Genomic DNA, 70873 nt, shown 5'->3' with positions numbered 1-70873 from the left:
ATATTCATCTTATCGCCTACAGAAGAACAGCAGAATAATAAACTCTTTTGTGTAAAAATTCTCCTCCCAGTAAGAAGAGCTTGTGGGGCATTTAGTTACAGTGGAAACACACAGCTTAGCATTTCAATGTCGGGGTCTCGGACAAAATGCGCAGGCTATCTACACTTTCTCGACTATGTATCCGCCCATAGCAGTTATGGGTCTGTATATGTGTAAGTGTAAAAGTGCTCCTATCTTCCTACAATTACAGACTTATACATCAGTTTGTTATCAATGGAAACAGCTGTTCAGGAGCTGATTGTGAAATGGTAATACGCTTGCAGAGAACAGTGACAAGACAAATCTTTCTCGAAGGAACATCTTTTTTAGAAACCACAGCGTGATCCCTCACAGGAGCTATCTCCGGCTAGATCAGAAAATGAGTTGCTGCTATATGTATAAAGGACTCCCTCGTTCTACTCGCAGTCCTTCAGGACATAGTGTGAAGCAACACACAGGTCCTTCTTTATTCTATGTAACCACAGTGAACTAACGCAGGGAAATGTAATAAGCTTGTTCTTGGTGTTGTTTGCTTTCTCTGGTAAGTTACTGTAATCTGTTTACGTATAAGAATCAAGAGAACATGATGTACTGCTGGAGCAGAGATTTCCTTGATGATGTCGCACCCTGGCATCACAAAAATACACGCTCACACACTCACACATGCGCACACATTTACAGAGGGTGGTAATGAGGGACTAATAGCTTCTCGGAGAAGGAGATCCAACCTAATTTGCGCCATACGAATCCCCCCCGTGGTGACTACACCTAAAAGACGAACATATTATTGCTCAGTGTGTGTCTGCGATGCTGTGGGGAAAATAATACTATACATGTTGCTCTGAGGAACGGAAAGAGACTGCAGTATGTGTATAACGTAAGAGAGAGAGATAAAAACAAAACAAGGAGAAGAGGAGCGAGATGCTATTCAGCGGTGCTAATCTCTTTGATACCCACACTATGGTGTTCTGTACCACGATGAGAAACACCCAAATTATTCTTTTCGTCTTTTATTCATGACCTGCGGGGCATCCTCCCTTGCCCTCTTACTGCTGTGCTCATAGTCTCACTCCTTTCTCGCTATCGCTCACGCACACTCTCGCGTTCTCCTCATTCTTTCATTTGCCATCTTATCAACCCCGTGTGATATCTCGCCAAGCTTATGCATTTATGAGCAATTACTTATTTACATAAAATATATAGTGCAGCATTAGGAGTTTGGGTAAAGCGTGAGCCGAGCATTAGCGAGTATGTTTTTCATGATTAAAATCAGCTCTAATTATGCATTAAAGGTAGTAACATCCATTTGAGAAATTAATGGCAGGTTCATTTAAGACTAGTAAAAGGGGCGATGTTATTATATTATATAAGATGAATTAATGCCCAGATTGATATATTAAAGGTATTATACAGTGTTAAAATTACTGATGAGGGACAGAAAACTTTTTGTGCACAAGAAAATTAGTCAGATTGTGATGTTTTAAATAAAAATCAAGTGGATTTAAAAATAATAATAATGATTAAAAAATCAGTAACTAAGCATTTTAAGCAGTTCTCTGTTCTGTAATCCCTGTTTGTTTGTATTGGACAGACACCTTGCTGTTTCCTGTTTTTGTTTGTTGCTGCTGTTGTTCGTTTAATATTTTATTTTGTTGTGGCTTATTAAATGGACAAATAGACGACTGTTCCTTTTAATTCAACTGAATTCAGCTCATTTGTACTTCCCAGTCACACACGCAGAGGTTCAATGAGCTTCTAAGGCATAAAAACATTTAAAAAAAAAAAAAAAGAACTTTACTGTAGAAGATGCTTGCTTGATTTGTTCCCCTGTCAGATGCATTGATAATGGAAGTTTAATGTTTCATTTCAAATCTCAGGTCTGTGTGGAGTTTACAGTTTGCATGTTCTCACTGTGCCTGCATGAGTTTCCTCTGTTTACTCCAGCTTGCTGACATGAATGTCAGGTAACTGTTCATAGCTGGGAATGTGAGAATGAATCATTGTGTATTAGTACACTGGGTGTACCACACTCTTAACAGGCATCGGCTCCAGTGTTTGCATGATGCTAGCAGGGCTGTTAACTTATTTGTTTAGGCTTTGATATTTTTGTAGATTACACCAGTTTAGGCTTTCTTTTTCCCCCTTTTTAATGTGACCTTTTATAAGTTAAACCTTGTTGGTGATGTTGGGAACATAAAAATACCACAAAAGCTAAAGTATCTTTTGCAGTAACATAATTTTAGGTACCAATCTTTTTTCCTTTAATATCCCATTAAATGTTATTAAAAAGTTATTCAAGCCCTTACTTTGGTTAAACGTCTTAACAGTTAAAAATGATATATTATTCCATATAACATTACTACAGTAGCTTCTTAATACTGATGCATCAGTGCTTGAGTAATATTTTGCTGCTGCTGCTTGAGATGAAGCATTAACTTCTTTACATACACTGTACAGTAGTTAGCTTTTGCACTCCAGTGGTTCAAATCTTGGTTTTGTGCCTCTTCCAAGGGATCAAGGCAGAATGTAGAGCCTCAGAAGGTGATTAATAGGAGAGAAAAGAAGAAGTAGAGGAGAAGAAACTTCTCCTGCATGCATTTGCATTCATGTTTCAACTTGATGACTTTGGACGCTGTGTAGACAAACTCTGCAGTAAGACTTTATTATGGCCACTTACACAGTACAAAAGAGAATCCATGTTTTATGATATTTATTATTGTCTTAAACCTTATAGTTCCCATCCTATATGTAGTGGAATAAAAAGGCAGCTAGGCACTATAAATGAAAATACCGTATAGAAAAACTGTACAGATACTAAACTAAATGTTTTTCTAGCAGTGCCCTGTTCTCACTGTATTTTAGATTGTCTAGATGCTTGTTTTTCTTAGCACCCATGTTAGCTGAAAGCTAAAGGTTTATTGTTGACCTTGGATAGCAGTTTTTAGTAGTTGTAAAAAGATTTATCAGACGGTGCTCAGTATGGAAATAAATAGTATAATAAACATTAAGTAACTAGTATTTAAACAAAGTAAATATTTAGGAGGGAACGTGATCACTCATTGATTACTCACTTTTTGGGGGTTTTTTTTAATGTGGAAGTGAAATGGGCTGGCACAGTCTGTCCCGTTTATCGTGCTACAAATCGTGGTTGAACAGACAAAATAAATTCAAAGTTCTGTAACAATGGAATGAATCAGAGTAGTGAAAATGTCAGCTCTCCATTGTTAAATAACAATCAATGGCGGCAGACATTTGGAGCATTTGGTCTTTTCAAGGCCTAAGTTTAATTCAATAACATTCACACTGAGTTCGTGAGCAATTGCTATTGATGACCACTGAGAGCCTGACAAGTTGTACAGACTGTTCTGCAGATTTGTTGCTTCTGATGTGCATCGAGCAACACGATTTTTATTTATGGTTGGGTTCACTTTGGGGTCTGTTTTTTTCAATAACATTAGCTACAACATTTGATCAGGTTCCATTAGTACACATTTTGCTCACTTCTCCACAGTTTTGCGATAGAGAAACTACACAAAGTGTTACACTTTACAAGGTAATGCTGAACTTCTATTGAAAGCAAATTAATTCAAAGCATTATTAAGACTGCACTCAGAAACGTCCAAATACTGATACAGAACAATGGACATGAAAGTCTAAATTGTGATAAATAAAACACCATCTGTGCACCTTTTATTCAGCACTTCACACAGCAGTCTGCATCCTATAAGCCTCGTCGCACTTAGCTAAGAACACAAGTGTTTGTTTCTTCTAAATGCCCTGGCCTTCTTCTCCTCGGTCACATAACACCACACATGTTGCAAGGACCTATTTGACAGGTGCATTACGTAGCAGTCCCTTTTCACCTTGTTTTCTTCCTCCGTGTCCTTTTGGTGACGTACGTGTCGAGGCCAAAATATGCACGTGTCCCTAATCTCCCAGCTGTGTGGCTGGCTCTCAGCCCTTTAATGCCATCACTTCTGCAGCTAACAACAATCACTCTTGTCACTTATCCTAATTAGAGAGGGGACACGATGTCCTGTCATTCTTCCCACACAGTTGGTTCTGCTGTCTGCACCATCCCCGAGCACTCAGAGGTGTCACACATGAGAACTGATGTTTTGCTGCATCTGTTGGAGAAAAAAAAAAACCCTGGCATGAATGAGAAGACAAATCCAGCAGAACAAAGACTCATTTGATAACAATTGCAACAGACAGCTGAAAGTTTTGACAGCACATTTGTTTTATTCATTTACTTTCATCATCTGGAAATGCATTAACAGACCAAATTCAAAATAAGTATGACATAACACTCATTTCAACTCGCATAATACTTGACAATGTAGTGTAACAACTACAGCCTATGCTTATTCCGAGGGCTGTACTGATCATTGTGATACAAATCTAATTTGAAGATATAGATATATAAAGCTAAATATAGAGACATCTCTCGGCTGAAACTATTCATCTAACAGTGCAGAGAAAAAAACTGAAATAACATTTTAAACAGGCAGGGGACATTTGCAGAAATATAACAGTTGCGTGTTTAATGCTATTAGCAGCTATCACGCCTCAAGCTGAGTTTAGGAGTAGGCTTAAACTGGTTCTGTGAGCTCACTTCTTTCTAATTCTACACCCACATTTTTCCCAACTTTTGGTTTTCACCCCAACCAAGGTTTACTTAAGTGAGATCACTTGGAACCGTATGAATTTTAAATAGCTTGCTCTGGAACCGCAAATGACTTTATGACATTTTCAACATATTACAGGCACCAAACACCTTATTAGTTACAGCTTGCTACTACTGGGTTGGCTTCCATTGTTCCTTGCAAGCCATCTGGTGACTGTGGATGCCATTTGAGTACAATGATTTCATTGGCACATTTAAGAAATCATTTTGAGCTGGACTGGGTTAACATGTTGGAACAGCATAAAATGGGTAAACTGTAGTCAACAACAATACTCAGATGAGCTGTGATATTTAAATAATGCTCATTTGGTACTAAGAGGTCCAAAGTTGATCCATTCTGTTGTGTTGTTTATGCCAAATTCTGACCCTACAATACAAATATCATGCCAGAGACAAAGATGTTCATCAGATCGGGCAATGATTTTCCCTTTTTTAGTCTTCTGTTGTGCAATTTTGGTGAGCTTGTGTGAACTTTAGCTTAAATTCCCTGTTCTTAGATGAGAGGAGTCACACCTGGTGTTCTGCTGCTGTAGCCCATCTGCTTCGAGGTTCTCCATGTTGTGCAGTCAGAGATGCCCTTCTGCATACCTTGGTTGTAAAAAGTGGTTCAGTTACTGTTGCCTTTCAGTCAGCACAAAGCAGTCTGGCCATTCTGCTCTGACCTCTGGCTTCAGCAAGGCATTTTTTACCCAAAGAACTAACGCAGGATATTTTCCCTTTTTAGAATCATTTTCTCAACTCTAGTTATGGATGTGTGAGAAAATTACTCAAGATCAGCAGCTTATGAAACACCAAGACGACACAAAAAAAGCATCACATGTTCAAATCACTTAAATCACATTTTAATTCCAAATCTGATGGTTGATTTGAACTTGGGCAGATTTTCCCAACCCTGTCTACATGCATAAATGCATCAGGTTGCTGCCATGTAATTGGTGATTATATTCTTTTACATTAACAAGCAGATGAACGAGTACAACTAAATAAGTGGCCAATGAGTGTATTTGTAGTAGAACTACTCTAGACTTGTAAATGAATACTGATGTACAATCAGTGACATGGCCCTTAAATCTCTTTTAAAAGAGAAAAAAGTTTAAGTTTGAACTCATTATAACTTGACATGCAGGGCCTGGTGGCAGACAAACATGACTTTCTAAAATCCTACAGCCCTGTTTTGAAATGCCAGCAAATAAAAAAGTTGGATGTCATGTAATGCTGTAACTTCTAGTCCGTTGTCTTCCAGTACACTTTGCAGAGCATGCGGTCGGACATTTGGTGAGGTTGACAGTAACTGGGACCTTTTGGATAATGTCATCTGCACTGAGATACCTACTGTCTTACCTTTAACCCCCTGACACATCTACAGGAGGGCATTTGCTTGCTAATCCTATCCGTGGTCGCAGAGAGACATGTATAATGTGACCAAACACTTACAAACCCTGTCACATACCATCATTCTCTTGCATAGTATTCCACTAAAACTCTGCTTTGAAAATGAGATTTTTGACATTTTCAGATGTCTCTAACTGATATGTATCATTAATGCTTTTCAGATTTTACTGCTGCCTCAAACACACATAAAGTACAAAAAGGAAAATCAAAGCAAACAAACAAATAAAACAGATTAAAACGTACCAGTTGCTTAAAATGCAGCTCATCTCCATGCAGGTCAGGCTCAGCCAGATGCTCATGAATACAGTTGTAAGTCGCAGACCAGCACGGGTTGCGTGTTGTGAAGTTTTCGAAAGCTCAAGGTCACTTGCGGCTCTTCTGGTCACAAACTTGCTGTCAAGGCACTGACTGTTTTTTTGCCCCCCCTCTTCAAACTGTGGCATAACGACATGACAGTTACTGTATTTAATTTCATATTCGTTTAATTCATCCCCTTTTTTTCCCCTCACTTTGACAGCACTGTTGTACTTTTATAAATATACGATTCTCCTCGGATCTCCTGGCCACTGTTTGCACAAGGTTACTGCACAATTAAGCAACAAAGTTATTCAGTGAATGCCATCTCATCGTTCAACTGTTAGAACATCAAACTGAACTGCATATTCCTCAGTGGGCAAAACAAGGAAAGGGAAATCTAGAATGAGCACAAGTCTTAGGTAAAGAAGAGTGTGTTTATCACTGAAATCACGTGGCATGATGGCTTTTGTATAGTAATTAGCTGTTAACTTTTGAAAGACATAATTAGTCTGTGTCAATTCTTGTTTTGTCCTACCTCTCCTCTGCTGTGTTCAGAAGGGGGGGGAAAAAGAGAGGCAGCCAAAGAAAATACAACCAAAACCACATCCTCTTGTGATCATTAAAATGAAAAAAAAGGAGGAACAGCTGCTCAGAACAAAATAAACACATTAACACCAATGTTCCACAGTGTGCAATCACACAGGCCCGAAGAGACAGCTGCCCGCTTTTAATTACACTAGCCTGACGTTTGTCTTCTCTTCTGTTGTTTTTTTATTCTGACAACTTTTCAAACTTTTATTGTCTTTATTTTTGATCTTGTTGCATCCCAGTTCTTCCCTATGCTACAACGAAATTGTTCAAACACAGATTCTTTCCTCCAACAAGAGCTTGATCAGGTCTTGTTAGGAGGTCGTATGGCTGCTCCCTTGGCCAGAGAGAGAGATTTACGTAAGAGATTTTGAAATCTACAGGATGTCAGAGGTTATGTGGTTCAGGTGGTAGAGCAGGCCATCTACCAATTGAAAGGTTGGATTGACTCCCGGCTCCTCATCCTTGAGTAAGATACTATTCCCTAAGTGGCCAAGATGCAACCATCGGAGTGTGAATGTTGGATAAAAAGGCCTTAGGTATAGATAAAAGCACTGCATGAATGAAAGCGCTTTGAGCTTTGAGTGGTGAGACAGAGTAGAAAGGCATAAAGGTTAAAAAACTTCTAAGTTCAGAAAAATTAACTTTATGTGGACTTTTTATAAGTTTCCTTATTTCCTGCCATGTCTGTATATCTAAATACAGTATATTGAAGAATCAATGTTTTTGCAAGTAATGTCTATGAACCAAAACCAGCCAGGCTTCAGACTGACTTTATTCTATACAGTTTTTCTATTCTTGGCTCCATGTGCTGTCAAACAGGATTCATATCCTTAATATGTAGATCTCAGGGGTAACCAGACTTAAAGAGGAGCTAAATTGACTTGATTTACACCTCAGTCTTACATGGCTAGAGACCACTCCCCACAGCTACCTCTGGTTGCTAGGGGAAAATGTGTATTTTTTTTAACCACTTGCCAAGTGGTTACTGCCTGTCACTACAATCATAAAGAGGATGCTGCAGCAAATTGCAGATTGCTAGCAAATTGGCCATAGTTTGCATGGAGGACACCTACTTGTCTGCACGCACTATAATGTAAAAGTTTTGCCTGCACACTGAAACTAATACATTCTGAACGGTGCTGCTTTTATTTTGAAGGCAAATTATTTCTGTATGTGTTTTGCATCACACTTTTAACAGTTTCACTACGACTTAGCGAACAGTTGCAGACTTTTAGACAAGTTGGTATCTCGTATACAAGTTACAGGCGATCGCTGCTATAAACTCGCCACTAAAATCATTGCAAGATTTTCAGTGCAGCACCTTATAGCTCTTTAAAATAAATTTCACCTAGCAACTGCCAGCAATCTCCAGAAAACCACTCCCCAACCAGGCGGGGAAATACAAATGTTTCCTAGTGACCAGCCTCTTGGTGTGTTTGTCTAATTATTGACCAATTATGCTCATTTTAGATCCATTTTAAGGGAGATATTGGCTGTAGCTATTTTGCTTTTACCCAGAGATCTGCCGCTCACACATGGTTTTTTTTTTTTTTTAAATTCTCAGTAAATCCCAAGTTATCTGTAGCTTCTGAGATACTAGGCCCATCTGGAAATATATAAATTTACTATAAATAAATAAGATAATGCTTTAAGTCCATAAGTTCAAATATAAAATTTCTGAAATCTGAGATACAAAAAAAGGCCTTAGCCGTGTTTTTCTGCCATTGCTCTTTTTCTCCTTCAAGTTTAAAGTGGAAATGTCCCTTTAATGTGTACCTGGAGATTAAGGGTGATATCAAACAGCACAACATTTTGCTTCTAAAGTTTAAAACAAAGTCTAGCTAAATTTGGATAAAATATACCTATCTATATTTTATTAAAAACATTTCAACAGTGTTTATTCAAACAACGTCCTCAGAGTCATTTCGAATGCATGAGCGCTCATGCATTCGAAATGACTCGTGCAAAAAAAAAAGAAAAAAGAAAGCTCCACTTTTAAGTTCTTCACCGTCGTGAATTTTCCCTTTTAAAATGCATCTCATCTCAGACAAGTTGGCTGATTAACACAGGATTTTTTTTTAAAGTCATACAGGTTCCCCAATGGCCTAGAAAAGATTGGATTGTGTGTGTATGGGTTTTTTTTTTTTACAGCATTGTTTCCCTTGAAAACGCAGCCAAACAGTGAACAGAAAGAATGACAAATGAGGACGAGCCCTGTGTTTTACAGGAATGATTCTTAATTACATACATAGCTGCCATTTAGAGCCTATTGTCCTGCCTGAAAGTTGGCAGACATTAGCACAATGTGTTCACTGCATCCTTCCTTTCTCTGTCTTTATTTGTTTTTCTACCCCCATTTGAGGGTTACACAGCACAGCCATTCTAAACCCTCCATAATTTCCACAGTAATCAGTCTGTTCTTTTTTTTGCAGTAAAGCTTTAATCAAACATCTCATACCCTATACCAGGCAGAAATGTGTTATTCTGACAGAAAAACAAAAAAGCATGCAATTACTCCCAGAGGAGCCGTCCCTCCTCTCCACTACAGCTGCAGGAACGAGGGCACTATTCCAAGCGCATCCTCCTCCTTTTTCCTTTCACTTCTTCTCTGTGCTGAAACTCCTCCTCCTCCAAACAATAATGACAGAGGATGTAAAGACGTGTTTTGTAATGTACACAAAGTAAAAGAACAGTAAGATGGCGCTCTCGTCCTCAAGAGAAATGTCACTGTGTGATTAATAATGAGGGTTTATCCTGTAATTGCATTCGTCATTTGTAAAATTTATTTCGCAAACCTATTTGTCATCTTTATTGTTCTCCCATCCAACAAAACACCCGTCATCTCGAAATAGTAAAGTACTACCTACTGAAAGGATAACAGCCCTAAAAAGAAAAGCTGTTTTTGATGACTGAAGAGCAAAGGACAAATGTATGCCGAGTGAGGCACGAGTGTTTGCCCTCAGTGGAAGAAAGGATTTTGGAGCTTTTGTTAAGTGCTTAAGCAAATCTTTACTATTAATTGCATGATAAACAGATTATCATTATCACCCAGATAAGAAAGTCAGCATGTGGGAAATTTAAAAAATTTTTTTTTTTGTTTTCACAGGAAAAGAGGAAGATCACAGAGAAGATGTCCGGATGCAGCAAAGGAGGACGAAGAGAGTGTTGGTTTGACAGAGGAGGATGCTCAAGGGGCAGATGACCCATTGCCCACACAGAAAAAACCATAAATCACCTAAATGATGGGTGTTGTGCATTGTTTTTAAGGCGCCTGCCAGGTAGGTTGCTCAAAGCATCTTGAAGAACTTCCCACTGTCCTGTGGCAAGGCTGTCTCAGCTGCTCATCGACACTATCTGTTGCTATAACCCCTTCTTGTAGCTGATAAGATGCTTTATGTTTTTGCATTGCTGCAAATTTAGAGTTGTTTTTATTTGTGCTGAAGAATAAATTTGAGGCCAGTCACATGTCTCCCTCATGATACTGTGTGATGTATCTAAAGTGCCAAAAAATGTTGCAGTGTTTAATCAGAAAATACTGCACTGATTTCTTCTTGCAGCTGTTTCTCAGATTTATAGTGTACATATAACTTATTAATGCAATTTGCACTACTTGCTTGCACAGTCTTACTTTTTACTCCTCCTTAACTTGATCTCATTTTTATTTCATATTTATATCTATCTTTTTTTGGCCAGTTATTATAGTATTACAGTGAATTATAGTAATTTTATTATTAAATCTCACTTGTTCATTAAAAAAGCAATAGCAACTTGCTTAATGCATTGACTGTCACTGCATCGGGTGGCTCCCAGACACATTTTTATGCGCTCTCTGATAGTTAGGGATCCTGAGGCCGAGGCCCCTTCACTGTCCATGTGTACACAAGTAGAGACCAGTTTTGTTTTGTTTTGTTTCCCTGGTTGTCGTATGTTACCCACCTTTATTTAAGAGTCCCAGATATTATTTAACAATGAGCCACTTAGTAATCTTGTGATGAGACAAAAACATTTAGCATAATTTGAAATACTGTAACATTTCAATGGGCGTTCCACCAAGTAAAAATAAATGTGCAAACAACTGTAACTTCGAAAAATGTATAATTATTGAATCTGTATGTGTAATCAATACACATGTATGCCTACAGTATAAAGTGTGTCAGCTAGTATTTTTGTTAGTATTGTATCAGTTTGTTACATTTAAAAATCCTACTGACTGTGAACGCAACCCTAGCTTGCTCTCTTAGCGGTATATTTGGATTGGACGGAGTATTAGCTAAAGAAAATGGGTGACGACTTGGGTGACGAGTGGTGGCAACACGAGTACAAATCAGGTATTTGGGTTAACCATGTACATTTGACTTCTCTTGTTGTATTGGAGGTCCTGGTGTAGTCTAAGGAAACACAACGGTAGCTTGGAGCTGTTGCAGAAATTGTCGGCTATAGTAAGCTAACGCTAGCTAGCAACAATCGCAGCAGTCTGAGTTACTGTTAACCCCTGGGTACATTCGTGCAATATTAACCTAAAGTACACATAGCGGCAAGTGAAAAGACAAAGCAGTGCTAACTGTGACTTACGTCTGGTTAGTTATTATCCGCATTGGTCGCAGTAGTTATTATGAGCAGGGGGTGTATTAACACGTGTTTTTTTTTCACCTGTTTTTTATGTGCGGGTCACTGCAGAAAACGAGGTTATAGGACAGGTAAAGTTGCTCTAATGTCCCCTATCGTGCCCTTCGCTTTCTTTCAACTTAAAAATGAACTGTCTTACACGCATAGGTTTAAGCATCCAGTGGGCTGTACCCACGTTTCTTGCCACATATCAACACAGGAAGTTCCCTGCGGCTACTTCTGGAACAGCTTCATGCACTCTGCATACCAAAAGAGGGCAGTCGTGCTGTTTTAGGACGAATGACCTGATTGTGTAGCGATCATATTGGAATGTGAGCATGATGCTGTATTTTCGAGAGTCATTAGCAATTTTTAAGCTAAATATGTTCATTCACGTTTTCTGCATTTGTTGTCTCCGCACATGCACGCAGAAACGAAACATAATATGCCAGGTGTTAGTGCACATGTCAGTAAAATATATTGAATTGAGCCATACCAGCCTCAGTTCAATTTCTGATCCTTATTACGTTAGTTATATAATGCAATATACCGCTCTTTAATATTATACAGGTGTTAACGTTGCTTTACAATAATAAACATCTGTGTGTTTACAGATCAGCGCAGACTTTAATTGATTAGTTGATCTATTACTTATATAATACATATATTTTACTTATATATTAATTTATTAGAGTTTGCCTATTTGTTTACTACAGTTTCCTCTTGGGGCTGATTGACCACTTCTGTAAAATCTGCATTCTTTCATAAAAGTTGGGATTTGTTCATGATGAAAGTCATGACCAGGCAGTGAGAAGGGTTCTACAAGTTGCCTGTTCTCCATGTGTCCTGGGCAATGAGCTGTGATCACTTTGAAATGCTTCAGCAGAATGTATTATCTGCACAGGTGATACTCTCCAACCTTTCATGCTATTACTTATGTAAACCCATGTGTGTTTTTATTTCCAGAGATCTGTGCAGCGCTTTCTTTTTGTAGGTTTGCCCCTGGCATAACCGTCCTTCCGTGCGTTCATATCACAGAGCTGCTTGACAGAAATGGCTGCAAGGCTGACAGAAAATTGACAGGGCTGTAAAGCAGAATTGAAGTCTGTTAGACGGAGGATGGGATTGACTTTGAAGTCTTAAGAATAAGGCAGCAATTTGCAAGAAGCAGTGCAACATTTTCCTGCTTTTTTCTATATTTTTTTTTCTTCCTTTTTTGCGATGATGTGTCTCGTGGCCAAATTCTCAAACCAATAATAAAGGGTCTCACAAGAGCCCCTGTCAAGTTGCACATTAATATTTCTCTGCAACTGTTGTTAGATACACACTATTTGTAGGCTTGCTGCCAGCGTCTCTCCCCCCAGGACATGTAATGGTATCCCCCAGTGTTGTCAGCTAGTTTCCTATTTGGATGGCACAGCTCATCATGACTTGGTGACTAGATTTCATTTGCTGAAGTGTCTTAGGCTATTTATTTCTGCCACACTGTGTAACTGTTCATTTTGTCATGTTGCACTTAAAAATATCTAATAAGGGTTGTGTTCACTTAAAACAGCAAAGGCTGCTGTTATGGTTTCAGGGTTGATGCGAGCTTATTTAAAGGAATCGGCTGACCTAATTAAAAAGAATAAATTGATTGCTGTTGTTTAACTTGTGTGTTTTTCCAGCCTTATTGAGCTTTTGCAGAAGTTATCACTGTGCTTAATGTGTGAGGATTATCTGTGCTATTTCGGAAACTAAGGCAGTAAACTGTATTTTCTCCAAGATAAACAATAATTCCTTATTCCTGTGCATATTTTTCTTTCATAACAGATTTAATTTTCCATTACTTTTTTCAACAGTACACTTGTTTTTCTTCTTTTTAGCATTCTTCATCTGAATCTTAAATAGGTGTCTTGAAAGCAACAGAATTATTGTTTAGCTGAACTTTGAGAACCAAAACTACTTTTGTCTACATCATACAGGCTGTAGAATCATAAAGTAAGCACATCAGTATGGTGACACAATGCCTCATTAATCTATAAATTGGGATATTTGTGTGGCAGGAGAAGGCACATGCTGAATACTTTGCGGGGTCTTGCTTGTTTTCACAGCACAGGAAAGCAGTGGAAATGTATCTATTAAACCTTTTTAAATGATTTAATTGGATCACTTGTCACTTTGAAATTAGTTAAATGCTAATAATAACAATTACAGTTCATAATATTTACTAAAAAGTAAATTAGTGGCCAATTCACAATTAAACCTGGACACCTCCTCCATCACCAAGTGTTCCAAGTTTCCTTGCATTAGGGGGGAAAAAGGTTTTTGAGTCGAACCCAGCTCAGCAAACATATAAAGCTTTTTTTTCTTCCAGTAATTCATCAAACATCAAAGCACTGTTTTGCACTCACTTTTTCCCAAATCCAGCTGTTTTGCATTTAAACTGGCAAGCGACCCAGTTCCTCTGAGAAGTATTCAGTATGAATACATAGAAAACAAGATAACTTTTAATGAACAAGGGAAAAAAAGGAATGTTATTGAAACACTGACATCTCATTTATGTCTTAGACAGGCACTTGACATTCAATGAAGGGTTGTTAAAGTCAATAAATCTTGAGACAGTAATCAAATAAAGTAAGCTTTACAAAGGCTCTCATTAAACAAACATGACGAAACATTCAAATACATCAAAATACTTTTGCATTTGCAGAATTATTTTGGTTGTGTAGAGTTTAAAATGATGACTGAGGACATATTTTTTGCAAAATACATATTATATATTTGTATTTCACCTAAATACAAAGACTGCTTATTGTAACATTTAAGGATTATGATCCTGGCGAGCTAGCAGGGGATATAGTGATGCTACTTGTAATCTTTCCAACACCTTTTACATGACAGCCGTTAGTGAGTACTTGAGTTCTTTGTTCATGTCGAACATAGTATGGCCCAACGGGCTGTGGGAAATTGTGGGTCATACCATGTCGGGGCTGGAAATATGGGCTCCCCAGATGGATGTGGATCTTACTGTCCTCTGTTGTGATGATACTGGGACTTGAGTCAGGGGTACTGGACCTCGAATGGTACCAGCCGTTCTGCTGTTCAGGTGTCTTGCAGAAAATAGTCTGATCTGTAACCTCTGCTGGCTCCGGAGAGCAACTCCTGACAGTTACGATCTGAATAGGAGAGCTGTTGTGGTCGGGTGTGACAGAGCGTGAGCAATTTGGGCTCAACATTCGAGACATGTTCGCACCGTCAAGGGGGGAGATGGCACGGTCAGGGTTGGAAGTGGGGGTCTTAGGGTTCTGGATGATGGTAATTCTCTGCTTAGGTGAAGCTCCACTCGTCGGGATTAGGGCTGTGCTGGTGTATGATGACGCTGTCTCTCCAGTTGGGCTACTGATCTCGAGCATTGCTGTGTTGAGGACATGATGCGGTGTTACTTTGATGTGCAGTGGCTGACCTGGTGTGTGTGTTAACATCATAACTTCTCCATTAATTGTTGGGTGCATTTCTGTCCCTGAGTGGCTGCTGTCCTGGCTTAGGTTGTTATTTGTACTGTTTAAGCTGTTAAGGCTGTTGACAGGAGAGCTCCTTTTGTTGACGATCTCTACATTATGGTTTGGGTCTGTGTCACCATTTTGTTCATCTAGTTTCTTGCTGTGCCTCCGATAGTCAGGAAGCAGGCTCTGTGCAGGCTCAGTTTGTACCTCTCTGGTGGTCTGATCATGGACTGCAGTGTGTTTGCTGGCACTGGGTTTCACACTATTGATTTGTCTGTATCTGTCTAGCTCACCAGTAAGTTCCTTCATCTCTCTGGCCAGCTCTTTGTTCTTGGCTTCTTGCTGGTTCAGTTTTCTTTGCAGTGCGGATTGATCCACTTGCATCCTGCAGATGGATTCTTCTGTTCCCATCAGCTTCTGGAGTTTCTCTTTCAGGCTGTCTACTTCTCTGGTTAAGAGTCTAGATTTAACCTGCTCCTTCTGAAGGCGGCAAAGGAGAAGGTGCTCCTGGTTGACCTCCTGCTTCTCTGCCTGCTCGTACCTTGAAAGCTCTCTCTTTGTCACTTCCAGCTCCTCTGTTAGAGCTTGGGTCCTCGTCTTTTCCTCATGGAGCCTCTTTTCAAGACACTCAAAGTCCTCTTCCAGTTTCATCAGTTCTCCCTCCAGCACTTCCTTATCCTGGAGTCTCTTTTGCAGCATTTCTAACTCACGGGTCAGTTCTTTAACTTTGTTGTCCTCAGTTTGGCAGTAATAGGCAGTGTTATTTGGAATAGAGGTGTATGAGTATTTGTCCTCTTTTTCTTTCCTGTTCTCCAAGACCTGTAACTTCTTCTTCATTATAGTTACCTTATTCTGTAGTTCTCTGTTTCTTTCCTCCTCTTTGTTCAGACTGTCCAGGAGATCATCTTTTTCCTTTGCTATGCTCTTTATTGTTTCTTCCAAGTCCACTTGAGACCTCAGTGCCTGCAGCCTGTCCTCTCTCAGCTTTTCTGTCATTGTGGCCAAATTGCCATGCTCGTTTCTTTTGCCCTCCTTCCTATGTAGTTTTTCCTCAGCCTGTCGGAGTCTCTCAGCCATAGTTTTTCTGTCCTCCACCAAAGCTACAGTAAGTGACCTGAGCTTGCCAAGATCTTGTCTGACGACCATTTCACTCTTCTCCAGTTGGCTCTCAACGGCCTCTAGATCTCTTACCTTTAGCCTTAAAGTGTCAAGTTCATCAGAAAGCATTTTGCTGCCCTGTCTCTCTTGCTCCAAGCTGTTTTTTAGGATGCTGCAGTCCTGTTTGCTCTTGCCTAAAGCCTCCTCCATCCTGTCCAGTTCACTAATTCTGCTGTTGAGTTTATCCACTTCAGCTTTCAGGCTACGGCAGTTGCTGGTCTCCTTCGCTAGTCTGCTGTCCAGGTCTCGACATTGTTCCGCCATGCGTATCAGCTCTTCATCTTTTCCCTCCATTTGCACCACCCTTCTCCTCAGTACCTCAACCTCTGACAGGAGGCTTAGGGCTGTCATGTTGTTCTGGCTTTTGTGGAAGAGGGAAACTTGATTGTGGCGCTCAACCTCGATATGCAGAGATTTTAGTTCCTCCCCCACCTTTGCTCTTCGTCTAGGAGCACTAAGCCTCTGCTTGATATGGTCAGTGATAGCCGTCAGTTCTTTGGTACAGCGTTTCTGCTCCTCCAGCAGCTTGCTCAGTCTCTCTTGCTCCTTTACAACTAGCAGTGCAAAAGCCTTCAGCTCGGTCAGCTCCTTTTTTAGAATGGATGCTTCTCTTTCATGTTTCTTCTCTTTAATTTCCTGGTACTCTCTTTCCTTTTTAAGCAACAGCTTGAGTCTGCAGAGGAAAAGAATTGAAATGTATTGTCAAACAGAATAATGCAGCCAAGTTTTATTGTGTAACTGACTCATTTCAGCCCCCAAAGGGCACTTTTTATGTTTACAGCTAACCTCTTGAACTCACAAAATGTCCTAAGTTGTGTATTTCCAGCATAAACATTTATTTTGTTTTTCAGAAGAATCTGAATAACAGTTTGTTGCCCACTCAGTTTCCCCCAGAAGCAAAGGAGGCTTTTTTTTTTTGCACATCTGTGTATTCCTGTGAAATGTACAACATGAGGACATGTGTGTATATTTCTTTATGTTTGTGTGTTTCTTTCAAAGCAACAGCCATTCTGTGGGATGTTTTGACTCACATGGCAGATGGTCCCTTGGCAGGGAGTATTGGTTAATTAAGAAGTTTCTTTACCCTTGAGTACCCTCAATGCTGCATCCAATCACCCTCCTTCTGTGCACCTCAAATGTAAACCCCACTTTAAGCTAAGAGAGTCAGGAATTCCCCTCTGTTCTTAAAGTAATTACAGACTGACTACTTTTACCAAGTGCTGTCACTCCTCACATTCCCCCAGATGCGCACGAGTTCTGTACAAGCATTAATTCATACTGTGTATTTTGTCATCTTAGTGCATGAGACATATGCTCCAATGTGATCTGTCGCCGGTGTATTTTTACTATTCGGAATGGGAGAGTTTGGACTTTTTGTGTCATGCTATTTTGCACTCTAGAGGTATATCCACAGTTCACATAGCAGAATCTTTTAAAACAAGCACACATTAAAAACAGTGACAGTGTAGTCCAGACATTTAGCTCTACTTGTGTATAATTCCAGATCCTCTATATTGACTTGAAACTAATGAGTTTTTTTGTTTAATTTTTTAAAATATAAGGCTACTAATGTTAAATCTCAAATACGAGACTGAACATTGTGTTTGTGAAAAGAATAAAGCGCGCTGTTAATTAAGATGTTTCTCTTACAACTTTAATCTTGGAGTGTGTTTTGAGTGAGTTTAATTAGTGCAGTTTAAATAGTTGTAAGTGGAACAAATGGGTGGTTATGAACTCGCTGTTAAGTATTTCTGTTTTTAATAAGATCATTCACTGATGAGTTGTTATATTGTTTCTCTTGACTTTGAGTAATGTGTTGATTCCTTTTAAATGCAGAAAATTGCAAAAAGCAAAATCTTCAAAATAATTTTCTACATCTAAATCAACACCTTGGATACCTTTTGAACAGCTCTGTTGCAAAGCAATCTCTTTGTTTAATCTGTGTAGAATTAGCCAACAGTTACGTTATCCTTATCAGCTTATCTTGCAGTTGTAAATCGGGTTTTAAATTGGGAAACGTTTCTAAATGCATGTCTGCATCTTTTTGCTGTAGAACAAAAAATTTTTCGTTCCTACCTGTGCAGTTCAGCTGGCCCGTGTCCTTTTTTTTCTTTTTGGAAAAAAAATCCTCAAAAAATAAATTGCCTCCACTCTTTTACCTCTCCCTTTCCCAGAGATCCCAGTGATGTGGACGTTCCATCCGGAAAACCAAACATTATGAGAAGTGCTCCGCACAGAGACTCTCTCGCACTCAGTGGCGCCCATTACATCATCAGCAAGTCCTTATATGGGACTGTACAGGCTCTACTTCTGTGTGTGTGTGTGTGTGTGTGAACATGTGTGTTTGTGTGTGTGTCTTTTTTTTCTGGAGTTCAGCCCACTGCAGATGAGGTCATTGTGTAGCAATGCCAAAGAGGCTAATGGGAAGGAGTGTGTGTGTGCGCACGCAAAGAAAAGTCTTCAATCACCATTCAATCTGCAAGGATAACACCCTCAGTTTGCAGGATTAGTTTAACCGAACATTTAACCATAACCATGCTACATAAATTCTTAACCTGCCTTGGCGTGTCCCAGAAGCATGCAGACCAGTTTATATGTTGTGTGCTTGGAGTTTGAATATACTTCAAGAAGAAAAAACATGTTTTGTGAGTTGTAGCAGCTTTGCCTGGGGCCCGATAACCTGACTGGGAGATGACATCATCAGTTCATCGGCCCTCAATTGCATCCATATGTCCCTCTTTTTTTCCTCTCTTTCTCTCTCCTCAACACATTCTCTCTTTTGTGAGTTATTTTCTCTTTCTACATTTTTGCTTCTAGTTATGAAAATGCCAATCTTTTTTTCCCTCTCATGCCATCATCAACTTTCACTTTATCTATATCTTCTTTTTGATTACTCAAGTCGTGAACTGCGTGCTCAGTATAGCGTGATTATACTCCTTTATTCTCGCAGTTAGTCTCATCTGTCACAGGAATGAAAAAGATAATAAATAGGTGTTAATGTTTAAGCTTTTTAAATGATTGTGCTAAACAAAATCAAAAAAATATAGATTTTGTTCCATTTATTTGCAATGTTTTTCACTGCTAAATAAACCTGTGGTGGTACTTTCTTTTTTCCCCTCTGTCGAGCAAACTCATGTAGGCCTCAAATAAAAGAGGCCTTTTCCCTCATGAGGCATGTCGCAGTCTCACAAGAATTTAGAAAACAGGCAAAAAGGTGCACTTAAACTTCGCTTTTTAGATATTTATGTTCACAAGCTTTTTTTTTTTTTATATGAAGCATGCCAAATTAAACCCCACTGAAACTACTTAGACACAGGTCAGGTATAGAAACAAGAAATCGCACATGCAATGTGTGTGCAATGCACAAGAATATTTAAGCTGTTTCTGTCAGCAGAGAATCCATCTCGAATCATTTGTGTCATAGTTTAACATGTGAACGTCTTCCATTTAGAGACACAACCTCCTCTTCATAACAGACTCTACAAGTTGCATAACTTGGTGATGTAAGGCTGTATTCTGTGCCTGGTTGGTATTTGCTTTAATCCCTTAATTGCTTCATGGCAACTGTGGCTGCCTGTTCTAAAGGCATAGATAGCTGTGGTTGATAACATTTCATTTCTAATTGTTTTTGGTTTGTAATGGTGATTACTTATTGTTGAAGAAGATTATCATGTTTTATTAAAACACAGAGTGGCATTTCTAATATTTAGTTTGCCCTTAATTGCATAAATTGTAACTTTTTTCTTCTTTTTTTACTGCAGGATTAATAGACCTCTTGTCTTAGGCTCTGTTTTAATGAAATGTAGCTGATAAAATGGCAGCAGCTAAGCACGAGTCATCAGACGTTTTTGGTCTGCAGTGGTCATTATAAAATGTACTGTGCCACTGGGTAATTAACGTGACACAAGCAGAATTTTAATTTAAAAAAATTCCATGAAGCAGCCACCTAAGACACACACAGCCTTGTTGTTTTTTGCTTTATTTCTGGGTCTGAGATTTACAGTTATTTTCCTTTAACCCAAATGAAATGAAAATAATCTGATAACCAAAATGCAGAAAGTTAAAGTTGAAAGTCAATTTTCCAAGTTTTAAAACTTCACACCTTACTTGAAGCCCCTTAGTGGGAAACAGATCTTGCCCAACTGGGAGGACACCCAAAGTGGAGTCACAGGATTTGGTTGATTACAAGTCTAGGCACGTATGATGATTTATTATTGGCTAATTAAGGTACCTTTGCCATCTTAGAATATGTTCACTATCAAAAGTGGCCTTTTATGCTTTGATATGCTTTGGAAATTACAACACTTAAAAGAACCTTTAACTTTTGATCAAAGTAATATTGAAATGATCAAAAGCCAGGCCAAGTTGCATTGCTTGTGTTTTGCATTTTTATCAGTAAAACCATTTCAACTACTTCTACCTCCATGGAAGACAGTGACACTATCTTAATTATATACTTATACTGTATTATATACTAAATACTATAAGATTCAAACTTTCTTTTTGCCATGACCTTTATAATTATTTTGCCAGGAAAGAGAGATTTGAGATATTTCTCTTGTGTGAGAAAGATCCTCCTCATTCCTTTGAATATCTATGCACATACCAACTCCCATATCAGAGTTCATGAGGTCCTCTTTTACATAGAGGAGGAGTTGGCATTTCATCCAGTTCTTGAAAACTCATATTTGGGGGTTAAAAGAGCGCGCGCGCACGCACACACACACACACACACACACACACACACACACACACAAGAAATGCCGATATGTAATATGTCTCTTATCCGAGTGTAGCACTCTCCTCTGTTTTCTTAGCTCCTATTTTCATGCAGAGGTATAATTTTCTTTTTCTTCTTTTTTAAGGCTGTCACATTTGACAAATCCTTCTTTTTTCTAAGAGCGCTCATATAAATGGCACATTGAAAGTACAGAAAGAAAAGCAGCTGCTTAGTCAGTCGGTGTTGGCTTTCTTCCCTTCATTTATCTAAATGTTTAATAAAATTGAAAGTATGAATAACTGACCTCATCTGCTCACTATAGCTAATAAATGGGCCCAACAGCTTGTGATCGGGGCAGTGCTTCTTCTCTGAGTTGATTCACTGCCAGATCCTGATAATTTCTGAACATCTTCTGACACTTCATTGGCTGAGCAGGCAGATGGCGAATGCGTTTGAGTGAGGGACGAACAGAACATCTGCGGGTTTCTGCTTTGGCACAGCCGTGTTTATTGTGTTGCTTTTCTCTTGGTTCTCTAGTAATTCAGGTAATACAGGAATAACATTTTCAGTTCTTCGTACAACTATAAAACGTTATACAAGGATTGCCGCGGGTCTCATTTGCAACAGCACATCTGTTGCATGTATGTGATATGAAGTTCTGAAAATTTTTTGTTTATTAACCATGTAATACAATACCTCATTAGTTAAAGAGTTTTCATTATGACCTGAAAAACTTGGCTTGAAAGCAAATGTGAAGTACAAATATTCCTCTTCTCCTCTTTGTGAAAACTTCAAGTCTTTTTGTTGAGTTGGCAGCCAGTGCAATTACATTTTAGCCAGTGTTAAATTAATAAAATTAAAAACAGAAGAGGCTATTCAGTTTCTTTCCAGTTGTGTATAATAGTAATTTATCAAACAACTCCTTTTGTCTACAGACATTTTACACATGAGGCTGATGCTGGATTAACCAGTTAAGATGCATTGTTTTGACTGGCCATCAAGGCTCTGCTCTGATGCTAGCGCTAATGGGATCACAGTTTCACCGTCTGGAGTCAAGCTGTTTAAGAAAAGGGACTGGACAGTGTGTGCCAATTACATGGATATCACCCTTCCCGCCTGCCTTTTATTTTCTCTGCCAGAGTCCTGAAAAAGGGGTTGAGACTGATAGTTGAGCCTCAGTTTTAGGCTGAATGCTGGTTTCATCTAGGCTGTAGTGCAGCAGACCAATGTTTTACCCTCCTGCGGTTTTTGTTGCACTGAGGAGCCTTGAGTTTACTAAATAAGTCTACATGTGGTATGTAGACTAACAATGCAGATTCCCCAAGGGTTTCTGCAGGGCTTTCCACAGAGAAAACCAGGGTTTGCCTCTCCTTGCTATACATTGCCTCAACCCTTGAACTGAAAGACGTGTTTACTTTCTTGGCAATAATTTGGACCTGTTTATTGTGTGTGTTGAACTTTGGCCTAGGCTTGATCTTGCCTCTATTACTTTTTGTATATTTTGTAGCCAGATTTGAAGGCATAGAAGCTGCGAGGAAGGAAGGCATCGAGCAGGTGATAAAGCGCCACCATCCCAGGAGGACTCCCAGTACTCACTTAAACAGTTTGCAGCTGAGTGTGCTGCAGCTGCAAAACACATCAGCGTCTTTAAACCCGAGGCCACAGTTTTCACTTGGTAACGGATGTTATTATGATGCTAAAATGGACTAAATGATTAGAAAAACAAAGAATGAAGGAAGAAAACCAAAACTGTACCAGATACTCAGGTTGACGTAATTCTTGTTGATATGCTAATTTGATAGAGTTACGCTGTTCAGCTCTCCCGTCTGGTTAGTCTCCTCCTCCTTTGGCATTTCAACACAGGAAAAGAAATAGCGGAGGGGGGGGGGGGCTGTAGTGCTAATTGGCAAACAATATAAGCTAACACCCTAATCTAAGGTGATAAACATGGAACAGTTATATGTATGCATTGTCCCTTTGAGCATATGACATGAACATGTTAGGATGAAAGTATTTTAGCTAACTTGAGAATTTAACCCAAAGGACTAAAGTGTACAGCCTCATAGGGCTGTTTTAAATAATCCTTTTTAGATCATGTGCATTCCTTTCCTGCATCTGTAGTGCTCACTGATGATGTATTGATGAGAAAGCCACATCAGTTGTAAAGTGAAAACATGATAGCTCTAAGAGTGGTTTTGGGTAAAGTCTATGAAGAGTTTGTGATTCTGAACTGAAATGGACAGATGAGAGCATTGATGTCCCTTGTATGTTGAACATGTGTGTGCGGTTAATGCTGAGATGCTGTCATCCCAGTAATAAACCATAGAAAATACGCACAGTCTTAAAGCATGTTCTGATAGCTGAGGTTGGAACAGCCAGATTGCTGCAATGGCATAGTGACGTGAAGATGTAATCGTCCTTTGACACATACTGTTGCGCAAAGTGGTGATACGATGTGTGTTGAATCTTCTGTATTAAATTATGGCTAAAACAAGTCATCTGTTGAGCATATGGCACCTGGTGGAGCTACTTTTCCAGGGAAACGAGGGGGGGAAAAAAGTGAGGGGTGCCGATTTTTAGCCAGGCCGTGTGGTTTTCTTGGCCTGGAGCATATACTTTGAGAAGAAACAGAGTAGATTGAAAGATAGTTGAAGAGGATTTGAAGTAAGAGTGGAAATTCTCGTTTAAATATTTAGGCATCTGCAAAGCAAGAAGCAAAGAAAAAAAAGACTGGACTGGGAAAGAGATGAAAGGGACAAGCGTATCACCATGTGCCTTATGTTGTTTACCCAGGGGATAAATGCAAGATTTAACTCAGCTCAAACCTATTTAAGCCAAACTCAAAGAAGCTGAAGTGCAGTCAGGAATGCAAAGAAGGGCAATAGAAACCTGTGCATTTTAGACAAACTATATCTTTGGAATACATAATTCAGCAGTTGGACAGATACCCAGCACGTTAAACATCCCTAGTTTGAGACCAGCCAGAGACAGAAAACCCATCCTCAGGGAGTCTGAAACTGGTGTTCTCCTAGTGCCTGGATAAATGGCAGGGTTGCGTCAAGAACCAGCATAAAATCTGTGTTAAATCAAATATCTGGCTCTATCCGATGTGATTCACCACTGGGATTTAAGAGTAGAGCAAATTTTGATGCTGTAAAATGCTACAAAATCAGAAGATTTTACAAGGTAGATTTTAGCATTTAGCCTAAAAGCAGACGGAAACACCTAACCGATTATCAAAATGGTTAAGTATTCTTTTAACTGACAAATAGAGCCTAAAAGCAAGGGTAGGAAGTAGAGCTGGGCGATATGAGATTTTTTCATATCACGATATGTTTTTTTCATTTCAGGCGATAACGATATCTATCACGATATAAGCCAAATAACTATATTTGTAAGATTTAAATGTGCCGTTGCTCACAAGTAAAATGTGAAATAATCAGCAGCTTGTTTTTATTTAAATATTTATTTCCCATAATAAGTTCAACAGGGTAGATGTACTTAAGGAACATGAGACTTTTTCAGATAAATAAAGGCAAATATTGCAAACTACACAAAAGGCAGCCGCTAAAGCGTTTAAGTTTCAAAATAGAACAAACAAAACAGACTAAATTGTCAATTCCACTTAGAAACAAAATATTAATTCTAAAAATAAATCTTAGTTTGTTTTACAGAAGAACAGACAAAACTGACTAACTTTTGTCAATATCAAATAAACTGAGAACTAAAAGGAAATTCTCAATCTCTCCTTGTTGTATAGCTTAGCTTTTCAAACAGTTTTAACAGTTACTTTAGTCTGACAAAAGCCGAATGACGAATTAGCGCTTCCAGTCAGAGACTGAGGCTACGTCCACACGTACACGGGTATTTTTGAAAACTGAGATTTTCCGTTTTCGTTTTAAAAAATAATCCCGTCCACACATAAAGGCAGAAATGAAGGAAAACGCTGCTATGAACATGCCAAAGCAGCAGGTGGCGCTAGATTCCTAACCGTGCAGAAATGTTGGCCAATCAGAAGTCTAGAAGCCTCGGTGGGAAAAAGTAAACAAAGCTGGGGCATAGAAGCAGAACCGAGTCGTATGTGTGGACGGACAGTAACTGTGTGTATATGTAAGCATTTAAACACTGCAGAGAGTAGAATTAACAGTATTGTAGAAATTCATTTCACCGAAACAATAACGTGGCGCACAGTGTGACGCATGCACCAGTTTATTGTATTTCCAGACTTGCTTTCGGCACAATTTACAGTGCACGCTACTCTGTTTTTTGTCAGACTTGAAATAGCCGAAATGCCTTCACACTACGGAACTTCTATGGCTCTTCCGTTCGACAATCTCTCCGGCATTGCAACCATCATCTGTTTTCTCTTCGGTCACGCTCGGTTGATTTTTCTAGTCGGCACACTCATTTCCTCCATTACCCGCTGGCTGCTTCCCAAACAAACACACGTGCGGCTTGGCACTTGTGCTGTACGTAACAAGTCACGCGACGTGACGCTGCGGCTGTGATTGGTTCGGCTCTGCGCTACTTAATTTGGATTGGCTGACCTTTTTTTTTTTTTTGAGGACAAGAGCGGCGAGGTCTATCGCGATAGCTTAATTTCTCTATCGAGTAAAAGTTATATCGCGATACATATCGTTATCGTTCTATCGCCCAGCTCTAGTAGGAAGTGAACCAGACAATAACCAGTGTTTCCCACACAGACTTTAGTTGGACAGTGTATCCAGGTATTTTAATTCCTGGCCAAGAACATTTGGTGATTCAGACTCATAATTTCCATCACGTCATTCCCTGCCAACTGGCTTGCTGACCCGTCTCACTGTTGTCGTGGCCCTCCACCATCATTCGCCTACTTCTCCAGAGTCTGATCCTGCAGATGAATGAGCTCAAGCTCCACCGTCTCACAGAGGCTGCAGATCAGAACAAGGACTACAAGCACTAGCTGCTCCCCATGACAGTGGAATTTGGAGACTTGACCAGGGCGCGAGGGACTCACTGGAGAGGCAGCTAGCTATTTTGCTCCTTTTTATGGTCTCCTTCTTTTAAGATCATTCTTTTAAGACAGCGTAGGTGTGTGTTCAGTTGGATTATGCTTTAGATTATTTAATAAAGAATGATGTTTTAGATATTTAGAAAGGAGAGCGGGCAAAGAGATGAAAGAACCTGTATGTTATGAACACTCAGGAATAAATGCGTCACACGGGGCTACAGACACACCACAGACATGCCATGTACTCATGTATTAATCATCATTAGGCCAAGATGAACCACATACTCTTTAAGTGAATATGTTTTTAGCTTTCCACATTGTGTTTGAAGAGAGAGAATTCTAGTGAACTTAATCGCTCTACTGGTATGACTATTTTTGGTCTTTAATTGCATATATGCCTGTGGTGGATCAGTAAAAGCCTTTTTTCAGTTTGGCATGCAGAAGCAGACAACTAGTCTCCTTCCAAGGCTGCAAGCCCAGTGCGGGTCCAGTCTCTACATAGCTAGATTACAGAGTGGACGCTGGAGGTACATGAACCAAGACAACCGGGAACTTCGACAAAACGACCTTTAAATTGCATGGGAGAACCAGTCACCACCTTTATGTTAGACCTAGCTTCACCCGTAGGCCACATCTAAATACGGTCTCTATTTGGTAAGGGAACATTTCTACCCACCAACAAACCCTCAGCACATTTCCTTACTTTAGAAGAAACCTTTAGCCTATACTGTGTTGTGCTGTTGAATGGGACATGAGAGCGCCAATTTAGCCTCTACATGTAATTGCAAGTGAGTGCATGTTTATGTGTTTACAAGGGGGAGTGAGCTGAGCCAGGTTGGCCACAAAGTCTAACCAAGTCCAGAACGTAATGGACTGTGTCTGAGTGGAGTAACTCCTAAGTACTGTCTTAAGGTCATATGTGTGTATATATAAATGCTGAGATGGAGCAGCCACTCACTCTGCCATGAAGAGCTTTACAGACCAACATAGACTAAAAGAATTTAAGCCTTCACAAGTGTACATCAGAGCTCAGGTCCGTCCCATCAGGTCTTATTCCAATGTACTGAAATACTTTAATCCCTTAGCCTTTCCTAGCTTGCTGTAACATTCCCTTCCTGAAAGGAATTGGTGGATATTTTTATAAGCCTAGCCTCAATATAGGCCAGCATGGGAGTATAAATGTAAAATATCAGTGTTGTCTTTGCTTGGGCATACATTTACATGTGTTGGGTTTGCTGCACAAACCTCTCTCTGTCCTGCCTCAGCAGAGTGGTAAGGCTGTTGCTCTTATGGATCAAAGCCCTGTGGCTTTTCTCTTGTTCCTCCAGCCTGTGCAGAGCCTCAGAGTGAGAGAGGGTAACCTCCTGAAGCTGCTTCATCATCTGTTTTGAGGAATGCTCGTGGGCTTCCACCAAGTGTTTGAGCTAAGAGGGGGGGGAAGGGAAAACAAAATGGGCATGAAGAGTAAAACTTTAGTTTACCTTGACTTGCTGAGAGTTAACCACAGGGAGAAAGCTCTCTCCTGTTGCCGTTCTGAAACCAAGACCGAATCCACAAGACAATCATCCGTGCTTACAAAATGCAACATAGTATGTAAATCTGATGAGTAAAGCTGTTATTATGTAAAAGCAACAAGAATTATTCTGCCCACATTATAATAGTAGGCATTTTTGATGAGCTTCTTCCAAGATTTTTGCTGCCACCCAGTCCACTTTGCTGTGGTAGAAATTAATTGAAAAAGTGCTCACTTACAGATTTTGTAACCATGGCAGAAGGATGGATTCAAAACATGCAACACCTGTACTGCAATTTAACAAATGTGTGCAATGATGCAGCAGTAATAGACACTCTTTTGTCAGACTGTAATGCATCCATCTCATTAAATTTGATTATCTCCTCCAGATGGTGTCTACATTCTTTCTGTTGGCAGTTAGTACCTCAGCATTAGGTCTTTCATACACATCCTGTAAGTGGTCCTGCTGGGCCCAGAGGGAGTCTCTCCGCAGGGCATGAAGCACCATCTTCTGTCTGCTGAAACCATAGTGGGTCCTCAGTAGACCTGAATCTGTCTGCTCTGATTTCAAAACAGGAATTACCTCATCCCTCGCCTGGTTCAACAAACACAGCAGAAAAACAGTGGCTTTAATTTCAGTTTCTTCTCATGAGTTCACAAGAGCTAGAGTGAACTACAAAATAAATGCAAATCCAATATGAAGTAAATCATCCTACCTGTAGTTCCCCCTCCAAAATGCTGAGCAGAAACAGCAAGTCATCACAGGACAGGCCTTCTCTTGTGTGTCTTCCCTTCCACCTCTCTCTCTTCTTTGGCATATTGTCCTTTTCAATTATGATTATCAGAGCCTGGTTAGGTTAAAAGACAGCCGTTTAGGTATTTCTTTATACAACCTTGAAGATGGGAAGAAATGTTGCTGCTTTTACCAATGGGGTATGTGAAGTCTGTCGTGGAGCTGGAAAAGCTGAGAAATAGGAAATGATTGGAGGTGACAGCTGAACATTGGTGAAAAAGAAAAATACATGCTTGGCATGAAAGAAGTTAAACAAGGTCATGAGTTGTTTTTACAGTACAAGTGGTTATTGTGTTGCTTTTGTAAGTGATGCAGATCATATAAGCTTTGATGAGCTAATCCAAAGTCAAGGGGGTCTCTTGTCATAACAGTTAGTGTTACTGAAATAGATAGGCCTGCGCCTGGCATTACTTTGCGTGCAGCTTATGTCATCTCATAGTCTTACTCTTAGCACATTTACAGCAACTGCTGTTAGTTTGGCTGATAAAATGGACTAAATGTTTCCATAAAGTAGGACAGTGATTACTGACCATATATCTAGATACTGTGTGTGTGCGCGTCCGTGTGTGCGCGTGTGTGTTATTAAAGCTAATCACATAAGTTAAACATTGTTTGCCGGCCAACTTTCTGTATGTTCTCACCCGAGACACAGAAAGCAATCCGGTTCATATTAGTGAAAGATGATGTCATCTCGCTACTCTTCAGCTCTGCTTTTCAGGCCCAAGTTCTGCCTGTGGGCAAGAACAGTCCTTATTCTATAGTATTTGGTCCTTTCCTTTTTAGATTAGTAACTGAAGGGCCTTGTGTTTTGAGGAAAAAGTATTTAAAATTTTAAAGTGCCCACAGATTTTTTATTTTTTATTTTGGGGGGGGTGGGGTTCAGTATGTCTGTTTGAAGACAGCTATACCTTCTCATATATTTCGTTGGTGCATGTTAGAAAGTCTGATACTGAACAGAAAAGCAGTGAGAGTCTTTATTTTTCTCAGTAGCTCTTGCTCTTACACAAGCACACAGACAGGCAGCATCTGCTTGTTTTCATCAAGGCCCGAGAGCAACTTTGAGGCTCTAAACAAGGTGAGCACTGGTACATAAGAGACAAACATTGTGCAAGAAGAAACAAACCAAACAGAAAAAAAGACAACCTTTAACTAGTTCAGACTTTAGCCAATAACATCTTTCAGATACTAAATCACTGTGAGAGTGCTGGCTCACTTAAAGGAAGGTGTCCACATTGAAGTATTTTTCTCTTGCCCTTGGTCTGGAAACAGAGTGAGTGACAATCTCAAACTCTCCCCCCTCCTCTTGATGCCTTCTCTGTATCAATTAGGAAGACAGATGAAGCTGTCTGGGCTGTCGATGCATTTCTTTTGTACTTCCCTTGACATTTAGCTACAGAAAAGGACAATAAAACCTCAGCACAGCTGTTTGGGAGTGTAGATAAAAATTGGAAAGCTGAGTGCTGCAATAAACACGACTACAAAGTAGAGCTGGGCGATATATCGAGTTTTTAAAAAATATCGATATATTTTTATACGAGATATAAGATGTGACAATATCCTTTATATCGATATAGTCTATGTTACGTTATAATTATACTTGTGGAGCCACAAGTTTGCCTCTCTTTCGTCCACTTTCGTCTTTACGCAACGTTACTCGGCCTCGCCTCTCCTTCACTGAACACAACTCCCCCTCCTCCCCCATCGCTTCACCTGCAGGAAGCGACAAGATGGACACGGCAAATCTCCGTTAACGAGTTACTGCGCATCGCCCCGTGCGTGGGGCTGGACGGCGTCAACGTGTTAGCTAGCTAACCATGCTAACGAGCTAACCACGCTAACGCCATGCAGCCCAGAGGGGCTGCACGGACTAAAATCCTTTCATTTTCTCAAAAGTTGACAGCGCGCCTTATGTATGAATTCTGGTTGTGCTTGATGGCCGCGAACCGATTTTATGTGGAACACGGCGCTCAGCAATCTGTCAAAAAATGTTTTAGTACGACTTTGGTAAGCTACGGAGCTGCACCGCTTGATGGATTGTCGGAGCATTACGGCTGAGCCTCTCGGAGTGATACGTACTGTGCTTCAACGTAATATTACCCTACTGTGTATAAGGACCATAAATGGCACCTGTTAAGAGACGTGGTTGCGAAGCGGATTTCAAACTCCAGGCTGTCAGTCACACAGTACAAGTTGGGAACAGAGCAGCTGTGAAATCTGTCTTTGTTATTGTGCTCAGCATCTTTTAGTTTACATTTTGACTGCACAATTGTGAGCTTTTTGTTATGCACAAAAACAACATTGTTTTCTTTTATTTATGGAGCATTATTATTTAATAAATGCTCATAATTTATTTTTGAGTAAATTTTATGTACATCTGCTCTATGTTAATAAAAGTGCCTGTGTGACATCTGGGACACAGCTTTGACTAAGAACTCTCTTTTTGTTCTTTCTTTATGGCTTTAAAAAAATATATCGAGATATATATCTTATATCGCCATCCAGCTAAAAAATATCGAGATATGAATTTTGGGTCATATCGCCCAGCCCTACTACAAAGTTATCATATCCTATTATAATTTGATATTATTTGTCCTGAGGCCCAGATTTGAATGATGGAAGGAATTGAGTTTGTGCACTAAAGGGAAAGTTTATAACTCATCTTGAATAGGTTCAGATAAATGCAGAGGGTCTGATGTGAGTTAGTGAGCTTTGGCACATATTTTCTATGATGGCCTGGGGTCTGTGTTCCTTGGACATGAGCATTAACATATTTCTTGTTCCTTTTGCCGTCCCGTCCTACGGTGCTTTTAATGTGTGCAAGTCGAGTCATGACACGTGCTGCTGTTTCCTTGCCCTTGGCACTCAATTGATTAATAGCGATGGGGCCGGAACGCCTCACTTGCTCTCTCTTGCTCTCACTCTCTTGCTTTCTCACACACACACACACTTACACACACACACGGACACGAGCCAGGCTGTGCTTTCTTTAGTGCCCACACAGTGTCTAGACCAGCACATGCTTACTGATGTCTAAGCACACTCGCACACAATGCCAGGCATGTGAAAATACCTCGGTACTTCAGTTGTGGCTCAGAGCCAAAGTCAGCCTTAATAATGGTTGCCAGGTCTGCCCTGTTGAGGACAGTCCGCTGGCAGGCAAGTTGGCAGCCTCACATGTGGCTGTGCCTCTGTTTGTTTATCCGAACACCACCGGGGGCAACATGCCTGCACCCCTCCTGCCCGCTCCTTTCTACCCAAGAGGGCACTGGCTGCCCTCACAATAGACCAGTACCATTTCCTAAAATTAATCTTATTCACAACACCTTGTCCTGGCCACAAGTGGTCACAGGCAGATACAGGCAGTATCTTTGCAGCTAATTTGTCCACAGACCAAAAACAATGACCGTTCACCTGTTCCTTGGTATTATCCAACCAGCTGTGTAATTGGCCTCCAAACTAGAGCTGCATTCACACATGCGGCACAGCCCTGGACTGTTCTAGACATTACCTTGCCGAGGCGAGAAGGAAAATGAGCGAAAGCATGTTCCATTCATGTGTTAAAAATTCCTTAAGGGTGAGGTTTGTCACATATATGCCACTTTTAATGAAGCTTTGAGTGGACTGCTTTAACTTTATTTCAGACACACAGTTTAGTTATTTTTTTTAGCACATCTTTTGAGATTCTGGACATTCATCTTCTTTCCATTTATCTGGAGGCAATTTGTCATGTCTGTCTCATGCCTGTACCCTGATCATTTTTCAGTAAAAGTCACAGGTATTTGTTTGTTGGATTAAAAATATGGTTTTCGGTGTTAAGATTCATTACTGCCCCATTTCTGTATATGGAGAGGGGTTTGTTACCCAGACCGAGGATGAGTGCTGCATGAGAAGCAACAAATTGTCTGTTCTCTAACCTTTTCTCTGGCTGGTGACTCTTAACTTAAGTTGCTTTAGTGGTCACAGTTAAAAACATCCATTTTTACCCTGCACAGTCATATTGAGCAGCTAGTTTTACAGACAGCTCTTTTATAATGGAACCCTACATGGCTACAGTTTTTGGCAATACAACCTGGTCCGTGGCCCCCGGGTAATTTAATTTTGACGCCCTTGCTTCAGCTGCTCACTCTCACCAGTTAGCTCACATCCATTTTATATCCACCTGTCATGGGAGGCTGGATCAGTCTGAGTGCTGGAGTCCTCTTTGGCCTTCAGTTTTCAGGGTCAAGCTGGCACAGCACTCTATAATTCATATTCGGTATGGTTGGTGTGTGTTTTGGCTAGAGCACAGTACTTCAAGAGTGGTATAACTGAGAAATTATACATTTTGCAAGCCAGCTAGATGGAGGGGTGCGGAGTGCTGAAGAGTCTGTAAATCAGTTTCGTCACAAGTAATGCAACTGTTGTGCTTTATGATTATGAGTGTGGTTAGGCTACATATGCTAAATGTTTTAAGCATGAAGGGCGTTTAATGTTTTGTTTTGTGACTGATTTGAATTACTGTTAATTTAAAATGCTTTTGGACATAAGCCTTATCATAGTTCTTCACTTTTATATACATTTTGTGCCATTTGATATCACATACCTATCTGACTGCATTTAAGTCAGTTTAATTATTGTGATGCTGGTCAACTAAAGTGAGAGAGTGTAGTAGACCCTTCTAGGGCCATGAGGTAATGCAGCACTGTGCTGTGAGTTCACATTTTACACTTACTATCCTAAATAATGTTAATGGTGTTAGTCTTCTTTCCAAATCGTTGTTTTGAGTTGTGTTGCTTTATGGTTTAGCTTTTGTGGGTGGTCTTCTTACATAACAGTAAACGATCAATAAATCAAATGGTAACCATAATTGCGGAGAGCAAAACAACAGCCATTTAGTAGCCAGTGGTTTCATAAAATACAGTGTACATTATTTAGTTGTGACGTAAACCGTGTCCTTCTGGAGTCATTTTTGTTCAACGAGACTCTGTGGTAGTGCAGGATTGTTCAGACAGACAGACAGCCCCCTACCCTCATTCTGAGATCAGATGCTAGATTCCTCGTGCACCGAATCAGTATTTTATTAATATATATGGTGATTATTAATATCGAATAAATGTAAAGATCGCCCTTGTGATACCGGCCACTGAGGTATCTAGAAGCAATAAATGATTTTTAACTAAGTACAGTACCAGTATAGGTTGCAGTATGTGGTCCTGGTTCAAAAGAGGTTTTCTCATTTGGTTCTCGTAAAAGCTTAAAAGCTTTGCCTTATTTACATACCCTTCCTATCTCTGATTAGCAATATCCTCTGGAGCTACAATCACTCTCTGCCAGCCAGGACTGGCTTCACTGAAACACGTGCACGTTGGTCTTTCAGAATAACTTTGAACATTAAACTACACAGATCAGTCAGTCAATTGCTAGCACTGAAAATGAAGCCTCGCTGACATGAGGTAATTAAACATTTTTCATGACTGACCACTCTTCTAGGACAAGAGACAGTAGAGGTCAGAGTAAAGACTCTTTAATGAATTAGACACTTGATTTTTTTTTTTTCTGTAATTGAGTCAGATAAGACATGACAGTGATCGTTCCTACACACACAAACACACATATCCCACATACTGGTGACCGAGTTCTCTTAACATTAAGGCTGGTTTTATGTAAAGGTCAAGTCGAGCTGCCTTGAATGCTGGTGAACATCTGTTCCCTCTGAAGGCAATAAATACCAGATTGTGTGTGGGTGTAGCTGTTCTTTCATTTACTGATCCAGATTTCGTGACCTAGTGTGTGTGTGTGGGTGTGTGTGTGGGTGGGGGGGGGGGGGGGGGGGTTGTGAAGCATGTCTTGCTTTGTAGACCTAAACAACTGTAAAAATTTCTGGAGAATTTATCTTTGTCAACCTCACTGTGCACCCATTACTGCTCCTCCTGGCGATATTTAATTCCTGCCACTGACAAAAGGTTAAATGTACTAACAAACCCCTTCGAGACATATGTCCACATGTTTTAGTTAGTTCTACAATCCAATCTTTTACTTGCAAACAAAATGTCAGCGTGTACCCAAACGTTCGAGTGTTGGGATAATGCACTGATTGAACAGGCCAGAAGTGTTTGAGGCAGAACACCAGTCCCTGTTCGGTATTTGCTGTCTTTGACCAGTCCACTTCATTTTTAGCCTTCTGTCTAAAGTCCCCATTGATTTAATGGTAACATATATTTAAATTGTGGCTTTAAAGAGGAAGTTGTTGGCTTTCAAAACCAATAACTGCTGTGCCCGCTCACCCACCGAACCACACAACTCCCAACACCTAACAAGCAGCCTTGAAATAACTTATTGATCACTTCAACATGTCCCGAATTGATTTCATGGAAAGTGTCTTATTGTTTTTATAGAAACATGAACATTACAAGAAAATTGCCCCAAAGTGTCTTTGGTGGTGGGGATGGAAGTTCTACTGTGTAATGGAAGTATTGGGTTTGGAGTATGGTGAAAAGAGTAAATACTTTGGATTATGAAGAGGGATCAGACAAAGTGCTGTTTTTATTCAAACATATAAAAACTGAGCATTTTAAACTGAGCATTTCTGGGTTCATGGCCAACTCGGTTTTATGCAGTTCTGTTGGCGGGGTGCTTTACTTGAGTAACAGTAATTCTGGGTGCCATTTGTCTGGAATTGAAACAATCAACGGTTTCCTGGAGCTAGTCAATTGATCCTCAGCCAGCGCTATTGACCACCCTTTAAGACCAGTCATCCATATTGATCGGGCATTAAAGATTACCAGGCAGCCCCATTTCCCCTGCATGTGATTCTGCTCCACAGGCATTAGCTTTCACTGATCTCTGGTTATGTGAGCTGTAACCTTACTGTGCTCCATTCATCTGAAAGCATGCGTTTTAATCGTTACTCCGCCATATTGTTTGACTGTGGCAAGAAGGCAATTGAGAGTTGGGGGTTCCTCAAGATAATTACCTCTTTCAGATGATGATTGAGACTGAGAGGGGTTTTTTTCTCCTCACTCATTTTATAGGAAGTTTTATATTCAATAATCATTTTTGTACTGATCTGGTGTAGATGGAAGTGGCCTCACAGTCTCCCTTCATTCACTGAGTTCACTTGAGGTATATATTCCTTTCCAGGATCTTTTCTTGAACTGAGTTTAAGAATTTCATGTGACCATGAAATTAATTTATGTAGACCACTAAATTTTATGCCCGACATCTTTTTCTAAGTTGTTTCATTTGGAAACAATCTATGAATTCAATATTACTCCTAACTTTTTCCTAACATTTGACGAACTCATCTGCACCGTAAATGACAAGTTTTGACACCTCAATGTATATCAATAAAGACCTTGTTTGACAACTATTGGAACAGGTTCCAGGTTTTTCCAAGGGTATCCCTAATAACTAACAGACTTAAAAACTCCTTTGTCCCACACGCCATCAAACTGTTTAACTCCTCTCTGGAGGGGAGAGGGAGGGGAAACAGGAGGACAAAGGAGGGGGGAACAACTAAGCTGTAGTGCCTCTTCACCTCACTGTACAATACCTTGTGCAATACTCTTTGTAAATAGTCAACAGTGCAATAGACTCAATACTTGAAATGTGCAATTCACTTGTATTTTTATTTTTTATTCCTATTTATTCTATTTATCCCCTTCGTATATTTTATTTATATTGTCTCTGTATTTATGTGTGTGTGTGTGTGTGTGTGTGTGTGTGTATATATATATATATATATATATATATATATATAACAATTCTGTAACTGTAACTTCGGTCGTTGCTGTGCTTTTTTTGGAAATCGAATTTCCCAGAGGAACCCACCCGAGGGATTAATAAAGTTCTATCTTATCTTATCTTATCTTAATAAACTGTATAGTCAGAGATCACCCTCACTAAATTTTGATACACACCCAGTCATTTTGTTCTGAAAGCAGGCCTGAAATATGACAGAAACAGCTCAGTTTAAAAAAGAGAAATAAGGGTTACCTATAGTAAGCATTCAAAGGGGGGAAGAGTTAAGGTACTGAATTAAGTTTTTTTTTTTTTAGTGTAGTCTGTGAAAACCAGTGCACTATAAAGATGGGAAATATTACCTAAACACTTTGAGTGCTCTGAAGAAGCTAGCTAATTTTCAACTTTCTGATAACAACCTCAACATGTCCTTGTGTTAGCTGTCATACTTCATCTTGCATTTCATTAAGGATGAATTGAAATGTAGAAATGTCATCATGCGAAAGAAAAAAATGTTAAAGCGATAAATACGAGAGAGAGAGAGAAAATGTTAAAAGTACAGGATGAGCCAGAACAGAAATTACTGCATGGTTGGCTTTTTGTAAATACTAATGTTTGTTGGATTAGGAAATTGTTTTTTCTTTTTAGTTTTTTGTATAGGTTTTTTTTTTTTCATGAATATGTCAGAACTATTTTGCTCATTTATGGGTTTGGTTAACTTCTAGCATCGATAATAAGTAGCTACATTTTTTAAGTAAATTTAAGCACATAAATCCTGTTTGTGGACGGCGCAAATATTCGGAAATAATAGCAATTGAAAAGCAATATAATTACAAGATTTGTTTTCACAAGATGAACAAAATGACGTTGCACATTAAAATGCTTGACAAGTTTGAAAATGTTCATCATCAGTTCCTGAAGCAGAAACAAATATGCACGCATAATTTTCTGAATGACTTTGACCAGCGACAAAATTATTGAAAACATGGTCAGGGCATCTCCACAAGTGCTACCAAAATTAATACAAGAAAAGATGACTGCTGAACTGATGACAGAGGCTCAAGGTTTCAAAATATGTGTAGGAAGAGAAGGCTGGCTGTGATATAAAGGTCACACAGAGCATCATAGTTTTCACCCACAGAATGCACAGAGTACTCTTGTTGGCTGTCACCAACCACCTCAGTTGCTTTAAGTGGACATGCAAGTGTCAGATTTGAACAATATAATGATCTACGTGATGTTTTGCTGAAGACCTTGGGTCATGTTACTTTGACATACATCTCCCACATGAAAATTGTAGGCCATGAACTAGTCTTCATGGTGACGGTATATCCTGTTTGTTTTGACATAACAAAGAATTCAAGAAGTTGACTCAGCTTCCACATCCCTCAGATCTCAGTTCGATCACACCATCTTGAGGCTCTGTCCTAGTACTTACAAGGATCTTCTGCTAAAGTCCTGGCAGCTGATACTTGAGGACATTATCAGAGGTCTTATGTTATCCATGCCTCGGTGGATCGGGGGTATTTCAGTGGCACAAGGGGGACCTACTTAAGCTGCAGCTGGTTTCAATGGTGTGTTTTGTAGCTCAGTTTAGCTGCCGTGCTTTAGGGCTCAGTAGTTATTACATTCACCTTAGACATGAAGCCAGGAAGAGATACAAACCAGTCTCAGGTGACCACAAGCTAGTGTACTTCTAGTCCCCCTCCTAACTAACCCAGTGCCAGATTCAGATTGCTGTTAGCTGTACCAAAAGGAAGTAAAGCACTTACTTGTTATGGGACAGGTAGAGCGTCCCCTTTTCATATATAGGCCTGGATTTTGCTGTAATTATGGTCCATTTACATCCAGCATCTTGTCATAAAGGCTTCCTTGCCTCTGTAATTAACCTTGCCTTTAATTGTCTTTCCCCTCATCCTCCGGCATTGTCCTTACAACCGTCCAGTGCAAGTGTGAGAACAGGGTGAGAGCCAAGAAGAGTAGGATGGGGAATGATTGGCTTGGTCCATTAATAGTGGGAGTGGTCTTTCAGATGGAGGAGTGCATTGCTGGACAGATGAATGCACAAAACAAGGATGAATGAAGGTCTTGTGAGGGATAACATGTAAATGGGTGTGGTGTTTGAATGATTGAGAGAGACCCTTGAGAGAAAGGGAGAGCAAGATGGATCAATGATGCCGTGTAGAGTTTCCTTTTTAAAGGATCCTTGAAAATATTTAGTTGTATTTAAAACACACACACAGTAGTGAGGAAGGAGTTAATGGTAACCACTGCAAAATTGATTGTAAAATGGGAAATCAGAGAACAAGGCAGAAAATTTGGTCAACTGTTCGCGTGCGGTGTGCCTTTTGTCAGTTCTCGTGGCCCGGAGCAGAAACCCGCTGTGGCAGATCAGAGACATGCTCAAGTGTCTCAGCTGTATTATATGAGCATATCCACACGCCCCTTCTTTCATTTCAGCTTCAAAGAGCATTGTAGCTCCGAATTGGTAAAAGTTGTAATGCTTAAAAATCTGTAACCTTGGCAACAAATTCAATGTGTTTTCTGTAAATGCCTCATTATAAAAGCCTCCCAGCAGCAATGAAGAGAATGAACAGTCAACATAAATGTATATATCAAGTAAAGAAAATATACATTGGATAGCAAGCTCTGTTATTTCCTTTGAATCCTTTACATATGTGAAGCACCTTGAACCCAGTAGAAGATGACAAGATGCAAGTACATATACTGGTTAGTGCTGGAAAATGCTGACCATAGTTCCACAAACTGTCCAATGAAAAATCACTTTGAGGTCAGCTTACATACACACCAGAGTTCTCGTTTTCACGTTAATGGTAAAAGGAGTTTTGATGGTAATGATCAGGATTTGGCAGAGGTAGCATGTGCCTTATTTATTATCCACACAGTCCGAGCGATGTGAAGTTTTCAGTAATGAAACACTGCCATGTAAAAGCTTTGGCTCAAAAAAAGTCTTCGATATTACAGAGCCACAGGAAGAAGTGCAATGGCACCAGTGTGATAAAACAGCACATTTAGGATAGACACTGCAGGAAAATGCTCTGATTTACTACTGATTTCACTCCAACAGCTGTTTTAAAGGCTTTTCACCAAGAAACCAGAAATGCCAAAAGATCTAAGCGTGACCCGTAGCATGAGATGTGAGGAATGCACAGAGAAGTGGTAGCAACAGGGAGGCTAAATATAACCAGATGCGTTGTTTGAGATCTGCTGCATTGTTGTTACCTCAGGTAGCATTTAGATGTGTAGTTCTGACTGAAACGTGCACTCGCAGCCACATCTGATGAATAACCCAAAGACTTGAACACACTTTGCAGATCACTGGCCCAAGGATCAAACTAAACAAGCGTGGTGTTGGCCCTTCTTAGCAATTTTCTTCTTGTCATAGTGTGCACAGTTACAAATTAACCCATAAAACCAAAACTTGTAAAGAGCAATTTGCAAATCCTTCGCATTAAATGTGCCCATTTTACTCTGCTGACAGTGTCTCTCCTGTTCCTCACCTGAACTAAATATAGTTTGAGGTGTGGACGCATTTGCTCTTTTGCCAGTTTAATAAGGAAATTCTCCCTCTGTTTCCCAGATGCATCTGAGGTGGAGGAGGAGGAGACGGAACAAAAGAAAAAGCCAGCAGAAAAAACAAAGACTAAACCAGAGAAGAGGAAGATTGTAACAGAGAAGCCTGCTAAAGCCAAGAAGAAGAAAAATAATGAGCAGGTTGTTATGTCCTTTCTCTACAAAGGCTGCCTATTTGATGTTTTTACAGTATAGAGTGTGTAAGAAAATGTATCATATTAATAGGGCAAAAGACTGAGCCTGTCCTTGTCATTTTGTAGTCAACCAGTTCACAGGCACAAATGGTCATTTCAACAGTCGTTGGCAAGGAAGAAGAAAGAAGTCAGGATAGATGAATGGAACACCTTCAAAATAAATGTCCACCACATACTTATACATACACCCTCATTCTTTGAGACAGTGAATAAACCAGAGTGTTAAAAACAATTATCATAGTAACTGATGACGGAAATTGAAATCCTTTGATTTTTTTCCTAGCATTTGGACATTTTGATGTACTTTTAATGTAATATAATATAATTTGACACATTTAAATTTTATTATAAAATGTGCTCTTTACATCGGAGGATTATTAGGTTTTATTTTAATTTGTATTTAGAATTTCAAATGTTCATTAACATAAATTGCCTGAATTGTGTTTTCTGCATGTACTGTTGTCACAGAACGAGCAGATGATCCCTCCAAGGAAGGAGACTCAGGATGAAAAGTCTGCTAAACCCCCCAAAAAGAGGAAGGTGGGAGTGGCGACACCTGGTGTTGCAAATATCAACTACAACAGTGTGCACTGGCTAAAGTGGCGCTATCATTTGGCTGCTTCTGGGGTTCTTACTTGTGTGTTTGTTTGTTTTGTTTTTGTTTTAGAAAAAGAAAACAATAACAGATGTCTTGGCCACCTCTGAGCCAAAACCAGGCTGTCCAGCTGACCTGCAGGATCTGGTTACGCAGTACTTTAAAGACAAGCGGTCTGTAATCGAGCAGGAGGAGCTCAAAGTGCAGGGTGAGTCAAGGCAAATCACCCTAAGCTTGCACATTCAGTCGATATCTGCTGAAATGTTGACTCACAGAGATCAGCGTGTCCTCTCCCATCCTCCAGACTCCTTTTTCCTGTCCAGTAATGACTTGACACACACCCTCTCTTCTTATCTAAAACAGAGTGAGTGCCGTTGCAAACTTTGACCAAGTCTTCCATTAGATTCCACTTATAAACACCCATCACTTTAATTGCTCTGTTTTCCTCTTAGTTGCTCCCAAGTGGGCAAAGATTCAAAAGCAGCACACGGAAAAAAGTTCTGTGGTTCTGCTTGTCATCTGCAGCTCTGCTCTCCGAACCATCGAGCTCATTAAGTAAGTGACAGACCACTGATGTTTGTCGTGTTTCTCCAGTTACCACTTTCAAATTAACGTGACGGGAATGATGTTTGTTTGTGTCATCCACAGGCAGCTGACTAGTTTCAAGGGTGAAGCCAAAGCTGTGAAGCTTTTTGCGAAACATATCAAGGTAGTGGAGATGACTGTTAATCACAGGCGGTGTGTAGATTGTGAACTGTGAATGATTTCATAGAATGATTGTCTGTGTCATTTTTTTTTGCATAGATAGAAGAGCAGGTGAAGCTGCTGCAGAAAGGCATCTACCACATAGGAGTGGGGACACCAGGGAGGATCAGCGCTCTCGTTGAGAGAGGTGTGTGTTTGTGATCGGCCTCTTTTGTTTAACTTCAAAGCTTTTGAAGTCTTCTCACTCTGATTTGGTTCCCCAGAGGGTTTGAGCTTGCAGGCATTGAGATACCTGGTTCTGGACTGGAACTGGAGGGACCAGAAGCTCAGAAGGATGGTGGACATTCCTGAGGTGAGCTACTGCCCCCTGCTGGGCTAGAAAAATGTGTTTTTATTGCTGTTACTCCACTTTGACTTGGAGCTTCTTTTTCTTTTGTTTATAATAATTAACATGCAGATTTTCCCTGATCATTGTTTCTCTGATCTCACCGTAAAGCTGCGCTTAAGATTGGAAACGTATTTCTTTAGTTAATTAACAAAGAAAAAGAAAAGAGATCACCTGAAAAAATTTGTCTTTTTTTTTTAAGTAAAAAAAAAAGAAATGCTAAGATTGAAAAAATAAGAATCAGAATCAGAAACTTTATTGTCATTGTCATGAGAACAACGAAATTAAGAATGGTCCCCGATCATTGCATCATCCCTAGCAATATCAAAATATAAATAAAACAATAAAATTCAATAAATAAAATAGATAGAATACTTAAAATACTAATAAGATATAACAGTAAAACATTCACATACATTCCCACACACATGCTTCAGACCGTGCATAGATTAACACAAGAGTGGCGTGATGGACATTTTTTTGTAGTATTCAGATGTGTTATTGCAGTTGGATAACAGCTGTGTTTGAGTCTATTAGTCCTTGCTCTGATTGCCCTGTACCGTCTGCCTGAGGGCAACAGTTCGAACAGGGAGTGGCCAGGATGTGAGGTGTCTTTTATGATGTTTTGGGCCTTTTTAAAACAGTGGGCGTTGTGTAGAACTTCCAGTGTGGGGAGAGGGCAGCCAGTGATCTTTTGGGCGGTGTTAATGATCCCTTGGAGTGCTTTCCTCTGAGCCCCTGTGCAGCTAGTGTACCAGATGCATATGCAGTAAGTTAGAACACTCTCAATGGTGGCTCTGTAGAAGGACACCAGCAGTCTCTGTGTGATGTTATTCCTCCTGAGAATTCTCAGGAAGTACAGTCTCTGTTGGGCCTTTTTCAGCAGCTCGGAGGTGTTCACACTCCAGGAAAGGTTCTCCTCTATATTGACGAAAAAATATTGATGTCAAAAAGTGACATTTTTATGTATCAGCACGTTACTCAAATTTGAAATCAAATGTTGTAATAATTTGAATAACTGGATTCCTGATTTTTATGATCTGTAAGTAATAATCATCAACATTAAAACAGAAAAACCTTTAAATATTTCACTCCTGTGTAAAAGTTAACTTTTAAAATACATTATGAAGAAAATTAGTTTAATTATTTGTGATGCACTTTTTTTATTTTAGATTTGGCTTGTTGTCTACAAGAAAGGAGGAAGAAATTAGTGGAGATCTTTTAATTGAACATATACTTTATGAACGTGGGATGTTTTAAACCATTATGACTTTTTTCCAGCGGTTAACCCTTTAAAAACTGGACATATTTGTTTAGTCGTAGATTCTGAAGCCTGGCTAATTTGACTTTAGTTTTGTTTTCCTAGAATTCCCGTCTCCGGCAAAAACAGTGTTAAAATGTGAATCGTTTCAAATATTTCCATTATTTTAAATATCCTAAACATTTATCCTGAATTAATATTTTGACCTTCCATTATTTTGTGTGTGCAATGCACTGGGTGTATGCTGTAAGCTGATGACACTGTGGAGGTGGCACAGAGCGTGGGTTAAGGAGCAAGAAAATGGCTGTGGGGGGACTTCCATAGCTGTGTTGTCTGCTCTTCTCACCTGATCCATTTGATACTTTTGGTTAACTAATAGAAGTCACAGATGCTCCTGGTTATAAGTGATGTTTATGCAAAGTTTCATTCAGATTGATGCACCTGTTAAAGAGGTGAGGTGGTACAAGTTGACATATAGATATGCATATGCTACAATTATTATAGTAAGAAAAGACTTTACATTGAAATTCAGTTCATTTTGATTTCATTTACATGGCACCAAATCCAGCAACTGTTGCCTCAAGGAGAACCTACAATATTAGATAGAAGGAGCTAAAAGTTATTCAATATTGAACCCTATTTGCATTGCAGAGTAATCTTTTTGGAGAGGATCTTTTAGTTTTTCGTTCCCTTTTAATTTCACTTCATATTTGCCTCTTTTTTTTCAGATCAAACAGGATCTTATGAAGCTGTTGGAGAGTGGCGTCTTGGCTCGCTGTAAGGAAGACAAAGTCAAAATTGGACTATTTTAACTGACTGCTTGACATTTAAAGGGACTTTGTCTTCACTATTCCTTGTGCTGATCCTGTCACGAGCTTTTAATATTTCCAGAGCCTGTGTGAAATGTACGGCATTGTTTGTTCACTTTTGTGACCAACACAATGTCAGGGAGTGTGATGAATGAATAAACAGACTTCAAATTAAAGCCACATCCTTTTTTTGTTTACTCTGACCTTGGAAAGTCCCCCCGACTGACAATGTGAGGTCATGAGTTTACTTAAACCACCGGGGAGCCCCATTCAGCATCCTACAGATAGAAAGGGGCCCAGAACCACCCCGATATCTCCCGCAGCCAGTGACGATATAAAATCCTGTTCTGTACAAGTCTGTGTGTTGTAGGACGGAAGTACACAATCTTGTGGTAAATTGGAAGTAACAGAAAGAGGTAGTTGAGTAAAGAATTGCGGTTAATAAGTAACAGGACACAACGGTCGCCCCCACGATGCAAAGCCTGCTGGGAAAATCCCTTGGCAAGCAGAGGGGTGTGTGAGTGTGTGTGCAGAGAGATATCGCTGAAATAAAAAACAGGAAGACAAGAGGAGGGCTGGTTTACACGCAATTTTTGAGTCTCCAGCTGTCAATCAAGTTCTTCTTCTGAAGCCAAAGCTCTCGCTCTCATGGGGAAGGTGAAAGGCAAGCCCGGGCCCTTGGCTCGGAGACCCGACAACTCTGCTTTCAAACAGCAGCGGTTACCTGCCTGGTCTCCAATGCTAACTGCTAACACCGTGCTGCCTTTTTTCTACTTTATGGCTTTGATGTGTCTGCTGTTGGGAGTATGGCTGCTTCTCACTGTGCAGAACACCCAGGAAATGAAGGTGAGTGAAAACCACATTTGCTTCTAAACACTCACTTTCAGTTCTAGAAATTTGATGGCGTAAGAGCGCTATGCATTTGTCTTTGTTCATGTCAGAGAGGCCCCAATGCCTCTGTGTGCAATAAAAACAGGGTGTGACAACATCAGGAAAGGTCGAAGGTTATGTTTGAAAAAGTTTAAGATCAAGTTCACTATCGGCACTTTCCCCTCTCTCTCTCTCTCTCGTTGTCTTTTCAGCTGGACTACACAGAGGCTGAAACCTGCAACGAGTGTTTTGAAATGCGTAAAAATGTGAGCAACGCAAACAAGCCCTGCACCTGCACAGTCAATTTTAGGATTGACAAACCATTTAAGGTAAGAACCTCTCGGCACAGAGTGACAACATAATCCTAACTTGAGGGCCACTTATAATCTTACTCCAGAGGCCTCAGTAGCACACGCTAAGTATGGCACAAAGCTCTGAAACAGCTTGGAAGCGGGTCTCGTGTGAAGATTATTACTCTCACACTCTGTATCTAACAGGCCCCACTGTCAGTGCTTGCGTTTGTTGTCTGTGCTTTGAAGCTTAAAGCTTAAATTCATCTTAGGATTTGTGGTTCTACACTCATCCACTTGACGATGTGAATGTGTGTGTGTGTCCCAGGGAGATGTCTTTTTCTATTACGGACTCCGTAACTTTCATCAGAACCTTCGCAGATACATGGACTCCAGAGATGATGGGCAGACGGTTGGAAGGAAGAAAAATTTAAAGGTATCATCGTCATGTCATCAGAAATGCTGACAATGCCAAGAAATAAGTATTTGCCCTCTTCCTCATATCTTATTTTTCTCCATATTTGTCACGCATGCATGTTTCAGATCAAATATCATCTGTGAAAAAGTAATTGCCCCCTAAACCTAATCAATGGTGACGCCACCGTTGGCAGCAGGAACTGTAGTCAAGTTTTTGTATCTGGCGTTGAGTGTTTCACATCACTGGATGAATTTTGAACCACTTGTTTTTTGCAGAATTGTTTTGATTCAGCCTCACTCGAGGGTTTTCTAGCATGAATGGCCCGTTTAAGGTCATGCCTTAAGTGTGGATTTTGATTAGGCCACTCCAAAACATTCATTTAAATGTATCTGGAGTCATTCAGAGGTGACTTTCGGAAGTTTCGGATCATTGTCCTGCTGCATAACCAAGTATGCTGGAGCTTTAGTGATCGCAGAACATTCTCCTTCGGGGTTTTCTGGTAGAGAGCAGAATTCATGTTTTCATCAACTACAGCATTTCACCATTGTCCTGAAGCAGCAAAGCAGCTGCAGACCAGCAGGCAACCACCACCATGTTTGACTGTTGGTGTGATCTTTTATGAAACGTGTTAGTTTTACACCAGATGTAACGGGACTCAAACCTTCCAAAAAGTTCAACTTTTGTCTCGTCAGTCCACAGAGTATTTTCCCAAAAGTTCTGGGGATCTTCAAGACGATTTTTGGCAAATGTGTTCTTTTTAGTCATCAGTGGTTTTCTTCTTGGACTCTAAGAGTATTAATTCCATACTTGTTTATGTGGGGGAAAAGCACATCATTTCTCCTTTTATTTTATTTTTTTAAATCAGCTGCATCTTGATGGGCGCAGTTGAAAGAAGTTGAAGTTATTTTGGGTGTGAAGAGTACTGCCTGTATATAAAACTGACAGCGTGCACTGGGCAGTACCTGCTGTTTTATTTCAGTGGTCAACTTCATTTGACTCTGAGACAAAATAAGATGTTAAGTTACATGAAGTTTCTCCCCAGTGTGATGCATAAAGCTGCTGGGTCACCTTATGCATGGAGTGACAGTTCTGAATAAAGAGATGGATCCGTCTAACTCCAGAGGTTAAAGAAGAGGCTGGGCAGCATTAGGAGATGCTCATCTCCTCCCACAACACGGCTTCTCTGAGATGTTCAGCCCCAAAGAGCCGTTATAGAAACAGGACCACACTAATCATGCAGAAACTTTGACTTGTATGGTCACTAAAGCTAAGTCATGTCATCTGTTGTACTTGGTTTGTGAAGATAAAAAAACAGAAGTACGGATGAGCCACACCCCTGATAATGCTGGGTGATTAGTGGAAGCAGCGCTTTCATGTTGTTGGCGGAGTTAAAATTAACCTTCGGTAGTTGAATCTATGACAACAGACCTTATTTTAGTGTGTTTCGGGACCACATGCATGAATCTTCAGCTACCAGACATGCGTTGTAGTGTTTAAAGCTGAAGAAGCTTGAATTTTACTTGAATGCTCGACTTGATTAAATATCACATCTTCCCTAGGACCCAAGTTCATATTGTGAGCCATTTTTGAAAGATCCCAGCGGACGCCCGATTGCTCCCTGTGGCGCTGTGGCCAACAGCATCTTCAACGGTAAACACAACTCAAAACACACTGCATCAGTTAGCTGCTCTACCCTTCCTGTCACTCTTAACTTGCATGTGTTTTCCCAGACTCCTTCGTCCTGTGGTATCATCATCCCAACGGCAGAGGTGAGGTTCCTTTGATGCGGGAAGGCCTCACGTGGTACACGGACAAATACATCAAGTTCCGCAACCCAACGACTGACAACTTGACTCTAGCCGAAGTGTTTGAAGGTAAAGGAGGAATTTTTTTTTTCTTTCCTCAGAAATCATTTTGTGTCACATTTTAAATGTTTTCCCCACAGGAACGGCGCCACCTCCATACTGGCAGAAGCCCGTGTACAAGCTCGATCCCTCCAATCCCATGAACAACGGTTTTATCAATGACGATTTCATTGTATGGATGAGGGAGGCAGCTTTCCCCAACTTCAAGAAACTTTATGGAATCTTATTCCGAAACGACAACCCCTTCACGAAGGGGCTTCCAGCAGGCAATTACAGCATCGATATAACCTACAGTATCCTTTCACTGTGTTAGAGGCATCTTAACTCCCAAATGCACTTTCCCTCCATCTTTTGTTATTCAATTTAAACACGCTTCTCTTTGATCAGATATTTTTGGCCTTGACCTCCTGCTCTTTCAGACTTTCCCGTGCAGTATTTTCGAGGCAGAAAGGAAGTGGTGCTGACAACGGTGACCTGGTTTGGAGGTCAGAACCATTTCCTGCCTATTGCTTACCTCATAACCAGCAGCCTGATCCTCCTGACAGCTGTCGTCCTCACGGTGGTCTGGTGGAAGTTTGGAAAAGATGGGAAGAACATGAAGGAGTGAAGAAGAAGAGGTGCTTCAGGAAACTAATGAGAGGAATGCTGGGAAAAACTTACAAGCAGATTAAAAGAGATTATTGCTGGGTTGATTTGAAGTTTTGTTTTGTTTTTTTAAGAAACAAAAAGCTAAGTGCTAAACATTTGTGAGTAAATGATGGATGGGGAAAATGGTTTAAATAGGAATGTTGTTTTCGATTTTGCGGCAGCACGTGAAGGAAAACTGCTTTCTTTTTCAGATCCACGCGTGTGACGGGTTTATCGTGGTGCTGCTGTGTTTACACATCTGAGCTGTGTTTACTTGATTTTTACTTGCTGAAGTTTGCTTTTATAATACACACCATTTCTCATGTACTGTTAATATGTATAAATATTTATTAGAATTCTTACATTAACAAAAGCACAGATCCAACTTTTATTTTCCTAATGCAAAGTGTATTCTTGCATCCTTGTGTGCAAAAACTGTCAAAGTGCCACATCTTAAAATTGAATAAAGGATTGTAATTAAAACGACCTGTTGAATCAAGTGTTGTTTCTGTCTTGGCTATAGCTACTTCACACCACACCATCATTTGACAGTACTAAGAATCTGCAGCCTAGCTAAATGCAAACATTTACAGGTTCAGTTGTTAGCATATTGCTGTACCAAGTTACCTTCAGACTTACAAATTGAGACTACAAGCATGGGCAGGTTGAAAAAAAGTGGGTGTAATTTTGCAGTTTGTCAAATAAACGTACTGAAGGTACTTTGGCCCCTCTCTTATTTCCCAACGGGTCACCGCAGCAGATTGAGCCACATTTGATTGTAGATTCGATTTTACACAATCCCGTTTATCCAGGCTTGGGGCCGGAGTACTCTAGCTTCTTAGACTGGGATTTTGTCTCCTGCCAGTCTTCCGTGTGTTAACTGCTACACTGGCAGTCCAACACACTGGACAAGCAAATCCTGAGGAAGTAGTTTGATACCCATGTTACTCTTTCTGGGGTGGGGAGAAAACATGAACATAACACGTGGCAGTATTTAGCAAGTTGATAGCTCACAGTTCAGACTAAAGGGGGAGGCATCTTTTATGGTGTGGGGTTGTCACGTTAAAAAGCTTTCACAAAAAAGAACAAAAACAAAGGAAAAACATCCATCCATTCTCTTCGTTATCCAGCTCGGGGTCATAGATGGGATGGAGGCAATCCAAGCTGTCATAGGGCAAGAGGGAGAGTACACCCAGGACAGGCCACTAACCTGTTGGAGGGTTAACACAAAGACTGTTAACCCTCCAACACTCGCATTAACACCTATTGTCAATTCAGAGTCACCAATTAACCTAAACCCATGTATGTCTGCACTGTGGGAGGAAGTTAGAATACCTGCAGAAGAACCCAGAGAACCCACACAGACAACGAGAACATCCAACTCCACACAGAAAGGCCGCCGGGCTGGATTCAACCCAGAACCTCTTTCACCAAACATTAAACAGAAACAGACAAATAATTAGTAAATCTTCTTGAAAAATGCCAAGAACTACAACATTTTCTTTTAAAAACTCTTTATTTCTATATACAATCAGTGAGAGCCACAAACTCAACCCTTCTGTGACCAGGGAGCACCTGGAGCTCTGGAAAACTGGTTACTGAGCACGATCAAAGCGTGACAGTGGTACAGCTGTTGGAACAACACCTTTAGGATCAGGTTGTTGTTCTTGTAAAAGATATGAAGCAGCTTGTTCTGCATTTCTCCTCCACCTGCACATGAGTAGCACAGGCGAAGGAGAGGAACGCAGGTCTATCGGTGCTACAGACGACGTCCTACTATAAGCCACACTGTAAATTGTCCAAAAACCCCACAAGGCCAAAATATGACGACAGCTTTACGCACGTACAGACACTGATGCACAGAGATACGAATAATGGAACAAGTCACAACACCCAATTTCATCACCAGACAATCACCACGATCCACAAAACACGATCTAAGAAACACACAAACTATAAAGTTATCACAGCTGTAACATGTTTGCTCATCTACCGCTTTTTACTTGTACCTTTTCTTTCATCCAACAATGTAGAAAACAGAAAAAAAATAAATCATTAAGACTGCGCAAATGTTTATTTGGCTAAACTTGGGATGTTGGCACGATTGTGAAAGTCGGCTCTGTTGTGAATCAACATTGCATAAACACAGAAAAGGCAACGTTTGGTCTCCCAATACTACAAAGAGTATTTTCAAAGGATTTTTGGACGTTCACTGGATTGATTCTCCTGACCTTTTCTTTTATACATCTATAAAACAAAATTTATTGTCAGTCAGGTGTCGATAACAGCGCGTTACTGAGTGGCGGGATGCTTACTATTAAAGAGTCTCTCCTTATCAGCAGGATGTGAAATAAAAAATAAATATTCATAAATCATTTGAGTTTTTAAACAGGATTGCAGTAATGGAATTACTAGAACTATACACAATTTCAAGTCATGCTTTTAAAACAAAATAAGACAACGACGTACCGTGGAAAGCAAGAGTCTCGCTGCAAACGAGAAACTCCTCAACATGCAATTAATTCAGTACGAAAACCCTCAGATTCGATGGATGTAAATCATCGGGTACATTTCAGTTGGATCTAGTTTAGTGTGTAACAGACAGCGGCAGAATGGAAATCACAGTTTCACAGGATGCAAGACCTTTAAAAAGAGAAAAATAAAAATCACAAAACAGGGACAAAGTCTTTATCAAATAGTAGTCAGCTTTCTTCTTTTCACCCTCCACTCTTTCCGTTCATCCATTTCCGACTCACGCCTGGCACGAGCACATTCATCTTTGTGATTTCAGTGATAGGACTCTAATGGCACTACACAAGCTGTTTGTGGCCATGCAGAAACAATTAGGAAACAGACATCTCCGGATGAATCTAAAGCGAAGGTAGTGTTCATTCAAGACTCAAGCACAAAGCTCAACGGCTCTCAACTCAACCCCATCTTTATCCTCTGGGTCGCGTTGGTAGTGAGGGGCAGATTAAGGCCATGTGCATTCAAGCTTTTCAGCCCTGTCCTGTTGGCTTTTGAGTGCTTTTTTGAGGTACCTGATAAGTCAGATCCTCAGTGGGTGTGGCAAGTTCAGTGGAGGTTTTGGGTCTATCGTATGCAGTGCTCCCTGACTGGCCACTGTCTGTCCACGGATGCAGTGAGCCGGGCCTGGTGCCCATGAAATTACACAAAGTCGAGGGCTGCTTCAAACCCATGTCAACCACAATGGGCGTAGCGTATTCAGATCCTGAAGATGGCAGGGGTTCGGCGTAGGCGTGGCATAAACCTGAAGAGATGGGGGCGTCATACAGGTCTGGATCAGAGTATCTTGGGGAAGGCCCATCATCTGGTTTAAAGGTTGACCTTGCTCCTAATGTTGTTACGCCACTTACGAGTGGTTGGGCATATTCTGAAAGGAAAGTGTACAGTAAAGAAATATTAAAAATCAAGGGCATCATACAGATACCAGGTTACTTCTTGAAATTGCTCCCAAATTCTCTAGAATGCTAAGCAACTAAGGAAACCGATTAACAATTGAATTTCTATGTTACAAAAGCCTTTAACTTTCTAATTTTATAGAAGCAATCTGCAGCTGCACAGAGGTTTGTAGCAGCAATCCAGGATGTGGGAAATCAAACCGCTAACCCTGCAATTAGTGGAACTAATTGAATATCTAATCTCTTCAAAACTTAACTCTGCCCTGAAGTGGGAAAAACTGGTATATATAAAAGTATGTTATTCAATCCTTTTTTTTTTTTTTTAGCCAAATACTCTACAGAAAGAACAAAACCAACATTTAACTGATAAAAATAGTTTAGACATGTTAAGAAGTGTGATTTATTTAGAGGACATCAGATAAATACCACTCAGATATTGAATGTGTGCTACAGACAGGAAGTGAAAGTCTTTGATTCTGGATTTGTGTGAAAAAGAAAACACTAGATAGAAACACATTTTACAGTGTTGTGAATAAATATTTGCCCCCTTCCCAATTTGTTATTTTTTTGCATATTTGTCACACTTAATTGGTTCAGATCAAACCAATTTTAACACAAGTAAGCACAAAATTTTGAGTTTTTAAATTATATCATTTATTAAGGGGGCTAAAATACTATTTCCCCCACTTAACTGTGATTAATGACATTTTTTGGAAACCTGTGGAAAATGTCACTCTCCACAACCAGACCTGATTAAGACCTGTTGAATCAAGAAATCACTCAAACAGAACCTGTTGTACCTTTCGAACCTGAAGCAGGCTAAGAGATCTCAAAAAGCAACACATCATGCTACAAGCTAAAGAAACAGCTGTGAAACAAAGTCACTGACAACTATCAGTCTGGAGCTAAAGTAGAAAAGGGCTAGAAAAGCATTTCTAAGGTTCCAGTGAACCACACAATCCACAATAGGAGAAATTTCAACAAAACTTTGCACATCGACAACTCATCCAGGTCACAAAAGACCCCAGAACAACATCAAACCAAGAGTCAAACATGGTGGTGGTAGTGTCATGGACTAGGGCTGCTTCAGGATAACTTAACTGCAGTCATTGGTGGAATCCTGAATTCTGTTTTTTTCCGGAAGTCCTTGAAGCTCACGCACACCTGGGTTACGCAGCAGGACAATGAGAAGACCTTAAACAAGCTGTTCATGCTGGGAAAAGCTTCCAATGTGTCTAAATTAAAACAATTCTGCAAAGAAGAGCCGTCCTAAATTCCTCTGCAGTGATGTCAAAGATTAGTCGTTATGTTACTGCAAACATTTGGTTATAGTTTTTGCTGCCAAGGGTGGCACAACCTGTTATTAGGTTTAGGGGGCAATTACATTTTCGCGCAGGGCCAGGTAGGTCTGAATCACTTTTTCCCCCTCAATAAACGAAATCATCATTTAAAATCCGCACTGTGTGTTTAGTCTGGTTTTCTTTGTCTAAGATTAAAATTAGTTTCATGATCTGAAATGTATAAGTGTAACAAATATGCATAAAAACAATATTTAAAAAAAGAAATCAGGGTGGCTGCAGATGCATTTTTCCAACACTGCATGTCAATAAATACAAACCTAATTCGACAAAATTAGCACTGTACTAAGAACGCCTGGTTACTTCAGCAGCTACTGCAGGCGACAGCATTTACCTGCAGGTTCAGCATGTAGCCCTGGTACGACACCCCTCCCCGTTAGCCGGCTGACTTCACTGCTGCTGTATCGCACCGAATCCTCCGTCTCCACCATCTTGGAGGGCAGTAGCTGCTTCATGCTTTTCCACCAGTCTGCTACAGATGCACAGAGGTGCAACAGTAAGTCCACAAAACACATCCAGGCAAACTGAGCTGTCCTGCACGGCGATGACGTACCTGTGCTATCCAAGTGAGGAAGATCATACGTTCCCTCAGAAGTCTTTTTCCTGCCAGAGACGAGTAAAGTCAAAAGGGCAAAAAAAAAAAAAAAAAAAAAAAAAAAAAAAACAAAAAAAACCAACCCCCCCCCCAAAAACAAACACACAAAAACACGAAGAAAGAAGATGAATACCTGTTCTTCCAGTGGCAAGCACAGCACACAATCAGTATGAGAGTCACGACCATGACCAACACGGGAACCAGGACTGCTGCCAGAGTCACATCTAAAAAGGGGGGGGGGGGGGGGGGATGCACAAAGTTATTATAATATAAAATACTTTTTTTAAGTGTTGTTGTCAAAAACTGCACGCACCTTTACCAGTGTGGGGAGGCATGGTGGTGTTTCTTATGTTTGGGGTAGGTGTTGTTTGGCCAAGGTGAGGTGGATGTTTTGTGCCGCCAGGAGTACGACGGGGAGGGGACATCCTTGGCCTCAAATCTGTCGTGCGCCTTTCTGCAAGTAAATGAATACAAATGTACTTCCAGTACGGTGCTAATGTCTCAAGCCACCCTGCAGTTCTTTATTTGTTGCTGGGAAAATGGAAACATTTTTTTCTAGCAAGTTAATGAAATGTGGAAATATTCAATGGAAATCCACAGTTTGTACAATTCTAACGGGCTTGAAAGTCAACATTTGGTATGACCACCTTTATTCTTCAACACAGCCTGAACTCTACTAGGCAGCATTTGTATAATCTATTTAAGCAGCCTTCAGGAATAGCTGTCCATCTTAAAAGACATTCAAACCTCTTCTTTGGATGTTGGCTGCCTTTTGTTCTGTTCCATCAAGATGATTCAACACTCCTTCAGTAATGAGATCCAAGCCCTGGGAGGTCAATTCATGACTTAGGGGTGTTCCATTGTGTTTTTTTCCCCCCCATTCAGATATGTTTTTACTGCACCAACTTTGACAACACCTCTAGCTGAAATACAGCCCCAAACCATGAAAGCAGATCCACCATGTTTTACATGTAAAATGGTCACTGCTGTTTGACCTCCCCTTCCACTGATTTTTTAGTTTTCTTATTCTGTAATTTGGCATCTCTTTTCTCCATGTTTCCTTTCCTTAAGACTTCAGGTTTCGGGCCAACCACTCTTCCTCTGAAACCATCTAGTAACTAGTAACAAAGATTTTAAATTTAAATCTAAATTGAAAATTGGCTCTTTGGTTAGTTTGAGACAATTATAGTTCATCCGAGTTTGGTGTCGTTTTTTTTTTTTGCTTAAATTATTCATATGACAGTATTAAGTAGTTGAATAATAATCAGGTACAAGAAAAACTTTGGAGAGAAAGCCTAGCAAAATATAAAGAAATGAGTGGTGTCTCGAAACGTTTGCACAATACATACATCTGTGTTGATCAGCTCACTTTGCTGATCTGCCAGTAAACACCCCATTTACCTGAAGGAACTTGGCAGCCAAGCAGCTCCAACTTGAGTGCAATTCTCTTGTACCACGAGATGGGATTGATCCTCACAAACCGGGCCACGATTGGTGGAATGAAGTTATTCCTCACCTCGTCTCCGTAGTTGTTGTTGCCTTGAAAAATCTAACACAAAATAATAGCAAGCTCTCTTATTTGTGTCAGAGGTTTGAACCCAAGTGTAGTAACAGCTGCAGGAACAATTCAGTTTGAGGACAAATGCACTATAAGCTGATTACTTTCCAACTTGGCAAGCTAATAATTACTTTCCTCCACACAATATGAGACTGAGAATCCCAGTAGAAAGGAACTGATAGACAGCAGTTTCAGCCCAAGAACTCTGCCACTAAATCCATATCCATCCATTATTAATGCCTGAGTGTCCAGACTTGTCTACCACAGCACTTAACTCAAACCACTGACTGCTCCAATTTCCTGCCATAAACATCTCTTAGTCAATAGTAGCTGCTCTGGTAACAATCCATATTAGTGTCTCTGCAGACTTCTAAAGTGATATTTTGGTCCATCTGCACCAATTGGAAGAAGGGGGTTACGTCATTTTGCTTTGCACTCTTTTTGTTTTTGTAACTGTTGAGCGAGCAGGGTTTATTGATTACCTTGTTTTGTACAGAATTTGATTCTTTGTAGCCGGACCACTGCTTGCCGTCGTTACTGTACAGGACCCGGTATGCTGAAACGTAGCACTTTTCCTCGCTGAGGGTAGAACCAGTGGTGATGATTCCTGGACGCATGCACAGAGAGAGGAAACAGGAAGATGTCGTACAGCTGACTCGACTGAAAGCTCAGGACTGCGGCTGTGTCCAGAATCACTCCCCATTTACTACATCCTGTATTTACCGCCTGCCGTTTTTAATCAGAGATGAGAAGAGATACTGAGTTCTATGGAAACCACAGTCTTGCATCAGGCATTCTCAAGCGCCACATGCAGTAAATGGTTTACATGGAATGCATTTGTTGTGAAGCTTGAGCTCTGGTATCTCTTAAATCTGTTTTGATGCAATCATCATCTCAGCTTTGATCAAGTCTTTGCCTCTGTTGTAAATGAGATGGCGTACCTCCCCTCACTATATAGAAATTATATTATAACATAAGTAGTAAAAAGTCATGATATTGTAAAATTGTTTATTTCATTAATGTGCAAAAGGTTTATTTTATTTTACGTATATAGTGCCAAATCACCACAACACTTCCTCAAGGCACTTTATATTGTAAGGTGAAAACCGTACAATAATAAAGAGAAAGCCCAACAACCAGACGATCCCCTTTGCGTTAGCGCTTTGCAACAGTGGGGAGGAAAAACTCCCTTTTTACAGGAAGAACCCAGCGGCAGATTTAGGCTCAGGGAAGGGCAGCCGTTTGCTACGACCAGTTTGAATTCTATTTTTGATATATATTTTTTTTTTAATATTTTTTTGTGGCCTGCCAGTGGTGCAACTGCCCCGCCCCTTTTATAGAGGCTCTGAAGTAAGCAACTGCCTTCTGAATTGAAAACAACAATAATGACTCATAACACAAATGTCTGGAAGGGGCTATAATTGTGCCCATGGCATGCACACTACATATACACAGAAATGTTCAAACATTTTCCTAAAATACTGATGAGGAAGCTCTGAGTGGTATCTGAATGTCCATATAGGCATTCAAAGCTGTATATGTACATATGCATGTGAGTGTATGTACATATGTGTTAGGGCTGTTCGATATATATCGGATGACAATATAAAAACGTCTATCGTATCATTTGCTATCGTTTGTTTCGTGGTGTCGCAAAATAAAGTTTCGGGCAATATTTTTTTCATGGTTTTGATGGTCACTGTAGTGGCTATATTAATTTCTTAAAGTTCTCTCTTTCTTTTATATTTAATATAACCACACTACAGACGGACAAGCGCCTGTTTTTATGCGTTGTGGTTAGCAACAACAACGGTAAAACCATCGCATGTCCGCTGGTTTATTTTCCACATAAACCTTTCACAATAAAGCTCAAGATCCTGTTGAGACTTTTCAAAATAAACTGAATCACGTGAAAGAATCTGCAGAGTATTTACGGATGAGAAGCAAAAAAAGAGCCGCCAGGTGGTAAAAAATAAACAGACTCAAACGTTAGAACAGGCTTTTCCCCGCATCACGCCGTGTAATAAATACTCACAAAGAAAACGGCGGCCGTTACAACATATCTAAAAATGTATAGTTTCATGCATCGGTTAAAACATTCGACTCCAGGTACACGACGCCCAGCTGGAAACACTTCATGCAAGTCGAGCTGCCCGAGATTTACAGAATTTATAGAAAATGTTACATTTTTGTGATTTATATCGTTATCGGGACGATAGAAGTCTTATATCGGGATATGAGATTTTGGTCCTATCACACAGCCCTAATATGTGTACATGAATACATTAATACGTTCACTCTTTACATGTATATATCAATGGATAGGTATAAATGCACCTGTATGGGTATGTGATTTGAAAGTAAGATATTATTGTGATCATTCACTAGACAGGAGGGGGAAGGATTGTATATGTTAATACTTCTTTCTACTCAAACATTAAATCTAAGTTACTTATATACAGTTGATTAAAATAGTTGGCGTTTTATTTTGTTGAATGTCTGTATATGTCAACTGTAGTTTAGTCTGTTAAATGTTTGAAATAAACTGATCTAACTGATTTGTGATAATATTACAAAGCAACAATGCATATAAGAAAAGAGAAATTTACAGATATGTAACTCAAAAGCTGCCAAACTTTCTTAAACACTGAAGCCACTGCTCATAAAGGTTTGCAAACTTTATCAGCTCGCCTGAAGGTGACCTTGTTTTGTAAAGGTACAGATTAAGTATGTGGTCACAGTTTATCCTGAGGATGAGGTCAACGTTTGTGTAAAGGAAGGTGTCACAAGACAACGTCAGAGAATCACCAGCCAATCATCCACTGAAGCCTGGTGAGATTTTACAGCTAAGCCTATAACCTAAATTAGAGACAGTGGCTATAATGTATGTGTATGTGTTGTGTTTATTGAATGAACATAACTTTGTTATTAGAATTTTGTTTACCTGTGATCCGCTTCTCCTTCTTGAGATCTACCTGCAGCCACTGCTGCTGGTCACTCTGAGAAGAGGCCCATGGCAGTCCCTCCTTTTTGAGCCGTGCCCCTGACGGTGCCCACACACGAGTGCTCCAGTCCAACACAGACGAAGCACTGAGCTGAGTATAAGCAACGCCCCCAGATGCCAAACCCAGCGTTCCATAGCAGCCTGAAAGCACAAACAGACCCTTAGCTTCAGTAATAAGAACAGAAAATCTTTAAGAAATGAAATAAAGTTTGGGTTGCATTACATTAAAAGGTAACCTTCAAGATTTACATCCTAGTTGATAATGCCTGTAGCAACAGAAATTCCAGGGGAACGTCCCCCAAAATATTTGGATGTCCAGTCTCTGACATAAGATTTGGAGCCCTGTAGAATTTTCCAGCTCGGACATTGATATTTTCTTTACAGACAATCACATTTTAAAAAGCCTCCTGACAAAATAATGCCATACAAGCACCTAAAAATACCCCTACCAAAATAATGACAGTAAGGAAGTGAAATTCATCATAATTCTTTAAACAAGTGTCTCTTTCCCTTGTTTTTCCCCCGTTTGATAAACTGAGGATGTTTCTTAAGCAACCTATAAATCATTTAAGCAACTTACTTACAAATCAATTTTAAAATTGTATCTTGTATTTCTCACAAAAACATGTCATCGACAGCAAGTGAACAGAATCTGAAAATCATGTCCTTAATAGGAAAAACAATACAGCAAAGACCCTGGATGACTCACCGTTGGTCGTGAAGGTGAACAGGCTATCTGACCGAGTTCCTCTAAGGAGTAAGAAAGAAGATCCAGCAAATATTATGATTACCAAACTGTCAGAATCATTTATATTTGCATATATATTTAACCTTCTCTAGGACAGAGACCAAGTACATTTCGTTTAATAAGAGGAGCAAACAGAGAAGAAGAGCATGTGTGTACTGTGGTGAATCTCTTACACAGTGGAAGTGACATTGTTAGCCAGTGTGCCCTCATAGTGAGAGATGCCTTTGCTGTTGACCACACTGATATTCCCTCCTGCTGCATTGGACACCACACCTGCATGGATTGCTGCCACACACAGAGAGGAGGACTGTGGAACGAAAGGAACAAAGGATTAAACTGATATATTCTTATCATTATGTCCTTTTGTTGTTACAAACCAGATCAGATTAACTAAAGAGTAAGTGAGTCAGATCTGACTCACCAAAATAAAAGCTACAACTAACATCTGAAATGTACTTTTCACGAGATTAAAAACAAATTCTTGCTATTTGTAAATCACTCAAGGACATTTAAAGAGGTTGAAATTTGAATGAAAGTTAAACAGTGTCATCTCAGAGAGACTTTGTTTTCTACTATAACCACTTTAAATCACCTAAAAAGTCCACTTCTTTCACCTTATCAGACCTCGCAGGTCACAAGAGAAACATCCAGTCTTGAGGTTTCTGTTTTCTACCAGTCGTTCCTGTCTGCATGAATGCTGACCGCATGTTGTAGTCTTGTGACTTGTAGTCTGTTGGGCCATTGTCATTGATGTTGTTAATGTACGACTGGTCATATTAGTTTGCAAAGATTTTCAGCATAAAGTCTGAAAATCTTTGCTGTTCAGATGCACCCCGCCTCTTCCCCTGTGATAGCTGGGACAGGCTCCAGCCTCCCAGGATAGGCAGAGGATGGATTCCCCCCCCCCAAACAGAGGACCCACAAGTTGTTTCATCAATAGAAAAATGCTTGATTGAAAACCATATCTTTACTACCTCCCAAACACAGACTTTGAAGAGTTAAACTTTTTGGAATCATGAAGTTTTGGGAAAGGAAAGACAATCTGAGTAGTAGTGGCGTTCCTATGTGGCACACATGTGGTGCCATTACAAATTTGCTCCATTTTCAAGCTGCTGAGTGGAAACAGGCAGTACCGCTTTGCAGCATAATCGCTTAACCTTCAAACCGAGGGAGATAAAGGCTGATGAGTCAGGATGATGTCACTTCTGTGCACAGAGGATAATAAGTGGCAATGAAGGTAATGATTCCCTCCCAGCTGCATTCCTGTCAAAACCTGGTGCCACATCACTGAGAAACTGACAAAACCTGATCCCGCTCTGGCCACGAGCTCCTTCCGATGAGCAGCTGGTGGTGCGAGGGGGAAAATCGTCTTACGGGAAAGACCCACGCTGGCATTGTGGGGGAGGGGGGGGGGGGGGGGGGGGGAATAGTGACAAGCCCACGCATGTATTCACAAACACACGTAGCAGTTAGAGGCTGCCACAAGCAATCAACACTTTCCGTGTGACTCTTAAACTTCCCCAAAAACACATACCGCATCCTTAAGAGAGCCAGCCAAAACCCCTAACACAAACACAAAGTAATGCTCCAAACCACAGTGCCCTGCCTCCAGCAGAGGAAACCACGCTAACACGTGTTATAAGTGGGAGATGGGAATTTTAATAAATAAATAAATACCAGAACATGGATCACCGAATAAATCTGTGAAGTAAAATTATTAAAAAAAAACTAAAGTCAGCTGCAGGATTATGATCTGGGTGTAGAAACTGATCCTTGTGAGAGACGCACACACACTCACCATCATATTCCACACTCCCAAAGACACAATCATGAATGAATCACATGCACACAAGCAAAAGCGGCTCAGGCATGCACATACACAAAGGGTTTCTCCAACCTCTAATCACACTGATTCACTCTTCAGGCTTTTTGCTCCACACACACACACACACACACACACACACACACACACCTCCCCTGCAGCTGGACTGGATTACAAGGTTATTATTTTCAGCCAAACTATTATCTCACCTCCCTTTCACCCGCTGACCCTGCCCCTCCTCTGTTCCTGTGGGGCGCCTCGTTCCCTGAAGCACAACCCCACGCTCCTCCCTATCCTCCCGTCAGCCAGCAGCACCACTCCCTCTCTCGCTCCCTTCCTCCCTTCGCTCCTTATGAGACATCCTCAAGCTCTAAACATGAGGTCATCAACCAGAGACTTAGTGTCCGTGACCTCACACGCAGCGGGAGTGCTGTGAGGTCATCAATCCAAGACACGTTTGAGCCACCGCTCCTTTCGCCTCCTTCACAAAGATAACTTGTAGCTAAGAAAACATAAATAAAAGCGATGCACGTGTATGTCTGTGCATAGACGGGGCGTGTACCCACCTCTCTGTAACCATTGGGTATAGTTCCAGAAATCTCCTCTGTAGATGTCAAGCAGCCTGCCGGACAGTACTTCCTAAAAAGAGAGCGGCACGTTCACAGTTCATATCCACCAGTATAATCAGTGCGCCGACATGCACAAAAAGCAAACTCTGTTTACCTGTACTCTGCCTCGGTGAAGTTCATTCCCTTGTCCACGCAGGTGATTAGATCTGCAAAGGCAAATAAACAGCATCAGAACTGGTCTCTGCATGTTCTTGATAAAGTATCACCCACTTTTATTTTCTTCTTAAATCCACCCTTTCAGTTTCTTTACCTTTTGAACCGTTTACCATATCCAGCTAATCATCATCGTAATTGCTGATTAATGTTAAACATACATTTCGACAAATCCAACGTTCTGACTAAATTTGGCCTCACGGTGACAGTGAGCGAATCATAAGCCCCACTGGGATTCCTCGGAGTGCCACGAGGGTGGGTACATTAAACATTAAACAGCTGTGAAGCAAAGTGGTGAGATGGACCATTCAACAGAGTGCACCGCTGCTAGAATGGCTAAAAGCAACCATCCAGAGCACTCAGGTTGAAATGTTTTTTTATTTATTTTGTGTTGTTCAAGCGAGCAGATGTTCAGTTCACTCTCACTGGATCACAGCAGACAAATAAACACAGCAAAGTAATTGCATTAAGTAGCTGGAATCAGTTCATTTTGGAGCAATTTTGGTTGTTTTTCACATCCAGGTCGAACACGTTAAAGTCATCCAGTGAAGGATGTGTGTTATTGGAGAGGTATGTCAGTTGGGTGTGGACGTGAAGTCCAACAGGATGATGTGGGCTACTAAGAAGTGTAAATAAACCTCGTGGAGATGGTCAGTGTGTGGGAGTCTTCACCACATTACAAAGAGAAAAATAAAACCCTTTATCTGGCAGACCAACCAATGAGTCAAAAAAATGACAAACACCCCCAATCACCATGGTTACTCAGTTACTTAGCTGTGCAAACTGTCCACCCACGCTCATCTGCATGCATCAGTTACAAGACGACATCACGCACATCAGCGCCTTTGTGGAAAAAGTGGCTGGGCGCACTGATGGCCTTGTTTGCCTTGCAGTGATTCAGTCGAGCTGAGATAACCGCCAAGACAAAAATATTACTGCATCGCACACACGTCACTGCTGCGGCTTTCTTCTTGTGGCTCCAATTATCCATTTATCTCCAAAGCATCCACATGACGAGGCACGTCTTCAGAAACAAGGGAGATGCTTACTAAGGAAATAAATCTCTAATTTTAAATCCTTGGTAATTAAGCTAACGTACAGCTTTGTCCCCATTGTCCCTGTGCAGAACTCTAACATGAGTGCCTTGGATCGAGCTGCCACCGGCTGTTTCTCGTGTCCGTTACAATTCATCTAATCCTGCAACCTCACTACTGTGTAATATATCACAGTTGAGCTCAATTAGGACTTTCTCACAGGATGCAAGTCTTACAATAAAACCACAAACCATGAATATTTTTTCAATTACTCTCACTTCCTTTTACCCCTCAGTGCCATTGTGGCTTCACTGTGGCTTTGCCCCTTTTCCACTTCCCAAAAAGTCTGGATTTTCCTTCACCCTCTCCCTGCTACTTTCATTAACTACACTCAGCTTTAACCATCACAGCCCAGTGGGAACACATCCAGTAAGAAAACAGTAGATTTACTTTTTTCCCCCCAGTCATGGCATGCTGCTAATTTTCAATCTGACTAAACCCAAAATTGTGCACATTCAGTGGTTAGCATCTGCTCATGCCACCCCTCGCTGTTCTCGCATTTATGTAAGAAAAACAGCCATCTGAAACGATGCCCACTAGCATGATCACCCTGCACATACTGCAGCTGGAATTCCAGACAGTCACAGCAGAGCAGCTCCTTATCTTTGCTGCATGTTTAAATTCGTATTCAGCGGTGAGCAAACACCACATCGTAAAAAGCCTCTCATGCGGCCTCGAGCGCCGTCGCCACAGAAGTGAACACACAGTTCTCTATTCAACTCCCACCTTTCTTTTTTTGTGTGGTCTTTTTATCACCATGGATATCGTTTGCATATAGGATAATGAGGCATGCATGTCATCTACATTGGTCCTGATCATAAAAACATTCAACATACATATAACACTGTCAGTATGAGAACATATTAGCCGGTGTGTGAGAAGGGGCATTTTGCACAAACACACAAATATTTAGAACCATTTTCTTTTTAAACTGGGGGGAAAAAAGCCAAAGGATCTAAATCGAGCAATCACATGAAAGGATGTTCTGCAGCCTCTAATTGACTAACTTGTTGCAACTAATATATGATATTAAATATCCAGGCAATACAAAAGCACTAGTTTTCAAATATGACTTAGAGTGACACTGTTTTTAAGCACAGTGGACATTGAAGAAGGGTTATTTCCCAGAAACTAGCACCAAGAATGTGCACAATGGCCAAATATCTATTTATTAGCATGCGCGTGCTTTCAACTCCATTACATCAGTTTGTTATTTACCAAATGGAATTCTTTAAGAGGCAGATGATTAAATTAGCAAAATAAAATGACGAGTCACCCTCCCTGCCCAGCCCCATTAAAGATTCTCTTGGTTCCAAGTGTTTGGACACATCTGAACTGGCCCAGTGGAAAAACTGCATGCACAATCCTCAAAAAGATGTTTAAGGCAGCCATAGAAAGTCAGACCTGTTCCAACTTTACCCATTAGAAACAGAAAACTTAGACAGTCCCATCTAGAGGTTGCAGTGTTGGCCAATTAGGTGTTAGGTGTATCACTTTTGCCCGGACTGATCGACTGACGTTTTCATCCACTAACACCGGCAGGATTTTTGACAAACATAGAGAAAACTGGATGATCCAACAGGAGGGAGATCTGCAGTTCTTACACACCAACAGTAACAGGTTGCCAGCTTTTAGACAAACCCATGTGTTACTGATCTGCGTGCAAGACTTTTCCAGAACACCCAGATTACTTCAGAGCTGTTAAAATAATGTGAAGGTGCAGAACGAAATAGCTGTGATTAACCCAAACTCACAATCGCTGAATCAAGTCTTATTCCCCCACCCCCGGGGCCGAAGCAGACGTGCACACAAGCTCAAACTTGAGATTTCTGAACCACACGACTGTTACTGCAGGCTGGGATGATAAGAAGACAATGAGAGACTTCGGCGTGGGTGAGCTGAGAGTCTGCCGTTACCTGCGTGTTCAGTGGTGGAGTAGGACAGGTAGAAACCGCGTCCAGTATGGTGGGTCCCACTCATGAACTGCACAGTGGCCTGGTTGCCAGTGGAATTGAACAGATGTTCAACCTTCAGACCCAACCCGCAGAGCTTCACTGTTAAGCAGAACAGGGAAACAAAGAGGCTGGTCAGTTACACAAATTAATGCCCCAAAAAAACAAAACCACAAAAACAAGATTTCATCAGTTTCATTAAGTAAGATGGACTTGAGGAGTGTCTCGGATATATTCTGGGAAAATTCAATCTAATTTTCTTTCTCCAGGATTCACCAAGTTAAATGCAGGTCTTTATAAGACCCTTCTGATAAAGAGCAACCTAACACCTCCTTCATGGTCATAATGGCCTAAATTATAATATAAATATATAATAATAATAATAACAACAACATATATGATGCAGACTCGTCAGCCACAGACTGATATATTTGTTGAGATATTCATGTGCACCATCATGTATTATAATACACTTTCCAATGCTTTACATCCATACATAGCAATATTTTAGATTGATATAAGGCAACAGTGTTTCCAAAAACCTTGGGACAATGTCAATCTGGTTATTGAAAATTTTCACAATCAGGCAGCAGCTCATCCGGCTCAATTCACAGGTTATTGCACGTAAAATGACAAATGTGACCTTGACCGTGAGCGCAACATGTGCACATTTCACTAGAATTTGACCAATATTCTAGGAGGCATAAACTTGTTGCTGAGGCTGTGTGAGATGAAAGTAGAGTGCAGTATTTTGTAAATCATTTAAAGCCAACATTTGATTGGAAATAGCACAAAGACATAAGAAATGTTACAACTGATTATTTTAAGCATTTGTTACTTTAAATCTGATATAGCAACACAAACGTAACAACGCATTCAGACGGGGGGGACGAAAGATGGCTGGCTTTGGCAATGAAAACGAGTTTTGCTCAGTTTATACTAAATATAACACTTGTGATAATAGGCCAAAGTTTTCTTATTGCTCTGATAGCTTCTGATCTACCAAGGTTAGACGTCTGATGGTAAAAATATGAGAAACTCAATAATAAAAAGGCTCAGAGACGCTGCTGTGCATCTCTATTAGTAGTGTGTATTAGCACCTCGTATTAGCAAAGACCAATGTTGGAAACAAACGCATGACCTTAGCAGGCTTTATATTCCCTAAGCATCATGCAATGACTCTGACTTTAGCGTATTAAACTGCCCAAAAACACCCATAGCTTAAAATAATCCACCCTTGGCTGCGATCAGGGCGAAATCTGCCTAATAACTTACAATGGCGAGGTTATAACAGTGAAAGACAATAGGTCCTCCAATTTCCTGACATTTAACTCCTTTAATGTAATAACCACATTTCTCCTGTGCCTATAAACAGATAATGTTCATTATCTGCTCATAAGACGCGTTTTCCAAGCTCATCTGAAAGAAGAGGCGTTTGCAGGCATTTCAAACGTCCGCACACAACATTGAAGTGAAAAGCCAGACATCATCAAGAAAAGGAAGACGCAACAGAATTAAGATAATGGGTTAATAACAATGACACAGTCTCTTCAGTAGTATGGTAGTTCATTATTTGTAAGAAGAGTGACAGAAGAAAGGAAAGCTAGAGAAAAATGATTAAACTGTGGGTACAGTCTCTCTCATCTTTGGACACCGGCCAATCATGACAGAGTGGGTGTGAATGTTGAACTGTCGATTTCAGAAAATTGTTAGACTCTGACACCCAATAGGCAGTGTTAGAATGACGCACAGAGAAGGGCTTTCCAAAGATCAGTCCAAAACCTGACAAAAACCTATCACAGACTGATCTGCTGCTTTATATAGAAACAGGCAGGATTCCCTTACTCTGTATTGTTTACTGCATGTTTATTTTTAACAACAACTTGGATTTGCCCTCTACAAAACATTAAGTCCAGTTTAACATCCGCCTGTCACCCTCACCAATCTCGCTCCTGTTTGGACCGATGCCGTTGTACAGGCGGAGGTAGTTGACCTGGCAGTCGCTGTCTTCTATGTCCAATAAAGCAAAGAGAAAATGGATCCTCTTGTCATGCGGCACACTGATCTCCCACTCGCACACAGTGTTGTTCGGATACGTCCTTGGGTATCCCAGAGAGGACAGAGTCCCACTCTCGGGGCCAAGTACACTGGGGCCACAGCCATCACCTGTGGAACAACAAAAAAAACAGTTTGGGTTTCAAGAAACTCAAGAAAAAAAGTGGGTGTGATTTACACCATCTAAAGTATAAAAGTAACACCACATCTCTTGGTTACTGGGCAAAAACTAGCTTTTGTTGAGTTTGTGTTCATGGTCACTGAGATCTTGTTGCAATAGAGGATATATTTACTCAGTTTCACTTAAAACAAGCAAAGATATGTAAGGTTTAATGTTTCCTTAAGCAATTAAATTGCAAAAACGTGACAACTGAGGTTTATTTTAAGTCAGTTCAACTTGCACTGTCCTGCTGAGTTACCCCGCAGTTCAAAATGATCCCCAATACAAGTATAAACAGGCAACGAGCTAGCAGCTTATTGCTTCACATCTGGCTGGGGCTTTACCTTTAGTCTGCTCAAACTGAATTAGCATTTTGAAAAAGTAAACAAAATAGTTGTTATACATAAAATGTTTATATCCATAGACCGTATATAAAAGATGGCTCTAACCACAATGACATCATAAACTGGTCAGAAAAGTTCTGATGCGATTCTCTGAATTTTATGGAGAGAATTTCTAGGAGCAGCCAAGTAGGGGAGTGGCTCGACTTTGCTGGTCTCAGGATTGCTCTCTTGACTTCGTCAGGTGATGCTCTCGACGTCACACTTGGGCGTTTTGCAGCGTGAAGCGGAAGAACTAAAGTAGTGTAGTAATGTAGATGTGACAGTAAAACTGTTGATTAGCTTGTCTGTCTACATTCCTACCTTGTGCTATGGACACAAGCAGTGGGTAGTGACTGAAACAATGACGTTGCATACAAGCAATGCAAATGAGCTTCCTCCAGAGGGTGTCTTTGAGAAAAAGGTGAAGAACTCGAGGCAAGCATCGCCTTTAAAAGGGGCTAACAATGACAATGCATGTGAACCCTGGAAAATGTCGAAAGCTGTCCTGTTCAACATATCGATAACACCATTATCTCATCAGGCAATCACATGACTGCAGCTCAATGCATTTAGACAGAGAAACTGTAAAGTTGACCAAGCTAAGAATCATAATGAGGAATTAACGTGATTTTAGGGACTTTAAACGTTCTTTTTGTTGCCCGATGGACTAGACTGAATTGAATATTTCAGAAACTTCTGATGTACTCTGATTTTCCTGAGATCCATTTCTTGGGAATATAGAGAATGACCCATAAAAGAGAAAATTATCCAGTGGGTGGCAGTTCTGTGGGCAAAAAATGCCCAGATGATGTCAGAGGCTTGACTTGACAGGAAGGCAAAAGTAATTCAAATAACCATTCATTACAACCAACGTGCACAGAAGAGCATCTCTGAATGCCTGATACATGAAACCTTGAAGTAGCGGGGCTACAGAAGCAGAAGACCACACTGGGTGCCACAGCTGTCAGCTAGGGGCAGGAAACTGAGGCTACAACTCACAGACCCACAAAATAATGCCTGGTCTGTTGAGTCTAGGAGGTAGGATCAGAATTTGGCTTAAACAATCAGGAAATAAATGATCCATCCTGCCTTGTATCAACAGTTCAGGCTGTTGGTGGTGGTGTAATGGTGTGGGGGATAGGTTTTTTTTTTGTACACTGCCACCTCAGCACCAACCGAGCATCATGTACCTGAGTACTACCTTTGACATCAGTGACAGTGTAGCCATCTCCTGCAAGATAAACCACCATGTCGCAAAGCTCAAATCATCTCATACTGGACTCTATAACATGAGTTGACTGTGCTCAAACAGGCTGAACAGTTGATAGATCTCAATCATGTCAATATGGACCAAGATCCCTCAGGAATGCTTCCTTGGTTTAGCTATGCCATAAAGAATTAAGGCAGGGGTCCAATCGAGTACTTAGCAAGGTGTAGCTAAATGTTGTGGCTGGTGAGTGTATGTTGACCAATATGAACTAGTATCTTTCTTTCTTTTCTTTTTTTTTTAAGCAGAGCATAATACAGAAAAAGATGTTTGGGCTAATTTAGTGAGGGTGTCCTCACATAACCCAGCTTGCTTTCCAGAGCGACTGATTCCTGTTGTTTATAATGACCTTTGCGGCACATGCAGAAGTGTCCAGTGCTGCTGAGTCCAGCAGGGATTTCACTGTAAGTCGCCCACTAGCTTGTGAAACACTTATAGAATGACCAGTTTCTCACTTTAACATATCTGCCATACTTTATGCAAAATCTATACACAAGAAATTCAGATGTAATGACACTTGAACTTGGGGCGATCGTGGCTCAAGAGTTGGGAGTTCGTCTTGTAATCGGAAGGTTGCCGGTTCGAGCCCTGGCTTGGACAGTCTCGGTCGTTGTGTCCTTGGGCAAGACACTTCACCCGTTGCCTACTGGTGGTGGTCAGAGGGCCCGGTGGCGCCAGTGTCCGGCAGCCTCGCCTCTGTCAGTGCGCCCCAGGGTGGCTGTGGCTACAATGTAGCTTGCCATCACCAGTGTGTGAATGTGTGTGTGAATGGGTGGATGACTGGATATGTAAAGCGCTTTGGGGTCCTTAGGGACTAGTAAGGCGCTATATAAATACAGGCCATTTACCATTTTACCATTTGAACTTCTTACTTTTTGAAAACTTATAGCATTTGGTCAACAACAAAAACAAAGATTTTAATGCTGCCATACTTTTAATAACAGTGCCTGTTAAATTATGTAATCCAATGCAGTAATGTTGTTCAGTGAAGGGCTAAGTATTACTTCTTGTTTAGTTTTTATAGACAAAAAAAAAAAAAATGTTGGCTGTTCTCCAGAGAACAACACATGAACCTGAAAGTTAACGATTACATGTAAGATGATTTAGAGACTTTTTCAAAAATTAAAAGCTGTGTTTCAACAGAGCGTGTGTGTGAGAGAGAAAGCAAAGCCTCAGAGTCTGTGGATGTTGTGTGTGGCTCTGAGATAACACTAAGCAGTCACGCTTCATGGTGCTAACTCGATGTTCTGTGGACCTGCAGTTACGTAAGAGCCTCTCAGTGGACATTATCCAGATGAACAGGACAAAAACAAAGCAGCTTCCCTCACCCTGACTCACAAAAGTTACCGAGCAACTGTATGGTGCTTAACAGGAGTGCAGATTACTTTCATAAAAGGAGAGCTCTCAGGCTCAAGAAACAATACTAAAAGCAAATGTCTATCATCACACCCATCTATTAATGTGAATGTACAGTTAACGTGAACTGCAAGTTATGACACACTATGTCCACGTGTTTACAGCATTACCCCCACTGCTACCCCACCCCCAATCTGAGGCCACCTGAGGACTGTTGACTTTAAAAAAAAATAATAATATATATATATATATATATATATATATATATATATATATATATATATATATATATATATATATATATATATATATATATATATACACACACACTTGCATTTAGCTATAATATAGCGCAGGTTAGCATCCTCCAACCAAAATATATTGTTACCCGGGGTTGTTATGCTAGCTTTAAAGTAAAAATTGGGCTACCTGAAAAAGGCAACAAGGCCACAAGCACCCAAACGTGCGGTCCTCTCGTAGAGACCTCAAAAACCAGACTCCATTAAAAAAGTCTGTCAATTTAAAGAGAACAGGGGCACCAGGAAAAGCACATAAGCAGCATACTGTTGCTTTCAACGTTAGCCAAAACATTTCATGCAGCACGTTAATTCGGTAAGCACCCGTTTTATAAGGCGGCAGTTATTTCCCAACAGTATCAGTTTTTGTAGGAACCGGTTTGCCTGGTTTTACTACAACCGTCTCACACCAAAAAAGAAAAACATCACGACGGGCGGTGGCGAGCTGTGCTCAATTCCACGTACACGCGCACACACACACAGGGCCATGTAAGGTAGGTTTAAGTTTTGTTGACCATGACAACACACTTTAAACATCCCACGAAACATCGACACGTCTGTGTTTACACTTTAAATCGGCATGGCCGCGGGTTTCCGCGGTCACACACAGCTCGTCCAGTTGTCACTGCACTGCCGAGTGGTACAAACCTTTCTGCCCTCCACAGCTCTCCGTGGTGAGAATGATGAGTATCGACAAGACGAGAACCCCGGCCCCTGTCGGTCCCCTGCCCACCATTACCGCTCTGCCCATAGCAGCCTGCAGTCTGAATGCATAATGCTTGCTTCCTGGCCGGCTGATTCAACCTGTACCGTGGAAATAAAAAGAAAGGCAACCCTTCATCTCTTCGAGATACAGTCCGCGGGTGGTGTCTTCCTGAGGATTTTTTCTTTGCTTCTCTTTTCTTATCGCTCAATAGTCCAGTGGTTTGCGACAAACACACTATGGAGGTAAACGCTCCACACGCACACACACTTATCCAATCTGTGGAGCTACTTCCTCCACTCCACCGAGGCTCCTCCTCCTGGACTGGGATACCCGAGTCCCCCAAGTGGTCTAAATGGTCTTGTACTGCCTGCAAGCACCCCCCACCCCAACCTTCAGCACCTGCTGCACTCATATAATAAAAACGTCCACCCCCCAAAAATCCACCTGGTCACCAAAAGGAAACACTTAGACAACACCCTGCAGACCCTACAATCCGTGCTTCTGTTTGCTTCTTAAACCACACTCTCCCAGTCTTAGTAAATGCGAAATGAAATCCTTTATCCAGGTAAAAGTCCTGCAGAGAGTAGTCTACTCATGTTTCAAAAACAAAAGCTCTCTTTGTGAGAATCTCTTTTTCGCACACGTTTGGACATGGCAGAGCAGGAACAGCACAGGTGTCAATAATAACTGATCACATCCTGCAAGGGCAAGTC

General features: G+C 40.5%; 5 protein-coding genes across 7 annotated transcripts; 2 read left to right on the top strand and 3 right to left on the bottom strand.

Moving 5' to 3' along the window:
* Positions 1-11285: 11285 nt before the first annotated feature.
* cmss1 (cms1 ribosomal small subunit homolog) lies at positions 11286-43865 on the top strand. The gene is made up of 10 exons (XM_085374638.1): positions 11286-11334; positions 39591-39724; positions 40246-40317; positions 40445-40580; positions 40677-40736; positions 40825-40927; positions 41021-41081; positions 41177-41264; positions 41341-41429; positions 43452-43865. Exons 1-10 carry the CDS (start codon positions 11286-11288, stop codon positions 43533-43535), a joined length of 876 nt encoding a protein of 291 aa, XP_085230764.1. The 3' UTR covers positions 43536-43865.
* Positions 14325-16911, bottom strand: LOC146615975 (filamin A-interacting protein 1-like). Its single transcript, XM_085374100.1, has one exon. The coding sequence runs from the start codon at positions 16603-16605 to the stop codon at positions 14422-14424; it is 2184 nt and encodes a 727-aa protein (XP_085230226.1). The 5' UTR covers positions 16606-16911; the 3' UTR covers positions 14325-14421.
* On the bottom strand, positions 27182-28295 carry LOC146615974 (filamin A-interacting protein 1-like). Its single transcript, XM_085374101.1, has 3 exons — positions 28194-28295; positions 27902-28072; positions 27182-27388 (listed from the first exon to the last, which is right to left on the bottom strand). Exons 1-3 carry the CDS (start codon positions 28293-28295, stop codon positions 27182-27184), a joined length of 480 nt encoding a protein of 159 aa, XP_085230227.1.
* Positions 43866-43950: 85 nt separating the features above from the next.
* On the top strand, positions 43951-48068 carry cdc50c (Cdc50 family member C). Its single transcript, XM_085373946.1, has 7 exons — positions 43951-44378; positions 44615-44731; positions 45021-45128; positions 46670-46760; positions 46841-46984; positions 47056-47268; positions 47395-48068. The coding sequence occupies exons 1-7, from the start codon at positions 44181-44183 to the stop codon at positions 47580-47582; spliced, it is 1059 nt and encodes a 352-aa protein (XP_085230072.1). The 5' UTR covers positions 43951-44180; the 3' UTR covers positions 47583-48068.
* Positions 48069-49119: 1051 nt separating this feature from the next.
* dcbld2 (discoidin, CUB and LCCL domain containing 2) lies at positions 49120-70464 on the bottom strand. 3 transcript variants are annotated; one of them, XM_085374353.1, is made up of 15 exons: positions 70103-70464; positions 65879-66103; positions 63902-64039; positions 60833-60884; positions 60676-60748; positions 58461-58594; positions 58249-58289; positions 57480-57680; positions 55018-55142; positions 54379-54526; positions 53291-53431; positions 53111-53201; positions 52936-52985; positions 52717-52854; positions 49120-50996 (listed from the first exon to the last, which is right to left on the bottom strand). In XM_085374353.1, exons 1-15 carry the CDS (start codon positions 70203-70205, stop codon positions 50602-50604), a joined length of 2055 nt encoding a protein of 684 aa, XP_085230479.1. In that variant the 5' UTR covers positions 70206-70464; the 3' UTR covers positions 49120-50601. The 3 variants fall into 3 exon arrangements, with proteins under 3 accessions (XP_085230479.1, XP_085230480.1, XP_085230478.1); XM_085374354.1 differs by having other exon boundaries at positions 52717-52851; XM_085374352.1 differs by having other exon boundaries at positions 52717-52985.
* Positions 70465-70873: the final 409 nt, after the last annotated feature.

This window comes from Diplotaxodon limnothrissa, linkage group LG16, assembly GCF_057381915.1.
Source record: "Diplotaxodon limnothrissa isolate DT_005_m linkage group LG16, D_limnothrissa_male_GT1.1, whole genome shotgun sequence".
Classification (NCBI taxonomy): Eukaryota; Metazoa; Chordata; class Actinopteri; order Cichliformes; family Cichlidae; genus Diplotaxodon; species Diplotaxodon limnothrissa.
The sequence above is the reverse complement of the archived record's forward strand: the minus strand, read 5'-3'. Positions and strand labels throughout refer to the sequence as shown.

Coding starts and splice junctions, on each gene's coding strand:
- cmss1 (XM_085374638.1), top strand. CDS start 11,286: ATGGGTGACGACTTGGGTGACGAGTGGTGGCAACACGAGTACAAATCA. Junction 40,737..40,824: donor CTCTTCTTATCTAAAACAGA/GTGAGTGCCGTT, acceptor TTTTCCTCTTAG/TTGCTCCCAAGTGGGCAAAG. Junction 41,082..41,176: donor TTTTTGCGAAACATATCAAG/GTAGTGGAGATG, acceptor TTTTTTGCATAG/ATAGAAGAGCAGGTGAAGCT.
- LOC146615975 (XM_085374100.1), bottom strand. CDS start 16,605: ATGACAGCCCTAAGCCTCCTGTCAGAGGTTGAGGTACTGAGGAGAAGG.
- LOC146615974 (XM_085374101.1), bottom strand. CDS start 28,295: ATGCCAAAGAAGAGAGAGAGGTGGAAGGGAAGACACACAAGAGAAGGC. Junction 28,073..28,193: donor TTTTGGAGGGGGAACTACAG/GTAGGATGATTT, acceptor TTGTTGAACCAG/GCGAGGGATGAGGTAATTCC. Junction 27,389..27,901: donor ATGAAAGACCTAATGCTGAG/GTACTAACTGCC, acceptor CCCCCCTCTTAG/CTCAAACACTTGGTGGAAGC.
- cdc50c (XM_085373946.1), top strand. CDS start 44,181: ATGGGGAAGGTGAAAGGCAAGCCCGGGCCCTTGGCTCGGAGACCCGAC. Junction 45,129..46,669: donor GAAGGAAGAAAAATTTAAAG/GTATCATCGTCA, acceptor CATCTTCCCTAG/GACCCAAGTTCATATTGTGA. Junction 46,985..47,055: donor TCTAGCCGAAGTGTTTGAAG/GTAAAGGAGGAA, acceptor TTTTCCCCACAG/GAACGGCGCCACCTCCATAC.
- dcbld2 (XM_085374352.1), bottom strand. CDS start 70,205: ATGGGCAGAGCGGTAATGGTGGGCAGGGGACCGACAGGGGCCGGGGTT. Junction 58,595..60,675: donor TACCCAATGGTTACAGAGAG/GTGGGTACACGC, acceptor TTCGTTCCACAG/TCCTCCTCTCTGTGTGTGGC. Junction 58,290..58,460: donor AACAATGTCACTTCCACTGT/GTAAGAGATTCA, acceptor CTTACTCCTTAG/AGGAACTCGGTCAGATAGCC.